The sequence below is a fragment of the Mustela nigripes genome, chromosome 5 (assembly GCF_022355385.1).
Source record: "Mustela nigripes isolate SB6536 chromosome 5, MUSNIG.SB6536, whole genome shotgun sequence".
Lineage (NCBI taxonomy): Eukaryota > Metazoa > Chordata > Mammalia > Carnivora > Mustelidae > Mustela > Mustela nigripes.
This window is the reverse complement of record NC_081561.1, coordinates 63,086,088-63,158,176: the sequence shown is the minus strand read 5'-3', so window position 1 is coordinate 63,158,176 and position 72,089 is coordinate 63,086,088.

Genomic DNA, 72,089 nt, shown 5'->3' with positions numbered 1-72,089 from the left:
CCAAGTAGCCTTCTATGCTGGCATGTAGCTTTGGCTAATGATGATACTCTATTGTTAGTGTGGATAACCTGCCTGGTTTCATGGTCAGTCTCATTGTTCAACAGTTCCCAGGATCCTCTGTGGCAGCACAACCACCCTCTCTAGGTCTCTGGCACCACAGCCCTTCATAACGAGCACTTACACATTGTGGCCAACAATTCTCTAATTTCACCCTTGAGTTCTTTCAGTACTCTCAGGCAAGTACCATCTGGTTCTAGTGATTTATCTACATTTAGTTTGTCAATTAGGTATAAAATCACTTGCACATTTATTGCTCTTTGGTTTGGTATCTCTGCCCTGTCAGTCCCAAAAGACAATCTGGGAGTGGGAATTTTATAGAATCACATAGCATCAGGGAAACTCAGAATTGGGAGGGTCCTTGGAGAACCTTTTTGAGGGAATTCCAACCATCCATTCATTCATATGAATAAATAAATATTTACTCTAGAAACAAAAATTGAGTGCCTACCATGTGCCAGGCAGGGTGCTGGGATAAGGCAGCAGGCAAGGCAGACTAAAATTACCCCTGGTGATGCTGACAGTATTAGTGGCTAAGCTGGGGCAGGAACAGAAACCCTCTGCCTCCTGCTCTTCTGCCTCTCATTTCTCCCATTTAAGATAGGGAGAGGGACACAGAGAGGTAAAAATGGAGCTCAGAGTCAGTTCACAAAGGGGACTGTAACACTTACACAATGAAAATAACTGGGGGCATTTTCCTAGCCTTAGTTATGCAGGCTCTGGAGGAATGGAGTCAGGAATTTGGGGGCAGGAAGGAGGCAGAAAAGGAAGGAGGCCAGCGGAGAAAGACATTGAGATACCATGTAGGGAGATGCTATGAATCGTAAATAAATATTTTCCTCTACTTTCTGGACTGCAGGTATTCACAATGGGCTATTTCCCAAGCCCTTCCAGACAGCATTCCAATACGAAGTCATTTTCTGCCCTGGAGCAGCACTCAGGAGTCCAGGGGCAGAGCAATGGAGACTTATCTCAAGGCAGAAAGCAAGGGTGCAAAGTGGAGGAAGTGCAGAATAGAAATCCCATTCTGTTGAACTCTGGGGTTGCTGTGTGGCTTGCTTTAGCCATAAAATGGGAGCTGGAGTCTCATGTGTTCTAGTACCTCTGAGCAGAATCGTTAAGAACCAGCTCTTGATCTGCTATTTCTCTTTTCCCTTTTTGGGTCTTGATGACATTGGGATCCTGTCAGCCTGGGTTCTAGAGGCAAGAAGGCCTAGAGCAGAGCCATAAATGGACAGTTGGAGGTCCAGAAAATAAGGCAAAACACTTGTTTACAATTCCCACACTGGACATGGAACATGAATGAGAAATTAACCTCTGTGTGAGCCATTTAGATTTGAGGTTGCCGCCGTGGCGTACTCTAGCCCATCCTAACTGATACAGGGAGGCAATGGGAGTTGGTGAGGCAGGATGTTACTGGGGTCACCCTGAAGAAACGGGTAAACTGAAGCAAGTTCAAATTACCAGAAATTGAGTTTATTCAGGAAAAACAAGGGAACTGAAATTCAGGAAACATGTGCTCTAATAAGCTATAAGAAAGTAAGTCTTTTTTTTTTTTTTTTTTTTTAAGAAACAGAGAGGGAGAGTGGAGAAGGGGAGGGCAGAAGGAGAGGAAGAGAGAGAATCTCAAGCAGACTCCCTACTGAGCATGGAGACTGACACAGGGCTCGATCCCACAACTGTGAGATCATCACCTGAGCTGAAACCAAGAGTTGGATGCTTAACCCACTGAGCCACCCAGATGCCCCAAGCAAGTAAGTCTTTTTTAGGGTTTGGAGAGTGCTATATTTATGGGCTAGGAGTACAAAGGTCAGCCAGAATCCAGCAGTTACTTGACTTAGGAATGGGGAGGGATTCTTGATACATGCTCATTGGTCAAGAAAGGAATCTCCATCTTCTATAAATCAGGCATTTACAAGAAATGAGATTCTTAAATTCCTAAGTTCCATTCTTCTGAGGGTGTGTGCCCCAGAGTCTCCATTTCATAGCCTCTGGTTCCATTTTAAATTGAAATCCTTTCTTACTTTCTCACTAGCTTTGGTAACAAATCTGAAAAGACCAAAGCCAAGAGTTCAGCTATAGAGCAGGCTTTTGCCTAAAAGGGAGAAATAATGACAATGAACTAGAAGGGCTTGGGTGTTGGGAGGGCTGGGGTACACAGTCCGTTTGAACCAAAGGAGAAGCTAGACTTCATAATGAGAGGTAGTAGGCCTTACCTGATGGCAGGTTGGGCTCTGGAGCCAGATCTTTCTTTCTCTGCCCCATGAAAAAACTATTCTGTTTCAGTTTCCTCTTCTGCAAAATGCAGATGATAAAAATAGCACCTAATTACAGGGTTGTTTTGGGGCCTAAATGAGTTGCCCACGTATAATGAGCTGCTCCTGGGTGCTCAGAACAGTTTCCAACTGTTCTAGTAGTAGTATGCTTAGTAATAGAAGATGCTTAACGCACTTTATGCTGTTAGTCCTAGTCTTTACAATGTTCCCATTTTGCAGATAATAAAATTGAGTTCCAAAGAGGACCCAAGAATTCCTAGAGATCACAGAGCCAGCCAACAGCAGAGAAGGCTTCACTACTGTGGCCAGTAAGTCGCTGGCTCTGCCTGAAATGGGTGTGGAAAGCCAATGACAAGCCTTTAATTTGCTCTTAAGCCAAAACAGTTGTTAGTAAATTAAACATTGATTGTAAAGGAGCCTCTAATTAAGATTCACTAATTACATCACCAGCTCAATTGTCATGCAGTTTATATACAATTACCCTAGAACAAATATTTAATTACTTTCCTCTTAATACATTAAACTAATATTGTTCCTCAAGCTGTGGGATAGGAATATGGAAACATTTAATTGACACGGAGACATGAAATCAGAGAATTAATGAGACAACAGCCACATTGTCCTGTCTGTAGTGTGACAGAGGCCTGGGGTAATGAGAAGAAAGGAAATCAGCAGAGGAAGGACCCTTGTATCTGTATCTTTTCTTCTTGTGATTGAGGAGGTGGAAGTAGCAGGAGGAGGATACGGAAATATGGCAAGTTCCTGAAGAGAGTTGTCCAGAAGGCTCCTGGGGATGGCTGAAGCTGTCACGGGTTGAAACTGCATTGTAGCATAACTCCTCTCTCCACTCAATCTTCCCTCCCTGAAGTTGTCCATCCCGAAGGCATTCCCTACTACACATCCTGCACACTAAATTGCCATGCTCAGTCTGTACCGGAAAACTCCCTTTGCAACAGGAAGCCCCTGGATTTTTCGGAGTGGCATGATGTGACTCCTTGTGAACTGGCTAGGGCTGAGGAGGAGCAAGAGGTCAAAAGCAGAAACCTTTATTAGGAGCCTACTGCTGGGAGTTTGCAGAGTCTGGGCTTCTCTGCTCTAAAGGGTAAAGGGAAGGTCACAGCCAAGAGCCCTTGGAGGAGAAGGACTCAGATTCTGGCACGGAGGAGAATTCAAGGGCTGGGGTGGAGACTGTGGTCATTGCAGACAACTGTCCCAGCTTTGTCCTTTATCTGGCATAGGTTCTGTCTGCAGGAGCAAACTGTTCCCCCACGGAGCCATACCCTGGGACTGCCCCTGTGCATTCAGGGGCCCCTGAACCCAGCGACACCAGCATCCGTGGAATGCTTGTGGGTTTGGTTTGGAGACGGAGTTAGGAACCTTACATTACATACACAGTTATTTCACAGGCTGATAAAAATCACTGTAACAGATTAATAATCTGTAATGTAAAACTTAATACTTGCTTAAACCTGTCTGTTCCAGAAAAGCTGAGTTTGATTCAGAGATTTCTAATACAAAGAGAAAGCAATAAACTCAGGCCTTCAGGAGAGGGGAGGGTCTTGGATGTATATCTTTTTCCCAAAGTCTTCTGAAACATGGGATTCTGTTCAGTATTGATGCTGCCTACCAGCCATGAAGTTGAGCAAAGCTATTTAATCCTTGAATCACTTTCTTCCTCCGTAAAATAAGAATGACTCTAATACTGGACAGTCCGCCTCACTGAGTTGTGAGTCACACATGAGATACGGGAGTGGCCGCAGTGTATGTGTTATAAAATGAGAGCAAAAATCCAACACAGGCGTCCTGGCTATCCTCCCTGGGGTAAGTGCTACCAGGGACAGATCTGAGGTGACCCATCCCCTTCTATCAGAAAGACTCTCAGCCAGAGACAAGAAATTTCACCTCTGAATCCTGGAACCCTTGTTATACATTTCTCTAGCTGTATTTGCCTCTGAAAAATTCTTTCCTTGAGATTTTATTAGACGGAAAGAGAGGGAAGGAAATTTCCAGACACAGAGCGCCCCACGATGTGCCAGGAACTGTGCTGGGAGTTTTAACTACATTACCTCAGGTAACATCACCATATTTCTGTTGGGAAAATCTGTGAAAGGCTAAAATGGGGGAAGAAAAAAACGAACAACAATGAAAATATGACTGTTGGGGGTTCTCTGGAGTGCAATCTGCCAGCTTATCTGATTCTGTGGGGTCTGTGCATTTCATTGTCTTTGAGCTATTTACAATCTGTAAGTCCTAGAAAACTGATAGTAATGCAAATGATCTTGGCCTTAGAAATGCAAATGAGTATGTTTGGTGAAGATGCAGCTGATTATTACCCAAAGGTTATTGACCAGCACTGTCGATCTTTGTAAATTGAGTTCAATGTTCCTGATCACCCATAGACAGGTAATCCTTGAATTCTCCCTTCAGCCAGTTGTTCTATCTTAGTGGCTCCCTCATTAGCTAATGAGTTAAATAAGATAAATAATAACTTTGACACATAGTCATTTTGTGTTTATATAAGAGTCATAATCTTACCTTTAAGAAAGTATCCTTTAATATTATATATCAGAGGGGCGCCTGGGTGGCTCAGTGGGTTAAAGCCTCTGCCTTCAGCTCAGGTCATGATCCCAGTAACCTGGGATGGAACCCCGCATTGGGCTCTCTGCTCAGCGGGGAGCCTGCTTCCTCCTCTCTCTCTGCCTGCCTCTCTGCCTACTTGTGATCTCTGTCTGTCCAATAAATAAATAAAATATTTTTTAAAAATTATATATCAGAAAATTGAGAGAAGACACAATGTTTGCTCTCCTAATGTCACAGAACTGTAGATTCTCACAGCTGGGATTTGACCTTAGGTCCGTCTAGTTCCTACCACTTTATGGAGCAGCTTCAAATAGGTCATGGCCTAATGATGCACATGTGTGCCTTTTTTTCCCCTGATTTTTGTGTGTCTTGGAAGACTGAAGAGCCTGGATCTCACACTCAGGAGTAATTATCTTTTTTAAAAAAAATATTTTATTTATTTATTTGACAGAGAGAGATCACAAGTAGGCAGAGAGGCAGACAGAGTGAGAGGGAGGAAGCAGGCTCCCCACCAAGCAGAGAGCCCGATGTGGGACTCGATCCCAGGACCCTGAGACCTTGATCTGAGCTGAAGGCAGAGGCTTAACCCACTGAGCCACCCAGGTGCCCCGGGAGTAATTACTTTTTGAGGGAATGAAGGAGTAGGGTCAGACTGGGTTCTAGGCACATGGTTCACAGGAAAGTCTGGTGTGTGAGGGATGGACTCAGGTGTGAGGATCAGACTCACTCTGGAGAAGGGCTTAGGGTGGGGAAGAAAGGAAAGGCATGGATGGAAGAAATGTCCAGAAACCCAAGCTTGGTCTCTTTCCTTCCCTCTCTTCCTTTACCACCTGCTACCACTTGTCATATCCAGAATTCTCCCCGTAACTATGATATCAGGTGAGAATTAATGAAATCCCAGCTTCCTTCTGAGGAACCTTGGATCTAGTCTCCAAATTTTCCCATGAAATGTAATCTTACTGAACCCCCCTCTGGGTGTTTGGATGAACCTCCTCACATCTGGTTTCTCCAAATTCAGCTTCTCCCTCACCGATCCATCTCACACCACCACTACTGCCCAACTAACACCCCTGAAAGAATGCTTTGAACATGGATGGCCTCCCCAGGCTGGTATTAGAAATGTCTGGAAAGTACTTGGTGAGGAATGTTGAAGGAACTGCTTCCTCCTTCCCTCCTTCTTTCCTTTTTCATTCCATGAGTATTTTGATTAAGTGCTTGCCCCCACTGGCTAACATGATAAAGCATGACTTGGGGGTTCCTAAGGGTTATAAGAAAAGACCTTTCTGATTCAGGCAGATAACCTTTTAAATAAACTGCCATCTAAGACTACTGTAATCTCTACCCTCTTCTGCTCCGTCAGTCTCCAAGAACCTCTCCCTTCTAAGTACTGTACTTGTCTGTCTCCTCAGTAAGAAAGTAAGCTCCATGAGAGAAGGGATTTATGGGGGTCTTAGTTTTATTATTTGTTAAGTTTTGGTTTTGTTCTCTTGTTTTTCGGTTTTCGTCCCATCACTGACTAGTACCTCAGGCATGATCAATAAATATTTGTTGAATGAATGAATATATGTGCATCCCTCAGGGTCATCTTAGTGATGAAGTTCTAGAACATAGGTGAGGTTCAGTGGGGTGAGGTCCAGAGCCGATGACCAAGAATTCTTGAGACATCTTTGGTGCAAAATGGTGGTTTATTAAAGCACTGGGACAGGACCCATGGGCAGAAAGAGCTGTTGCCCAGGGCTGTGAAGAATTGTCCATTATATACTCAGGGAGGAGGGTAGGGATGGCATAAGTCTCTGAGGAATTTTGGAAGCATGGTTTCCAGGACATTGAGGGGCTAGTTATTGTTGGGAAAAAAGGTTATTTATTACCAGTAATAAAACATTTTGTGAGACCCTTTAGATGTATATCAGTGGGCCATATGCTTGGGAACAATTGTCAACATGTTATCTTGGAGGGTTTAGAGATGAAGTTAAAAAGGAATTGTTAAAGTAGACTTACAGGATCCTGGTTGGGGTTAGGAGTCAGTCAGGCTATGACTGCCCTTTGCCCTTAGCAAAGTATAAAGGTAGAGGTAGTTGAGTCCCTAGAAGAATGTCACTCTGCCTGTTTTAAGGGCTTGTCAGTGGGTAAGGAAATTTAATAATTTTTCTTCAGCCTCTGTTTCCCACATCATTAGCAGCTAGTGAAATACATCCAATCGCTTGCATTTTACTGATGAGGAAATTTGAGGTACTAATTTGCAAAAGGGGAATTGACCTAAGAAAAAGGCAGAGCCCAGATTCTGGTGCAGGAGTCCTCAGCCATGGTCCCTATCTTTACCAGTCAGGCAAGAGATGTCCAATAAAACCACACAGCAAGATGGGATGTAGGAGGGTCACTGGCTGCCACACTGACCAGAGGTGAGCAGGACAGGAGTGTGGGCAGGAGTGAGCAGGGGCTTCCTCTGGAGGAGAAGGGATTAGAATCCAGAAGGGAGTGGACAGCACCACTTATGGACAACATAAGCTTAGGGCCTGAATCAGTGAGGTGGGTTAGGGACTAACTAGACAAACTAACTAACTAACTAACTAGACAAAAAGAGGAAGGAACAGGATGAGGAGTTAAGCAGTGTTTTTTTTTCACTCATTCATTCAGTCATTCAATATACATTGAGAATCTACTATATTTCAAGTGTAACACTTGGCTCTAAGATACAAAAAAAAAAAAGAAGATTAAGACACAATATTTGCTCTTCAGGAACTTGTGGCCTAAGGAGGGAGAAACACATATATAAGCCGAAGTTGTGGGAAATAGATGTCAGAGTTCAGAAACAAAAGCCCTGAATCCAGGAAGAGAGAGAGAGGGAGGCGGGGCTGTGCTGCAGAGACTGCATCACGGGGTCCTCTTGCCTGGAGCTGGATTTTGGACGACTGGTGTTTGCCAGGAGCTTGGGCGTGTGGAAGAAATCTCCAGGCAGAGCGAATGCATGGATAGCAGTAGAGAGGCAAGATGTAGGCTGCTTAAGGGGCCCGCCCAGCTTAGGCAGATACCAGTACCGGGTTGTGGAGGACATGCACAGAGGGTAGGTGGGGAAGGTGAGTGGATAGAGGCCAGGTCATACAAGGCCCATGTGCCTCCGGGATACAGGCAATACTCCCTACACCAGGGGTCTGCAAATTTTGTCAAAGGCCAGATGGTAAATAATTGAGGCTTTGAACTTGGCCAAAAGCAGCCATAGATAGTATGTAAATAAATGGGCATGGTTGTGTTTTCCAGTAAGGCTTCACACACACACACACACACACACACACACACACACACAGGGCAGCCATGAGCCAGTGTTTTGGCAGAGGAGAGAATCCAAAGATTTAGGAGGCTAGAATGTGCCAGATGTATTAAAGCAGGCAACTTCTCCAGAGCCAGGTGAACTAGCCTAACTGTGAATTTACAAGTCTGAGTAGGATGGCAGCAATGGGAAATGAAAAGAGGATGCAGAAACCACTTTGTACGACTAGTGAAGGGTCCTGGTAGCTAAAATAGTACAGGACATGAAGAGCACAAAAGAGTTAACGGTGGATCCCAGATTTTGAGCATGGGTAGGAGGGAGGAAAGCAGTGACTTTGTGATTTAATTTTAGGTAGTACCCTGCTGCTCTATAACAGAAATGTAGATAAAGATATTCATCAGGAATTGCAAAACAAATCAGAAAAATCTCTTCCATGTTACTGCAAAGGCAGAGATTCTTTTAAAAAGCAAATATTACCTGCAGGTGGAGGGAAAGGGATTGGGGGTGGTGGGCAGGGGAGAAGCAATGTCTTCCAAATAAGCTTTTTGCTAACTGAAGGGAAATGGATACATCTGGAAAATTCAAAACTGTTTGCATAAGTGATGCCTGGCTGTTCAGGCCCTGTTTCTGAAACCCCAGGTGTTACATAAGATAATGTTGCTAAAATGTTTGGGACTTAGGGAGAGAGACTGTATAAACATGTGGTTTTACTATAGCTCATAAAAGATGATTGTGTGGGAACCTCAGAAAAATTGAAATTCTGTACAGTATAAATGAATGGCTTCCCTTCTTTTATGGCTGTGCCTTGCTTGAGGTTTGAAGATGTGATTAGAAATGGGTATCTAGAGGCCGCGCCAAGGTACTAGGATTTAGCAAGTCACCTCCATTTGACTATTGTGTTCTGGGGACTCTGGAGTGTAGGTAAAAGAGAGATAGTGTGTAGATGTGAGTGGGCATGTGTTTGTGGGTGCTCCAGGCCAGGCGTGGGAAGAAAACTGAGTGACCGCCAAGTAATCAGCAGGACCATGGGAGTTGGCTGGTTCAGGTAGTAGCTGGGACCCCGTGCAAAACTCCGGAAGAGCTTGACCTCCATGCATCTCCTCAGCAATTCCCATTTTCTCAAGCAAAATGAAATGTGAAATGGACTTGTTTTTTAACAGCAGCATTTTGTGTTTATTCGCCCACCAGGGGACAGAACAGCCGTGCCTTTGAAGAGCCAGCCGCGTGTGCGGTCCCGGGGCCTGCTCTCTAGGGCATGGGCTGTGAGAACTTGTGTGTGTCCAGAATACCAGAAAATCTGGCAGAAGGAAAGAGAAGAGGATGGGAGGATAGCAAATACTTCAAGGAATTCCTACAGAATCTTTTCCAGGAGTTTCATCCTTGATTCTTTACTGTGACTCTTTCTCCAGTAAGATTCCTCCTACCAGAGTCCAGTGGGCAGAGGGACAATCAGGTGAGGTGGGATGGGGAGTGTGGGCTGAGGGGTAGGAGACAAGGAAGGACTATAATGGGTCACTTGGAAATCCTTCGCCTCAGTGGAAGAATCCTCTACCACCAGGGGGAGGCCTGGTAGCATGGAAAGAGCCAAGGCCTGAGAAAGAGGTCAGGGGTTCAAATGCCGAGTCCGCCATGTGCCAGATGCCAGGCCTCAAGCTTAAGCTCTTAGAGCCCACTTTCCTTGTCTATGAACTATGCATGGAGAGATCTCTGAACTACCGAATGATTTTTGGAAACCACCAGGCCCTCAGCCTGCCTACTACACGCTAGCCTAAATATGACCACTTATAAGTCTTATGCCAACAAGAACCTGGGATTCCTGATTTCCCAGGCCACGTTCAACTGAGGTTTTCACTGACTGGTCTCAGCAGGGTCTGGGAGTATTTTGGGTCTCATTGCTGAAACCTTCAGTTCACGAGTACTAACAGACTCTATGCTGTGTTCTGGGCACGGTGCGGCACACACAAAGCAAGCCACTCATGCAGCTCCAGGGTGGGGGTTGAGAGGTAAAGCCTGATCCCAAATCATGATAGCGCAGGGTAGAAAGTGGAGCAGGCTCCATACACGGCAGATGGCGGGGCTGAGACAATTCAGAGGAGAGAGCATTCTTTGCTTTTGGAATTCTGCTGCTTATTAGCTGTGCGATCGTGAGCAAACCTCATAACCTCTTTGAGCTGTGTCCTCTCCGTCTGCAGGATAATAGAAATGGTGAGTATGAAGTCACAGGGAAGAGTAAATGAAATAACATATGGAAAAGCATGTAGCAAAGTGCTGATCTGGGTTTGATGGTTATGATTAGCAGGTTCGAGTCCGTAAGTTAATTTTCCCTTCTACTCCTCATTTAGCAAACCGTGCAGCTGGAGCCCTCTGATGGGAGGAAAATAGCTCTGTGCTCCAGGAGAGCAGGACTTGAGTCTTATCTCTATGCACCGAGGTCTGCCACAGGACTTGGCAGATGGGGGAGGTTCTGCTACAGTCAGCATTCAGAGAAGAATACATTTAATGACTGACCCCAGAGAGCACACTGCATCCCAGAACTAGGAAAGAACCGGAAGAAATAAACGTGCCGTCATCACTTCTGTTAGGTGTCTGGGTGTGTTCTCTGGCCCGCCGACCCTGCTCTGCCCCTGGAGAGGCTGACCTGTAAGGGGCTGCGTCCACGGATGCCTTGCCTTCTGGCTTCCAGTTGGGATCAGTCAGTGGGGAGTATGGACAGGAGATGGGGAAACAGGTGGAATGTGAGATGAGATCTTTATTACCTGGGATCCTGCCCTGCCAGGTTAGTGCGGTCGGGGGCTCAGGAAAGGCCACAGACCCTGTTAGCAGCCCTTTCCCTATGGTCACTGTCTGCCTTTCTAGAAGAAACTCCATCCCGTCAGTCCTTTGAGCCCAGGGGAGGTAGCCATAACCTGCTGTCACCAGCACGGGACACTGTGCAGACCTTAACCCTTCAGGTGGCTTTTTCCACCATTTCCTCAGCGCACCTTATTGTTCGTTAACAGGGACCTTGACTTTTACAAAACTTGTAAGAGAAATTAGGAAATGATGAAAAATGATTTGGCCTGGAAATGAAGGCTAACGAGAGTGTGACCTACAGAGCTGGAAGAAGAGGGTGCCTGGGAAGGAGAAGATATTGTGAGGATACTGCTGGGGGTGGACAGGCAGTGAGCATGCTCCATGAAGGGTTTCAAGAGTGAGGTCTCATGGGATGGAGGGTGAGACAGACAGCCTGGCTTTCCCTGGGACAGTGAGACCCAGCTGCCACTAGGAGGTGAGCCAGTCTCCACAGCCTGAGAACAGCAGGGAAGCCAAATTCAAGGGCTCATCTCCTCCTGCAGCTTCATCACAGAGGATGTGTGCCCTGCAGGTTCCTTCTGACTGAAGACCATCTCCACACTGAATGACCCACTGTGGAAAAAACACACACTAGGGAAATAAAGGGGAATGATCCCAACGTCTTTGGAAGAAATCCTCAGGATTCCCGATGAGAAACACAGGAAGATGTCTGGAAAGGATGGCGGGAGTTTTCTGGGTGTTTCTGGGCCTCTGACCAGGTTCTCAGAATGGTAGGAAATGGGCTCCCTGGGATTAGGAGGAAGTGGGTGTGGGGGTGGGGGTGAGGGATAGCATGAGACATAGAATTCAATGGCTCTGGTTTCAGCTAAGTAAACAGGTTTCAATCTCCATGGAGAAGCTTGGCTATTTTACTGGGGATAAAATGTTTACTTAACTGTTCCCACCCCAGTCATGTCTTCAGGCCTTTTTGCCACACAAAACATGGGGTCTATACTCACCTTTCACAATATTGGCATGCTTTTGTGTGTCCGGAGTCTATCTCCTCAGTTAAGACTGTGCCCTCCACAGGGGTCCTCCTGTCTGGCTGGCTTCCCTACAGAAATCCCCATATCTAGCATCCTGCCCTGCCTCAGGGAGCCACAAACTGAAGGGGAGACACAGCCCTGCCTCAGGGAGCCCCAATCTGAAGGGGAGAAAGAAACCCTGTCCCTCAGGGAAACCCAGTCTGAGGGGGAGACCCAGCCCTGTCTCAGGGAGACCCAGTCTGAGGCAAGACACATCCCTGCCCTCAGGGAGCCCCAATATGAAGGAAAGACACAGTCCTGCCCTCAGGGAGCCCCAGTCTGATGGGGAGACATAGCCCTGCTTTCAGGGAGCTCCAGTCTGAGGGAGCGACGCAGCGCTGCTGTCAGGGAACCCAATCTGAGGGAGGAGACAGAGCATCCTGTCCTCAGGCAACCCCAGTTTGGAAGACATACCCTTTCCCCCCAGCAAGCCCTTGTCTGATATGATTCTTCTGCCCTCTGAAACACCCCTGTCTGATGAGCAAGATGGGACTTGCACCACAGGTCTCACAAAGGAGTTGATGGCAATCCCCCTAGAGGCCAAGAGCAGAAGTGCTGAGAAAGAGATCCAGCAGTGCCCCAAGTCTCAGTTGTGCCTTGTAGAATCAAAGGCTGCAAGGAGCCACCTGAGGTCTACAGAGGGGCCAGTCTCTGCTCTCAGGAAGTCCTGCCAAGTCGTGGTGCCTGTCATCCTGAGCCGCTCACAGATGTTCTGCTTGCAGGCTGATCATTTTGCACGGTCGATTTGCAATATGGGCTTTTGGGGTATTGCCAACCATGTGTAATTCTCTAATCTGTTGGTCATGCTCAAGTTGTAAGAAACAAGCCAAGGGCTAAAGGTCGTGTGGCCAGTGCCCAGCTGGCCCAGAGGAAAGGGAGAGTGGAAGAGGGATCATGGACCCTTAATGTGACAGGGAAGAAGGGACCTAAATGGTGAGAGCCTAGGTCAGGGACTGGACACCAAGAAGCAGAACAATTCCATTTCTGCAGGCTGCTGGAAATGTCTGTGGGCTGGAGCAATTTGGTAGCTGGGTAAGGGGCACTGCAGAGAATGGCATGGGGAGTGGGACATAGATCTGCTGCTTGTCATATGGAATCTCGTTACCACAGGGACCCACACCTACAGCCCTCACTGCCAGGTATAAGTGCATCCGTACATGATGCAGCACAGCATCCTGCCTCTTTCTGGCATCCCGCACTTTCACCTTGTCAGATAGAGCAAAGTGTGAAACCGGACTTGCAGACAACGGGGGGGACAGTGGGCTTTCACATGATCCCCTTGGCCAGTGAAATGCCAGGTGATGGAAGTTGCTGGAAGATCAAAGCTCTCTCAATCTGGTGAGGCTCTCTTTTGACAGAAATTGAAAAGAGGGTAGGGGCAAATCCTGGAGAATGATTTCCTTAGTTCTCAGCTTGGGCCCAGGACGCCATCTCTTTAGGAGACCCAGGGACCATGCCCAGACCCTGCTACAAAGTCAGGGACTGGGAGGGAGATGAGAGGGGAACATGGAAGTTGTGGGTTGCAAACAGTTCTCACATGAGTTCTTTTAAGTTCTTTCAAGTGAACTAAGAACTTGTCCAAACTCTTCTCCTGGCACAGGTGGGGAAACTGAGGCCCAGAGCCAAATGGCTTCTCCAAGGTCACAAAGCCTGTTAGTGGCAAAACGGAACACAAAAGAGAGGACCCCCGATGCTCCATGTGGGCCTCCTTCTGTTACCTCAGATACCACCTCACTGCCCAGGCCTCAGGGGTGCGGTAGGTGCTCTGGGGAAGACTCTGAACTGAGGTTAATGGACAGGAGTTTTCTCAGGGGGTGCTCTTTAGATCAGCTGGGGAAGGAATGGGTGGAAGCAGGAGGGACAGAGGGAAAAGTTGAGCTCTGCTGTATAGTCTACACAGGTCTCTCTGACCCTATGTTGGAGTGGGAGGGATATGAGAATGGACCTGGTCTACACTGGTCCATCCCTGTGTCAATCTGTCCCTGGCTGTGGGCTGCTATGGGAGTGGTGTGACCCTGGGCAAGAAGCTCTCTTCAGCTGAGGCAATCCTCAAGAGCCTGGCAGGTGGGGAGATGAATCCTTTCCTCCTGAAAGGGACCCAGAGGGCTCATCACAGAACCACTACGTTGGTTTAAAAACAAAACAAAACAAACAAACAAATAAACAAAAATGAGAAGAAGAAGAAGAGGAGGAGGAGGAAGCATACCAACTGCTTTGCATAACTTGTGCAGAGGATATGAGAACTAAGTCCAATATCCTATACACATGCACTCTGAAATAGAAGGGAGAAGCCTGAGGGGTCTTCCTGTCTGCCACTGTCCTGCCATGTGAAGCTCTGGTCTGGGTTTTGATGGAACACAGGAACAAGTGAGAAGAGCTCCATTTGTCCCTGCATGCATCTGTGGGGGCCTGGGAAGACGTGCGTGTAGCAAGGGGGCTCCATGTATGTCCCCCAGTGGAGCATCTCTCCCCTATTCTGGTCTCTAGGCCAGCAGGGCCCAGCATGCTGAGAAAAAAAAAAAAAAAAAAAAACCTATTTGGGCAGGCTCTCCAGGTGAGCCAGCAAGAGCACCCCTTCCCTCCTCCTCTGAGGTTTCCCAAAGCCTGCAATCTGGCTTTGGGAAAAATAGCCCCAGGGACTCTGGGGCGAGTATTTAATATTTGTATAACAAACCTTCACTCATTTGATCAGCAAGGTAAAGTGGAAAGACCACAGGCTTTGGACTCAGGCATGCTCTGTCATTAATCCTGTGCCAACGCTTACTAGCTGTGTGGCCCTGGGTCAGTTCTTTGTCCTCCCTAGAAAAATGAGAATAATAATCAAGAAGATTAAGTAACCTTACATTACATAAAATCCTTCTTACCGTGCTAGCATGTGGAAAGTTCTAGATGCCTTCCCTCCTTCTTTGCTTCTGTCTTTTGGTGGGTGGCAGGGATAACTGCCCAGGGAGTGGGACTGGGAGAGTCACCTCTCCTCCTTCCAATGCTTCTCTAAGAGAGAACAGCCATCCCTTCTCGCAACATGTCATCTTCCCACGGTGTGAGATTCTCACAGGCAAAGGCTGTGGATTTGGAACTTTCTTTCTCCCACACTTCCCAGCCCCAATGCCAGGCACTAACAGAGGTAGAAAATTTTGAGTGGGGTGGTCCAGGGAGGGAGGTGTGAGATAGAAAGAACTAGAAGAAGTGGGGATGCTTCAAGCCTGTCGATGCTTTTGAGGAAGGCTCTAAGGTAGCAGCTGGACCATGGGATATAAATGATTCACTCAAGAGGAAATATGATTTTTCTTTGGTTTGTGGAGTTAGTCAGGTAAGGGCTGGCTGATTGAAACCTTGAGAGATTAAATAAATGGAGAGATGCTTTGAGATTTAATCTGTGTCTCCTTCCTTGAGAATTCCTCTGCTTTCTGGGAACTCCCAGTCCCACCCCATCCCCAGCTCTTGGAGTGTTGACCCCCCCATCAAAAGTACTGGGTGGGGTGGGGTCAGGAGTCCAGGTTCAACAGAAGACAATTAAAGAAAAGTTCCATTTCTTTTAATAATTCCCAAACTGTCCGCAGTCCCTGCAATACGGGCTTTAAGTAGGTTCTAAAATGTGGACCTTATTAAGGACTGGCTCAGGGTGGCACATGGCCAGACAGGAAATTGGAATTGAACACTGACAGGGAAAACCTATTATTTTGTTGCTTGGGGAGTGTACCCTTTCAGACCACACAGGGCAGGAGAGGGAAGCTGCTCATGGTTTCCCCCTCTTCACAGAGGAATTAAGGCCTACATCCCAACGGACTGACCACCCAGCCCTTGCCTTACCCCCGGGAGAGGATTCCTGGCCCATGTTATGGAGGCATGAAGGCTGCTAAGTAGTGAGAGGGAGACGGAGTGAGAGACAGGAGCTTGTCCTCTCTCTCCTATGTAGGATATCCTAGGGCAGGACAGCTATGAAGAGAATACTGACAGCATTCTCCCAAAGCATATAAGAACAACCTAATATTTTAAAGACAAAAAATAAAGTAGATGAAATAAAAACCCACTACCCCAGCAAAATGCCTCTTTCTCCAACTTTAGGAGCAAGAGTGTGGTGTGTGTCGGGGCTGGGGGAAGGGTAGCCCTCATTCCTGGTGATGGAAACTCCAACAGCTGACCCAGCCCCACAGCATCTAAAGGATATTTTAGCATTCAGAGGGTCCTTCAAGATGACATTTAAGTACCACCTGGAATATTTCTTCCTTATCAAGCTTTTTGGGTTGTCATCCCCTCAGATGGAAATTCTCCACCTGGGTTAAGCTCCCAGGCAGTTTGCTTTCACGTGTTTGCAATGTGATTTTCTTGTTCCTTCAAAAACTGTTTTCCTGTCTAGTTCCTTCTCTAGATAGCAAGCTCCTTGAGTGCAGGGATTCAACTTCATCTAGCTCTTTCTCCCTGATACTACCTGGCAGAGTCCGCAGGCATAAATGTAAAGAGAACTACAGGAACCCGTATACAAGCTTGTCCTACTCTAGAATGCCTATAGAGGGCAGTGATGGTGTCCCTCTGCACACAGGCATGCTGCCGGTGTTTGTGCATTCAGGAGAATTGCCCAGGGCCAAGGAGAGCCTCCACTGGGAGGTGACTAAGAGGGAGGTCTTTGGCTCCAGGAGGCAGTACACCCTACCTGCCTCCCTAGACCTCAGCTAACACACCTACTGGCACAGAGGACTGGCTTCCTGATTTTAAGGTGAGAATCAACTTTAACAGCGCAGTTTGCACTCCAGAACTCCCTGTGGGATCAGGCTGATGCAAATGGCTACCTGATACAGCATCCTTACTTAGCTTTTTATCCCTTGCCCTTCCTTTCCCCAATCCCTCTTCTCCTGGGAGGACTGCCCCAATAAATCATGAACAAGGAGGTGTCTGGGTTGGTTCAGTTGGTTGAGCATCTGACTCTTGATTTTGGCTCAGGTCAAGATCTCATGGCTGGTGGGATCAAGCCCCATCTCCGGCTTCCCACTCAGCTGACTCCCACTCAGAGGAGTGTCTGCTTCACTCCTCTCTCTCCTTCTGCCCCTCCTCCCCACCCCCACCATGCTCTGTGCACACACATTCTCTCTCTCTAAATAAATAAATGGATGGATGCATGGATGGATGGATGGATGGATGGATGGATGGATGAATGAATGAAATCATGAACGGGAATCCCCATCTCGGGCTCTGCTGCTCAGGAACCGCCTTAAAAAGGACTAGCATATATGGTTACTGTAAAGAGCTGATCTGTTGGGGCACCTATGTGGCTCAGTCAGTAGAGCTTCTGCCTTCCTTTCAGGTTATGATCTCAGAGTCCTGAGATCGAACCCTGTGTCGGGCTTCCTGCTCAGTGGGCTATCTGCTTCTCTTTCTCCCTCTGCCCCTCTGCCTGCTTGTGTTCTTTCTCTTTCTCTCTCTCAAATAAACAAATAAAATCTTTTTAAAAAGCCAGCGACAGTCTTCAGATAAGGATTTGCATGCAACTGAGTAATTGAAAAGTGACCCCAGGAAGCTCCATGCGGAGTGGGAAAGCCAATAAGGAACCCAATGATGAGTGGGTCACCACTGTGGGCAACTGGCAGTCAGTCCTGCCTAAGATGCTGTAAGGAACACACCTAAGAACCATCCACTTGGAGGGGTGGGATGTTTGGCATTTATTCACCAAGTCCTGTCCATTATTGGCAGAGGGTCACTCCTGAAACAGTAACTCATAATATTTCCAACCTACCTAGCTCCATCAAGAAGAAAACACTCTAGGACAGGAAGCCATGGGTGGCCAGGGCAACTGTTACCAATGACCTCCTTGGTAGGCCAAATGGGTATGGCAGGAAGCACCTACAGCACATGAAGACCAAAACTAAACCATAAAAAACCTGATTATACTTTCAGGATTATCATACTTAGTGTGGCCCCAAAGTAAACACTATTTCTCTCACTATCACCAATCCTCAAAGCCGCTTCCTCTCTTGCTTTGTTTGCTTTTGCATAACTGTTCAACCAAGCCATTGGTCTAACTTGCTAACCAGTCCCTCAGCCTTCTGGATTATAAGGCACCAAATCCTTGGCTCGATCTTCCACATCTGCTTGGCTACGATTTGTGTTCCTCCAGAACCTCTCTGATCTTTACTGTTATTGCTGGCTGCTGTTGTTGTTGTTTGTTTGTTTGTTTTGTCTTGTTTTATCTCTAGAAAGGCATCTGCCTTTGCTTGACAGGACTGATATTTGCAAGTCAGAGAGCTCAGCCTGGTAGCTGCCTACCAGGCCCCTCATGGAAGGGAAAGACAGTGAGCAATCCCCATCTTTCTGTCCAAATTCTTGACTCTCTACCCATAGGAACCATTTCTTAGAAAACCAGATCCCTTCACTCTGTGACATTAAGACTTTGGTTTGCTACCTCAACCCTTGTTCTCCTTCAGAGGCTCCATGGGAGAAACTTGTCTATTTTCAGAACCAGTCCCTTAGTGTTCCCCCCAAGTTGCTGGAGTGCTTTTACATTATGGTTTCTGTGAGTCAAGTAATGGACTGAGCCTCCCTTTTGACTGATTTCTAGAAAGTCAGACAAGTTCATGACCCACCTTGGGCAAACGTAAGGAGCTAAATGCCCCAACGTGAACTTTTTTCATGGCCTCTTCTTATCTTCTTTATTTTGCTTTTCTGTTTGTCCTGCTTTCTTCTACATTTGTTAAAGATTTTATTTTTGTTTCAGTTTTATGCATTTAACTATGCTGCCTTAAATACTTTCAGGACAAAGCAGATTACAAACACATACATGCCCTCTTATCAGCATGGAAGCTTATCCATCCTTTATCATTGTCTTCTCTTCCCATCTCTGCTACAAATACCCTGGACAGGTACTCATGTATCTCTTTTACTCAAATAATCTCCCTGCTGGTAAATTCCTGCTTCTGGGCATGATCCCCAGTCCATCCTCCACACAGCTGCCAGGATAATCTTTCCAACATGCAAATCTCATAGGGTCACTCTTTTGTTCAAAATTCTTTTTTTTTTTTCATTTTTTAAATTATGTTATGTTAGTCACTATATAGTACTTCATTAGTTTTTGGTGTAGTGTTCACTAGTTCCCTCAATGTGTCTAGGATAAATCTAACTCTTCCCTTGCATGTCATACGAGGCCCCCTCCACAATACCTGGTCCCTGCCTGCCTGTCTGCTCAGCCTCATCTCTCATTCCTCCCTCCTCCTACAGCCCTCAACACACCCCATTTGACATACCAGAAATTATGAAAATAACAGACTGTTCCCTCTGTCTGTGCTTCCTTTGTCCACCTGCCATACTCTTATTCATCCCTTGAGGCTCACCTAAAAGCCACGTCCTCTGAAAGCCTTCCCTGATTCCCCAGGCAGACTGTGATGCTAAAACTCAGTGACAACATCAGACAAACTATGAGGAAATTCAGGACCCTAAACTCTTGCGTTCAAATGCCTTCTGTCTAGAGCAAAAGACATTGTCTTAAGAGAGCTAAAAATATGGAAAGTCCAGGTAGACAGTGAAAGAAACGTAGGATGAAGGAAGTTATCTATGCTTTTCCGAAGCCCTTCTTAGAAGATACAATGACTTGAGGGTGTGAGGACAAAAAGTGCAAAAGCCCAAATGAATAGGAAGCCCCCCCTACACACACATTCCTATACTTGGGTCATAGAAAGCAACTTCAGTCCACATGAGACACTATCAGTGTAATGGACCCTAGCTATTGACCTAGGTATTTCCACTCTCTTTATGTAGTACACCTGCTTGCCTTGCAACAGTGTTTCTCAAGGTGGGGTCCTGGGGCCAGAAGCATCAGCATTACCTAGAACTTGTGAGAAATGCAAGCCTTTAGGTCTCTACCCAAATCCATGGATCAGAACCTCTGGGGGCAGGGCCCAACACCCAGTATAACAAGCCCTCCAGGAGACTCTCATGCTGTATTTGAACAATGTTCTCAACCTTGGCAGCCCCACAAAATCATCTGGAGGGCTTTAAAACAATGCTGACCCCCTGGAGTGAGTCCCACTCCCCAGTGGATATCATTTCAACCTTAAGTAACTTTAGAAGAGATGGTGAAACAAACCACATCCATGTCATTCGTGCTTTCAGATTAGTAAAGAATATGGTTTGTGTACATAAGGTCAATCTGTGAATTTATTATTTCATGGGTTTTTATTGAAAATATAGTATCTTAAGGAATCTCAGAAATTGGCGTTAAAATTCCAGTTTAAATTTTGAAGATTGTTTAGTATGCAGAATTTCAAACAAATACAAACATTTATGGCATAGTCCAGTGAGCCCACAGGAGCCTATCACCCAGCTCAACAATTACCATGAACTCAAGGACAAACCTTCCCTTTCTACATCAACTTCTCACCTGCCACGTAATTGGAAAACAAATCCCAGATTTCACAGCACATTATATATATAGAAAAAGTACTAATACTCCCTTAGTAACAATAAGGGTTCAGTCAGTGTTCAGATTTCTGTTTATGAATGCCATAAATGTTTTGTTAAGAGTTTTTTCTGTTCTTTTGAATTGAAGCCAAGTAAGGTCCACAAATAATGATTAGTTCTTTCTTTAAGTTTTAATTCATGGCTAATCATTTCATATTTTTAAAAATTCCCTTGCAATATATTTGTTAAAGAAACCAATTTAAAACTAATAACTGATTTTTTAAAAGATTTTATTTATTTATTTGACATAGACACAGCAAGAGAGGGAACACAAACAGGAGGAATGGGAGAGGGAGAAGCAGGCTTTCTACCGAGCAGAGAGCCTGATGTGGGGCTTGATCCCAGGATCCTGGGATCATGATCTGAGCCAAAAGCAGACGCTTAATGACTGAGTCACCCAGGCACCCCCTAATAACTGATTTTAGGCCTGTGATTTTAAGGTTGAAAATTGTAAAATTATTTTAGTAATTTTAGTGAAACTTTTAATGTTAGCCTGATATTTATAAATTAAGTCAATTTACTACAGTTATTTAAATATTTCAGAAGGTCATGAGGTATTTAAAAGCATTAATGAGGAAAAAAAAAGATATTAATATATGAATATAACTTAAAATATTTAGTAAATTTACCTAAGTGTATAGAATAGACTTTTAGAGAGAATTAAATGTGTTCATCTTGAATTGATGGATTATTCAAAAGTCCCATGGAAAATGATCATTTCATTTTTATTTAAAATTTAGTGGATTTGTAAATAGAACAATAAGAGCTGTAGCTGAGTACAGACTTAGGAAAAACAGACTTCAAAATATTTTGTTTTAAAAGTTAATTTAAAACCCATGTAATTATAAATAATCCTTTCTACATACTTATACACAAACCCATGCTGACATTTTAAGCACACTTCAGTTATAGTAATTGCCATATTATATGAAAATGGGTTGTGTCCGTCCCTGTCTCCCAGTCACACGGTGAAGTCTGAACTCTTTACAAGCAGAGGCTTTTCAACCTGGTGATTTCAGGCCCTGGTGCAGGGCTGTGGCGGGCACTGGCAAGTCCTGCCCACATCTCCCTTCAGTGTTGCCCAGACAATGGTGCTGGCAGCAGGAGGCCCACAGCCCACAGCTGACAGATCCTTCTCTTCAGGATTGCTGCAGCTGCAGAGAGCCACTTGCCCAAGGTCATGGTCCCCACAATGCAGTCCATACCCAATGCCTGATGGGTGCAGGGGGGATGAAGAGACGACTCTGAGAAGTACCAGGGCTCCCAGGGGTCAGCCAGGCTGTCCTTGGCTAGAGCATCACAGCTCAGTGACTCCCTCCCAAACCTGCCTCCTGGGACACCAACATGCAACCCCAGCTGACCCATAGATAGGAAAGGCAGAAAAGAATTCTTTCCTGATAAAGAAGAAAATCTTGATAAAAGTATAAGATTCAGGGACACAATATAAACACAGTTTGACTCCAGAAAGCTCTGGTCAGACCTGAGTCACCTGAGGTCATTGCTCCTGTGCACGGATTGGGGCACCACATTTCACAGCCAGCCTGGGACCAGCACTGCAGGACGAGGGAAGGCAAGTTCTGTGGCTCTTGGCAGCTTTCTTTGTATATGGATTTTTATTCCTTTCCTGCTCATGTCTGTAGAGAATGGTCCAACTTCTCTAGCCTGTTTATTATTTGATTTCAACACATGAAAGACCGGTTTCTAACATGCAACATACATGTCTTTTTAATTTTTTTTTAAGATTTTATTTATTTGACAGAGAAAGACTGAGCACAAGAATGGGGAGCAGCAGGCAGAGGGAGAAGCAGGCTCGCCACTGATCAAGGAGCCCCATGCGGGGCTCAATCCCGGGGTCCTGGGATCATGACCTGAGGTAAAGGCAGGCGCTTAATTGACTGAGCTACCCAGGCGCTTAAAGACATTAAACTGTCTTTAAACTCAGATTTAGTCTGAGCCTGTTGGATTCCAGCAACCTCCTCATTAATTCAAGGCCTCAGATTCCATTTTCCAAGCTTGTTGTCATACCAGCTTGCAGAATTCTCCATGGCCCACATATACTTCTCTCCCTCAAACCTCCCCTGCCCCATGCTTCACCTCCTCCCTGTTCCCCTTTAGACTACATCCTCCAGCAGCAGGCTGGGAAGTGCACTATGTATTAGATCAGACTCCTACAAGCCCCTGTTGCAGAGGTTGGCTCTCCAAGAGAAACCAGTACTACGGTACTATGTAGCCACAAATTTTTGTTAAAAAGGATAAATGAAGAGAAACTTATGAAGCTTGAAAACAGATCAAGAAAATTTCTGTGAATGTAGGAGTTGCTAGAAGAAGGAGAAAAAGCCCAACATACAAGACACATTTTTTATTGCATGGAGCACTGGGTATGATGCATAAACAATGAATCTTGGAACACTGAAAAAATAAAATTAAATGAATAAGAAAGACACAGTTTTAAAAATAAATCACTAAAGGTATTCTGAAAAGAAAATCAAACTTAGCAGGTATATCATGGGGGGTGCATTTCTCTACCCCTCCAGAAACCAGACCGACTTGTTAATTGTCTTTAAAGACAAAGAATTTTTCATGGGGCCAAGGAGAAAAGAAAGGTTATATTTAAAGTCAGAAAAATTCAAATGCTGGCCTCTTTCACAGATGGTAGGGCAAGAAATTGTACCATGGTAGAGAACTGGAACCCTTGGCCCCTACCTGGCCAGGCACAGGCAAAATGAAATCTCCAAGTAGGGAAATCAGTACAGCAAATGGTGGTGAGCCAAGAGCACATGTATAGCAAAGAGGAAAAGTACAGAGACTCTAGAAGAGGCACGTAGATCACAACTTTGACAATATCTACACTTAATTCCATAAAGCAAACTCCACCGGGAAACTAAACATGCACTATGAAAAACCACAAAGTTAAAGATTAAATTTTTTCTTTTTTTTTTCATTTAAATTCAATTAGCCAACACATAGCACATCATTAGTTTCAGATGTAGTGTTCAACAATCATTAGTCACATATAACACCCAGTGCTCATCACATCTCATGCCTTCCTTAATGCCCCTCACCCAGTTACCCCATCCCCCACTCATCTCCCCTTTAGCAACCCTCAGGTTGTTTCTTATAGTTAAAGTTCTCTCATGGTTTGTCTCCCTCTCTGATTTCTTCCCATCCAGTTTTTTTCTCCTTTCCCTTTTGGTCCTCTACACTGTATCTTATGTTCCATATATGAATGAGACCATATGATAATTGTCTTTCTCTGACTGACTTATTTCCCTTAGCATAATACCCTCCAGCTCCATCTACATCAGTGTAAACGGTAAGTATTCATCCTTTCTGGTGGCTAAATAATATTCCATTGTATATATGAACCACATTTATCCATCCATCTGTTAAAGGACATCTCAGCTCCTTCCACAGTCTGACTATTGTGGACATTGCTGCTATGAACATTGGGGTGCAGGTGTCCCTTCATTCTACTACATTTGTATCTTTGGGGTAAATACCCAGTAGTGCAATTGCTGGGTCATAGGGTCGCTCTACTTTTAGAGCTTTGTTTTCTAGAACTCTGTTTTTAGAAACTCCATACTGTTTTCCAGAATGGCTGTACCAGCTTGCATTCCCACCAAAAGTCCAAGAAGTTCCCCTTTCTCTGCATCCTCGCCAAAATTTGTTTCCTGTCTTATTAATTTTAGCCTTTCTGACTGGTGTAAGGTGGTATCTCCTTGTGTTTTTTATTTTATTTCCCTGATGACAAGTGATATGGAGCATTTTTTCATGTGCCTATTGGTCATTTGTAAGTCTTCTTTGGAGAAATGTCTGCTCATGTCTTCTGCTCATTTCTTGACTGGATTCTTTGGATTTTGGGTGTTGAATCTGAGAAGCTCTTATAGGTCTTGGATACTAGCCCTTTATCTGATATGTCATTTGCAAGTATCTTCTCTCATTCCATGGGTTGCCTTTTAGTTTTGTTGACTGTTTTCTTTGTGAGGCAGAAGCTTTTTATCCTGATGAAGTCCCAATAGTTCATTATTGCTTTTGTTTCCATTGCCTTTGGAGATGTGTCTAGCAAGAAGTTCCTGCAGCTGAGGTCTCACATTTAGGTCTTTCATCCATTTTGAGTCTATCTTTGTGTATGGTGTAAGAGAATGGTCCAGCCTCATTCTTCTGTATGTGGCTGTCCAATTTTTACAGTACCATTTGTTGAAGAAACTGTCTTTTTTCCATTGGATATTCTTTCCTACTTTGTTGAAGATTAGTTGACCATGGATTTGAGTTCTCTATTCTGCATTCTCCATTCTGTTCCATTGATCCATGTGTTTCTTTTTGTGCCAGTACCATGCTGTTTTAAGGATCATAGCTTTGTAATATAACTTGAAGTCAGGCATTGCGATGCCACCAACATTGGCTTCTTCAACATTCCTCTGGCTAACTGAAAAGCTTTCAGTTTTTCCCCATTGGAAATGATAGTTACAGTGGGCTTTTTGTAGATGGCTCTTATGATATTGAGGTATGCTCCCTCTATCTTCCTGTGCAGAGTTTTAATAAAGAAAGGATGTTGTATTTTGTCAAATGCCTTTTCTGCATCAATTAAGAGGGTCATATGATTCTTGACCTTTCTTTTATTAACATGATGTATCACATTGATTGATTTGCAATGGTGAACGAACTTTCCACTCCAGGAATAAATTCCACTTGGTCATGGTGAATAATCCTTTTAATATACTGTTGGATCCTATCAGCTAATATCTTGGTGAGTATTTTGACCTCTATGTCCATAGAGATATTTGTCTTTAATTCTCCTTTTTGATGGGGTCTTTGTCTGGTTTTGGGATCAGGGTAATGCTGGCCTCATAGAATGCATTTGGAAGCTTTCCCTTCATTTCTATTTTTTGAAACAGCTTCAGCAAATGTTTGGTAGAATTCCCGTGGGAAGCCATCTGGCCCTGGACTATTGTTTTTTGGGAGGTTTTTGATTACTGCATTAATTTCCTTGCAGGTTATGTGTCTGTTCAGATCTTCTATTTATTCCTGTTTCATTTTTGGTAGTTTATAAATTTCCAGGAATGAAACCATTTCTTCCTGATTGCCTAATTTATTGGCATATAGTTGTTCATAATATGTTCTCAGAATTTATTTTATTTCTTTGGTGTTGATTGTGATCTCTCCTCTTTCATTCGTGATTTTATTAATTTGTGTCCTTTCTCTTTTCTTTCCTTTTTTTAAAGATTTTTTTTTATTATTTATTTGACAGAGATCATAAGTAGGCAGAGAGAGAGTAAGGGAAGCAGGCTCCCTGCTGAGCAAAGAGCCCAATGTGGGACTTGATCCCAGGACTCTGGGTTCACAACATGAGCCGAAGGCAGAGGCTTAACCCACTGAGCCACCCAGGTGCCCCTCCTTTCTCTTTTCTTTAGGATAAGTCTGTCTAGGGGTTTATTGAGCTTATTAATTCTTTTGAAGAACCATTCTCTGGTTTTGCTGATCTGTTCTACTGTTTCTCTGGGTTCTATTTCATTGATTTCCACTCTAATCTTTATTATTTCTCTTCTCCTGCTGGGCTTGGGCTTTATTTGCTGTTCCTTCTTGAGCTCCTTTAGGTGTAAGTTTAGCTTGTGTATTTAAGAATTTTGTAATTTTTTGAGAGGCTTGCATTACAAGTACTTCCCTCTTAGGACTGCCTTTGCTGTATCCCAAAGGTTTTGAACAGTTGTGTTTCCATTCTCATTAGTTTCCATGAATTTTTTAAATTCTTCTTTAATTTCCTGGTTTACCCATTCATTCTTTAGTAGGAGGCTTTTTAACCTCCAAGTGTTTGAGTTCCTTACAAATTTCTACTTGTGACTGAGTTCAAGTTTCAAAGTATTGTGGTCTAAAAATATGCAGGGAATAATCCCAGCCCTTTGGTCTCTGTTGAGAACTGATTTGTGACCCAGTCTGTGATCTATCCTGGAGAAAGTTCCATGTATACTCAAGAAGAATGTGTACTCTGTTTCTTAGGATGCAAAGCTCTGTATATATCTGTGAAGTCCATCTGGCCCAAAGTGTCATTCAAAGACCTGTTTCCTTGCTGATCTTCTGCTTAGATGATTATGTCCATTGCTATGAGTGGGGGTGTTGAAGTCCCTTACTATTATATCATTATTATCTAAGTGTTTCTTTTTTTAAAATTTTTAATTTTTTATAAATATATAATATATTTTTATCCCCAGGGGTACAGGTCTGTGAATCGCCAGGTTTACACACTTCACAGCACTCACCAAAGCACACACCCTCCCCAATATCCACAACCCCAGCCCCCTTCTCCCAACCCCCCTCCCCTCAGCAACCCTCAGTTTGTTTTGTGAGATTAAGAGTTACTTATGGTTTGTCTCCCTCCCAATCCCATCTTGTTTCATTTATTCTTCTCGTACCCCCTTAAGCCCCCATGTTGCAGCACCACTTCCTCATATCAGGGAGATCATATGATAGTTGTCTTTCTCTGCTTGACTTATTTCGCTAAGCATGATATGCTCTAGTTCCATCCACGTTGTCGCAAATGGCAAGATTTTATTTCTCTTTAATTTGGTTATTAATTGGTTGTTATAATTGGCTGCTCCCAAATTAGAAGCATAAATATTTATAATTGTTAGATCGTCTTTTAGGGTAGATCCTTTAAGTATGATATAGCGAGTGTCTCTCTTCATCTCTTCCTACAGTCTTTGGTTTAAAATTAAAGATTAAATTTTACCATTTATTGCAAATATCTAACCCTTCTCAGTGCTTAACATGTTTATTTCTCACACCTAACATTTTTTATTACCTTGAAAATTACAATGTTTTTATGTCCTTTAATATTTCAATTCACCTTTTCAGACTAGGCAAGACATAAATAATTAAAAAATATATATTATTTCATAAAACACTTCAGAGTCCCAAGATATAAAGATGAAGTATGAATTGGGAATAAAATCAAGGAGAGACAGCTTTGAAAACTAAAACTCCATCTTATGCAGGAAGGGGGTCCCCCTTTGTCTCACTCATTCTGTACACATTTACTTAATGCCTCCAGTGAGTTCTGTATTGCACTTGGCTCTGTGGAAAAATAGGTGAACCAGGCTGAGTCCCAGCCTCAAGGAGATTATTAGTAAAGTCAGTAAGTGAGAATGGAAATACATTTTTCTTTTGTATTTATTATAATTTAGTAGGAAATTATTCTCAGTTACATGGTAATAAAATTGATATCTAACTACAAGTGCATAATCCTTCATACATGTTTATATTCCACCAGCTAATGTGAAAAGGAGAACACGACTAGACTAATAACAGAAAAGGAAACAGTGAGTATTATTATTAAAGATTTATCCCACAAAAGGAACCTACTCCAGTTCGATTCCCTAGGTAGATTTCTTAACTTTCAGAAAAATCAAGGGTACTTAACTTTTATTGTAGTCTATAAGATTATAAAAGAAGATAAAATGTTAGCTAACATTCATTGAGGCAAATATGGGCTCATTCACATGGGATAGATACCAATCATAACAACAAACTAGAACAATTCATTTTGGAAAAACAAATGCAAAAATCCTTTAAGAATCTTAAGAGAATGAATCTCTAAACCCAAACCAGTTTTAATTGTAGAGATCAAAACTGTCACACAGAAATTAAAAGCCTTAACATAATTGACCCTTATTAGTAGAAAAGCAAAATAGCAAATGTCATTCTATTATCTTAATATGTTCCAGAAATATCTTTGGCATGTTCAAAAATCCATTTTGTATACAAGATTAGGTGGATAACTTCTTTCTTTAAATTATTTGCATTAATTATTTAAAGTGGATTATTCATCTCATTTTGACCTACATATATTGTGGGTCTGATATAGGCGAGGCGTGACACATGTTGTAGAAATGTTTGTCATTTCCTTAAAAAAAAAAAAAAACCAAACAGGAACAAAACAAAGATGTCTTCTTCCTTATATCTATTGAACAGAGCACTAGAAGAGCCTGCAATCACTACTGGAGAAGAAAGACAATAAAAGACATAAATATATAAAGAAAAGGAATAAAAATGTTGCTTTTTACCAGCAACCTAGAAAATCAAAAGAAATCAACCAAAAAATTATTAGAGGTAATAAATGGACTCTGTAAGAGTTATGAGATACAAGATACAGCCTGAAAAATCAATTGCATTGTTACATACTAGTAGCACACAGAAGGAAAAATGAAAACAAAGAGCCCATTTATGGTAATAAAAATTTGAATATCAACCTGTACCATGAGAGATTTATTCAAATAACATTATAAATATTTAATGGCAAAAAGAAGACATTAATACCTGGAGAGAGAAAACTACCTCATGCCAAGGAATAGCAAATGCAGTATGGTAAGAGCATCCCTATGTTTCCCCAGTGCTCCTAAGCCCCATTAGTGCTTTCTCCTTGCCTATTAGGGTGGGCAAAGTCATCATGAAAGGAGCACCTCATTGATACCCCATGTTATAGACACAGTTTTGACCACTTCCTTCCTCCTTTGTTCATTTCATTATCACCCTCTCTGTTTAACCTCCCAGTTCTGATTTGCAAACATGGAATTTTGGGTCCCCGTTTCTGGTTCATCTTTCTACTAATTCATTTGGAGACATCCTTTCTTGGTGAACTACCTCCATGGTCAGACCTACCAGTGGTAGCCATCTTGTCAGCCTCCAAACACCCCCTTTTCAGGTATCACATAAGCCAGCAGTGCCCACAGTAAAAGTGGCATTTTATGCAATTCAGATTAAGCCTCCAGGGATACCTGAGAGTGGAATGGAGAATGAAGAGTGGAGAATGAAGGATGAAGAAGTAACGTAGAAATGATGACAAGGTATGCAGGTATGTTTTATGCACTTTGTGTGTGTTATATTTCCCTCTCAAAAGTATTTAAGGAAGAAAAACTGGTATGGCAAACTAATCTGAGAAAACAGCTTCAGAGAAGACAAACATTTTTCCATGGATAGTGGGAGGGAAGAGGCAAAGACAGAATTTGAACTCATACCTTTCTGACACCAAAGTCCAGGTTCTTCAATATTACTCTCTATAGACTTTAGAGGAATCATGGAAAAGTATAAAAATCCAATCCATAACAAATTATCTAGAAGAAAATACAACAGAACATTTATCACAGTTCTTGAGGAAATAAATTTATGAATATTAAAAATGGAGGATATCATCAGGAACAAGATGGATGTCGACATCCATAAAAGCAAGGACTTTTGTACATTGAAAAACAATGAAAGAAATACCAGAAGGATAGCAACAGAAGAGGGAAATATATTTAAATATAATCAGAAAAATTTATTGCCCAAAATATATGAAGACTTGATAAAATACATTAGGTTGATACCCAGATTTCACAAAATAACACATGAAAAGAAAATGCTAACTCAAGGAAATTTAGATGGTAAATCATATCAAGGAAAAAGGCATTCACACTATCAATTAAAGAAATGCAAATGAAAACAACTTTAAGGTGTAATTATACACATTTAATGAGCAAAACCAAACAAACCATTTCTAGGAAGGCGTGAATGGGCTATTTTTACATGAGGTCTCCAACTGCTGTAGGATTTTCTTAACCATAATTCAAATAGGGGTCTATTACTCACAGCACTCCCCCCCACAACCCAAGCAGCTTGGCAGGGGCATGATTCATTCAAACTTGTCCAGACTTAACACAGATAAAGAAAGAAAAAGCCATAAAAGCCATAGGTGCTAGACAATTTACCATCAGCAGCAAGCAACAGCGTTATCCTTACTCCTCTGCAAAACTCATTTTCCTGCTTTTGTTCTTCTCTTTGTTGGGGCTGATGAACAATAGATCTGTTTAGGTGGCGTCCATGGGGCTGTAGCAACTGGGCATCTATAGGTCCTACAGGTAAGCCAGAGGTCAGCAGCAGGACAGCAAGGCCAGAGGCTGAAGGTAGGCCCAGGAACAAGTCAACAATCTGATGGGCCTGGCTCAGAGCTGCGGTATAGAGATAAGGCCTGGGGCAGTGAAAACCAGCAAAGGGAAGATCCAGAGTGGTGGATTGAATAGACCTGAGATTGTAGTACCCTGTGCAGCTTTCCTCACAATCCTAGTGTGGATAGTCTGGATTCATTTAAAGGGGAGATTCTGGACAAACTTATATGTCCACAACTGCCCTGAACACCGTGCTGTTTCTCCAATCTGTCCATTTGCACATGTATTTCTAGCTGCCCAGCATACTATGGTACCTTTATAACCTCTGGACTTGGTGGAGCTGAACTGCATTTCCCAGAATTCTCTTCCCCTTATGTGCTTGGTTTAGAGCCATGGGAGAAATGGACAGGAGATTTGAAAGATAGAAGTGAAGCATTCGCCATGATTACTCACTGAAAGATGAAAATCAGCTTGCTTTAGCTCACATGTGTTTTGCCGGTCTGCTAATTCCCCTTGCTGGCATGGGCAGTAGCAAGGTCTTCTGCAACTCCAGCTCTCATGAGATCCCTTCCAGCAGCCCAATGTGGAATGGCCTTGCAGGGACAACACCGGTATCTCCTTCAATTCATCCAGAGAGACAGTTCGGAGATGGAGAAACAATCAAAGATTTCAGCTCGTTCCTCATGGGATCCAGATGTTTCTGCTGCCCACCCCCACTCCAACCCCAGTTCAAGTTTTCCCTTCACAGCACCTGTGCAGAAGTTCAGGGTTAGCACCAGACAGTAAAAAATAGCTGAACTGAGATTTTACCATCTCCAGATAATGTCAAATGTCTCAAATAAACCCCAAGTTCTATGTTGTGCCTACTGTATCTCTGGTACAGAACTGGGTATCAGATGTGATTCCAGGAAACAGAATCTAAAGGATGAGTTCTCTGAACTGGTTTTGGGTTAGTTGTGGTGAGTCGTCTGATTTGATTAGATGTAAAGGCATTAATGACCATGTACCCAGGGGTAAAGAGGACATTGGCAGCCCATGACAAACAGTAGACAACAGCTTCTTTTGTCTGCACACTTGTAGAAATTTGTCATCAAGTATCTGTGGAAGGCAAGGCTTTAGGTTACCAGGTGGTTATTGCTGTAGAATGTTTTGGTGACAAAATAATATAATGGGGTTGGCTGGTATCTCCTGTGTTTGAAGACTTGGAGGAAGCAAATTATATGCTCAGGGCTTTGAATTCCCGTTTAAGATCTGCTAAGGGTTTCTAAAACCTGACTGAAAAGAGATCTTTATCACCTGTAGCCACCAAGATTTCTGAAAACCAAACCCTAAGTCTAATCTCACAGGTGGTTAAATTACAATGCAAATTGAATTTCAACCTCTTAGACTCTTGGGCTAACCTCAGGGGCTTTCTTGGGAAAGAGAGTGGGGGGTAGAATTCAATGCGGACATATGAAGAGATTTTACTGAAGCTGGAAACCTTGAACCCCTAAACCCTGCCAATTCTCCTTTTCTAAAAGAAGCAGTCTCTTCTACTCCTGCTGAGGAGGTCAGTTTCCCCATATAGAAGGAGCCTGTAACAGTCTCCCCTAGGTAGTTGCCTTGTAAGGGACTACTGACTCTTCTTGGGACCTACTGCCACCTCTCATTGCTTAGACCAATAACCAGACAAAAATTCAGACGAGGCCCAGAGGGTAGGGTATGCATTGCTACCCGTGAAGAGGTTCCACATGTGCCGAAAAGAATTTCATGATTTTCTTCCAATTTATATAAATAGAAATCTGAAGAATATATGTACAAAATGCTACTTAAATGTATTAGATCAGAATGTGAGAAATGTAATGTTGGGTTAGGCAGAATTACCTGAACCCCATGGTGGCCTATACTAAATCAAGTTCAAATGCCGGCTATTCTTTGGTACACTGTAAAGGAAGCCTCCCAAAGGCTTAGGGAAACTAGAATGCTAGAATGAATTTTTATTTAAGACCCACTCCCCCGTTCCCTGAATATATGTCCACCTAGGGGTTACACATTTCATTAAGGGTCTAAAAATCTTATTCACCAGGGGAAACCTGGCATCGTGGAGGAGAGCTCTATAGTAACTATACTCTAAAGGCCAGAAATAGCCATGGGAAATTTTGTCATCAAACTGGGCTCCCTGAATCCAGTGGGAATAATGGATCCCTGGGTGATGGAGGAATAAGTGGTGATGTCACCTAATGACCAGTGACAAGACAATCTTGTGGGCAACAGAGCTGAAGCAGTAATCAGAATGGTCTGACCAGCAGAAATATTTGGTATTGATCATGGTGGTTCTAAAAGGGAGATAGAGAAACAACCTACTATATTTTTACTTGATTGATGTAAGTGGAAAGCTTTAAGTATGGTAACAGAAGTCTAAATTACCAGGATGGAGGGTTCCAGTCCTTCAACCAATTCTCAGACTTGAGTCAACTCACAGGCCCAGAACCTCCAGAAAGAAGAGGCCAGGTTTCCTTGAGGAAAGACCCTATTACAACATCAAAATTTTGTGCTGTAAATCTTCCTCCTAGTTTTCCGCAAAAGGACCAAAGGCCATTTACCAGGGAGAATAAGCAGTGGGAAAGGGAAATAGCCAGAATTTTTAGGGATTAATGGACAGTGACACTAGTTCATGGAGATTCAAAATGCCCCTGTGGTTCATGAGTCAGAGTAGAGGCCTATGGAGATAAGGTAATCACAATGGGTCCAGTGGGTCCCCAAGACCACCCTGTATTTTAAGAATATGTAATTGGAGTAAACATAGTAGCTGGTAGAACCCCCTCCTTTGGTTCCTGATCTGGGGACTGAGAGCTACCCTAGAGGGAAAAATCAACTGGAAGAGTCACTTGAAGGTTTGGTCATCACTCTAGCTAGGTGGCAACACCTTATAAGACTGAGACAATGCTCTCCAGGATGTATTATATGATTTAAATCACAAACTAATATACTTTCACCTATAGCAGGATTTATGGGGACAGGAATCTGAGGGTAGAAAAGATATTGGCTTTTCTCACTGATACTCCTACTGAGTCACAGCTAAATTTTTGCTTCTCAGCCCCATTACTCTGAGCTCTGCTGCCAAGGGAAAAATGTTCTGTCAAGAGACACAACTATGATTCCTTAAACTGGAAGTCAGGACTGCCACCTTGCCACTCCGGGCCCTTCATGTCAGTGAATCAACAAATAAAGAAAGAGGGTCAACTGGGGTGATTCATCCTGACTAACAAGGGGAAATGGGACACTACACAGGGGGATAAGGGTGGGTTTATGGAACGCAGGCAATTTTTTGGAGTACCTGCTAATACTCCCACCATCTGTATTAAACAGAAAAACTACAAAAACCCAATGACCCAGATTCTTGAGACATAAAGTTTTGGGTCACCCCACTGGACAAAGAAGCATGAGCATTTGAGGTGTTTGCTAAGGAACAAAGGGAATGTAATATGAATAGTGGAAAAAAGTAAGTTATAAATGCCAGCTATAATTATATAACCACATTCAGAAACAAAGAGGCAAATAATTATGAATGTTTTTCTTCTATTGACATGAATGCATTTTGTAGATATTAACCCATCTTTCCTCCCCATCCTATCAACTAAGATGTATTAATAGTAATTAACTTTGTATCTTCAGATATGAAAGGGAAGATATGACACAGTTAGAAGAGAATTCATTTAACCTAAAGATGGATAAAAAGAATGCTGTCTCCTCTTATGAGGAAAGGTTGGTGTGTTACTGGTGGTCTGAAAAACAGAGTTGCCTCGGTACAAGCAGGACTTTGTTATTGCCTGTATTTAGAGGTTCTGTATAAAGACCTATGTATCTCCCAAGCTCCAATTTCTTTATCTGAAACTGGTAGAAAATGATACATAGCTAATAGACTTGTTGTAAAGGTTAAAATGGCATGGTTTAAGCCATTTACAAGGCACTCCATTATTAGTATCTTATTTTTATTAGTAATAGTATGTTGGGAGTAAGTACAGGGTCAAATGCAATTGTATATAGAAAACACTTTCTTAAACGTTAAAGATTATAAATAAAATATGTTGATATGTTTATGATTGAGAAAAAATGAGAGAGATGTATGTGGATGTTAGATCCTTAAAGCATGGACTGTGGCTTCATGCTGTGTTAGGTTGGCTATGTCCGAAATGCATTTCCTAGAATGTAGATTTTGGGCTACTGTTGGCCACAGGAAAAATCTGAGTAAGGTTTGGAAGGCAGGAGTGACACAGTAGTCCTGCATACTCTCTAAAGGTCAGTGTAGCTGGATCTTCTTTTTTGGTTGAATCCTGACTGATACTGCTCCTTTTACACCTAGCGTGTTTCTCACTCTGGACAGGACAGGGAGCTGATTCTCCCCACTGATTTCCTTAAAGGGGACTCACTGTATTCTCTAAGATAGCTGAATGTTGGAGTGACTACTATTGGGCTTTCTTCCCTTTATCTTACTTAGGCTTTTCCCTATAGAAGAGCAGCTGATCTGACTGGTGAGTGCCATAGTCCTACTGCTGGGCGAGGTCATTGCCAAAGGCCACTGCTCATTTGGGGCATATTCTCTTACCCTCTCACATAAGCACACATTTAGACTGAGTGTACCCTTTTCTTCTTCCTGTTCCCATTTGGGGTCAGATAAATGGGAAGTTTCAGGTGTCATTTCATGGTGAAGAAAGAAATACTTCTCCTCCAATAGAACAATTATTAGGAAGTCTTGTAGAGTGCGTATGTGTATGAGAGAGAGAGAGAGAATTGGCATTTGTTTTGTCTTTAATAAATATACAAGGTAATCAACAATCAAAGAATGTTCCATTGTGTTTACCCTTCAAAACAGTCAGGCAGCCATTTATTTTTTAATTTTTTTATTTTTTATATCTCTTCTGCTGTAGCAGGAAGAGAACAGTGAAGCTGTTCATCTTGACCATTTGGAGTTTTCAGTGAGCCTTTTATAGTATTGAAAATAATCACCTTCAGAAAGAAGCTTAGTAAGCATGACTGCTGGTTTATTTATATCAAATGATACAGATTGTTTAAATTGTGAAATACACATACAGAAGAGTCTAAAAAAAGAAATAGCTACAGTTTAAAGAATCATTATGACGTTATTTAAGAAATGCCAGTACTTTAAAATTCTGTGTGTGTTACGCCTCGATTGTATAACCACTCACCCACAGAGGCAACCATTCTATTGTTTTATATTAGTAATTCTTTGTTTTTATTTTTTGCCACCTATGCATGTATCCCTAAACTGAATGTCAAGCACAAACATAGCCCTGTAAGGACAGGGCAATGTGGCCCCTGTTAGATGAAATCTCCCACAGGAAACTAAGCAGAACTGTTTGTTGGTCATATTCTGGGAGCAGGGTACCTAGTTATAACAAGTCTAGAGCAAATAGACACTGGGCTCACCAGAACATTCCATCTGTAGATTTTTTTTTTAAATATAGGCAGCTAGGATCCTCATTTATAAATCTTCAAGAAATATCACAAGTCTCACATATCTGGACCAATTGCCCTCTATGCCTATTGTACAGCCGTCATCATGGGACCTCCATTTATCATATTGGCCTCTCTGCCATGATGCATCTCGTCTACCTTGTATTGTATATCTTCCTCTTTCTTGGTCTATTCTCTCATTTTAGTGAAACACATCCCCAAGTATATTGTTGAGAAAGGGCACAAGGAAGTACATTTTTTCATACTCTGCCTATTTAAAAAATATCACCTATTCTGCTCTGAGTGATAGTTTGGCTGAGTATAGAATTCTAAGTTGAAGATAATTCTCCTTCAGAATTTTTAAGATCCTACTTTATTGTTTTCTAGCTCCCAGGTGCTACTGAGAAGTCAAAAGTCATTCTGATTCACGATCAGTTATAAGTGACTTGGAATCTTCTCCTTGTTCCTGGTGTTCTGAAATTTTGCAATAATATATTTCACCTTGGGTCAATTTTGAAGTATTATGCTAGACAACTGGTTCAGGTTTTCTTTTCTTTTCTTTTTTTTTTTTCAATCTGGGCACATAGATCCCTTAACTTATAATTTTTTTTACCACCGACTGAGAATAAAAATGAAACTTCTATACATCTAGACAAAGACTGATTTTATAGAACCACTTTTAAGTCTGTTTGATCAGTGACAACTTACTCAGTCTTTTATCAGTGATAACTTGCTTCACTGAACACCCTTCTGAAAAACAACTAATGATAGCTGTTGAAGGTGACTCAGTCAGCAGCCAGCTTACTCTAGTGCAGTCTTGCTTAAGTAAGCACACTTTCAAAGCTAGCATTAGCCTGCTTTCAGCTCTAAAATCATTACAATCCCCAAATTATCCCTGACTCCAAAACTACATAAATCCAGCAGTCTGCTTTGTTTAGAGACATTGTTCCTAACTAGCATATCTCTTCATTCCAAGCAGGCCCCGGTGTATAACTCCCTGATTCATACTCCCTCACCCCCGGATATAACCGTTATATATTTTGTGTTTTAACCGTTTTTGTAAACTTTTTCCCACCTGGGCATGTATCCCTACACTGAGAAAAGGTACAAGCTTAGCTGCATAGAGAAAAAGCAACATGAAGGTCCCAGAACAAACTGAGTTGAGAGGAGTCTCTTGGCCAGTTTTTGTCTCAAATATTGAGCAGTGGCCTTTTTCTTTCACATCACTACAGGTTTGCAAAACAATGGCCTAGTGCTCCCTGGCATAGTCACTCACACCAGAAACTGACATGGTATGATATGTTACAGTTTCTAATGTGTGTTTCACATTTAAAGTTCATTTACACTGCTTCAGAGTCCCAGGATTGCTTGCCCTAGTCTTGGTTTCCTTCAGCCTTAAACTCCATCCCAACTCCATGTCAAGTCGTGTCACTCCTTCTGGAAGCCTTCCAACTTTTCACAGGACAAGAGCAGCCAATTATACAAGGAGAATGAGCACTGAATGCATAATCAGGACATTTGGGTTCAAGTCCCAGTTCAGCAAAGAATCAGGTATGTGACCCTAAGCACAGGTCCTCATCTTCCTCACTGCACTTCAGCTTCCCTGTATGTGAAATAAAGCTTGGATCAAATCAAGAGTTCTGAATCTCTACTCACACGAGAATCACCTGGGAGTTATTTTAAAATACTGACTCCTGGACCCTACCTGACCAATTACATCAGAATCTCTGCAAGTGGGGCCTGGGCACTTAGTATTTAAACATCTCATAGGATTCCAATGTACAGCCAGGACTGAGAGTCTGGACCAGCTGATCTCTCTGGCTCCATTCAGTGCTCACACTTGGTATTCTAGGAAGTACTGTGCTACCTCATTGAATAAGTTGGACATTGTGTTGGTAGGACTCTCTGTTCATTGGGTTTCTAAGGGAACAAGAAGCATGCAAAGGTGTGACACAAAAGCATCTGTGGTGTAATTTATATGATAGATATTGATGAGCAGTATGCATAATGGAAGCTTGTAGAAACCAATGAACACAAAATATAGACTGCAATCTTTTTCTAACCATGCCTGTAACTGGTGACTGTAGTTTCAAGCAGTACATAGCAAGGCAAGATCCATTAATCATCCTCTAGCTTATTGTGGCTGTATGTGTTGGGAGAAGAGGGTAGCTTCAACTTGTCAGAACCTCATTCAAAGCAGCTGAAAGTCACATTGTTTACTCTGCAGGGTTCAAGACCCCTTAAGTGGCAAAGGTCAAGCCCAGACTTGGATATCAGTAAGAGGACATCATCTTAGTGGACACTAATTGAGGTGGTAGTCTGGTCTTCAAGGACTTCCCAGTGTCTGGCTCCGACACCCAGGAAGTAGCAAGGCTTCCAAGGGTCATGTCTGAACTCTGTGGTTTTTCCCTTCCAGATATTTTTGGAGGTGACTTTTCCAAAAGTGTTTTCTTGAGAGGAAGTCCATTCCTCCTGTTGCTTAGATCCTCAAAGTGATACTATAATCTGTCCATCTTGCATCCTGGTTATGCTATTTCTTTGATTTTTGTGAGCTATCCCAGCATCCTCCAGACTAAGTTCCTTTTTTGTTTAACTTAGCCAGTCAGTTTCTGTTGCTTGCAACCAAAAGAATGCTAACTATTATAGCCTTAGCCCCAAATAATAATGGCCACCAGTTATTGATCATCTGGTATTCACCAGGTACTTATATAGATTATTGCTAATCTTAAAAACAACCCTATGTGCCAGCATTATCCCAATTGCCCAAACCAAAAAAAAATTTTTTTTGATTAATTTGCTCAAGAAAATAAAGCTAATAAGCTGCAAAGCCAAGATTTGAATTTCTTTCTAATTGCAAATCTTTTTTGTCCTTGTTATGCCATGCTGCTTCTCATGAATACTTTATTATCTAATGACTAGTCCTTTCTATCACCAACTTCTACTCATACCCAAACTCACACTTACCAAGCTCTGACTAAATTCCACAAAGAGGATGGAAAAGGACAGGAAAGATTAATCTGTGCCCCCATATACACCTGTCTTTTCTCTTGATGACAGGAGCTTGTAGAGGTCAGAGCCAGGCTCTCAGCACAGAGTGCTTGTCAACACATAGTCAATACTAACCCATTGGGATGATAGGGACAAAAATCCATGCCCTCAAACTTGAGCAAAGGAAGATTCAGCCTAGGAAACTTGTAACGTGAATGTATATCCCAAGATGGATGTAAATGAGGATCCTATGACTGAGGAAGAATGTTGCTCAAAAGGACCCCAGGAGTTGTCTCCTTTTTAACACATGCTTTTTTCAATCAGGAGAACTAAGATTCAGGAAGGGGAGAACTGAGAAGGGAAGGATGCCCAGACTTCATAGCAACATGGAGGCTGAGAGAGTCTGACCTCTATTTCTGTTTCTTTCCACTAGCCAGGAGATGGTTTATTCCATCATTTCTGTCACTTTTTGCCCATATTGAGATGGCAGTGCTGATTTCCAAAGGCAGTTAGATTTAGAAACTCACCTGTCTTTGTTCCCCATGACCTGAGTGTTTCCACTTATACTGGGTTTTGCCCTCAAGGTGACCTGCTTCTGGAAGTCCCTGCCTTATCTTCCCACAGGGAGATACTGTAATCATCTGTTCACTTTCTAGGAAGACATCTCTTTGGGAATCTTTATTTCCATCCTGAATTTCTGAGATTCAGGTTTCAGAAGGGAAGGAAAACTGAATACAGTGATACTTAAAAGACAGGTACCCCAGAGGGGCTGCATTTCAGTTGAACACCCTCGGTGCTATTACCCTGATGACTGCATGCTGGTGATGTTGTTTGGGGAGCCCTGAGAAGGCTCCCCTGGGGACTCAACCCATCATCCTATCTGTCTTCAGATATTGGCAGAAATGAAAGCCCTCAGTCATCATCTTGAGATTTGAGAATGGACAAACCCACCACTTTCTTCCAAAGGACACTACAGATTGAAGGGAGTTTCCAGACTTGGGGAGGATGAGACATGCAGCAGAAGTTTATTGTGCCTCATATCACTGATTTTGGCACTATGACAGAGAGAGTCCCACCTCAGGGTGTATAGAAAGGTTCTGCATTTTGTCTCTGGCCTTTCTCAGAGATGTAAGACTTAGCCCACCCTTGGGCATAGCCAGGAAATGTCGAGAGGTTAACAATCCAAAGGGCTACTCTCAACTGTAGGGAGACAGAAACCAGTGGACAAATACCCCAGCCTTCCATTCTTCAAAGAGACATTCTAAAGTATATTCTGGGTGGTTCCCTATGGTAGGACTAACAGGGTTGAACTCCAGTTTCCCACAGTGGTCCCCAGCTCAATAATAATGCACTTTTTAAAAAAAGTTGTGGTAAATGTGTGTGTGTGGTAAAATGAATATATAATATGTATTTAATATGGAATAGTTTACATACTATGTAGATTTATATTCTATATTTTTAAGGATTTATTGATTTATTTTAGAGAGGGGCAAAGGGGCAGACTCACTAGTGAACCCAGAGCCCAATTCAGGGCTCAATCTCATGACCCATGAGATCATAGCCAGAGCTGAAACCAAGAGTGGGACATTAAACCAAATAAGCCACCCGGGCACCCCATATTCTCTATTTTTATATTATATATTTTAGTATTTCATATTATATATTACTATCTATATTTAATATAGATATACATAGTAAAGTATGCTATTTTAACCATATTTAGCAGTACAGTTCATGGTATTAACTACATTCACAATTGTGTAACCATCACCATCATCCCAGATGGAAACTCTGTACTCAATAAACAATAAATCTTCCATCCTCTTCTACCTCCAGTCCCTGGTAACCTCTAATTTACTTTCTGTCACTATGAATTTGCTGTTTTAGATATTTCATATAAGTGGAATCATACCATTTTTGTCCTTTTGTGTCTGGTTGATTTCACTTACAAAACATTGTCGAGATTCTTCCATATTGTAGCATGTATTAGAATTTCATTCTGTCTCATGGCTGAATAATATTCCATTGCATGGATACACCACATTTTGCTTATCCATTCATCTGGTGATTAACACTTAGGTTGTTTTCACCATGTGACTGTTGTGAACACTGCTGCCATGAGCACTGGTATACAAGTCTCTGTCTGAATCTCTTTTTGTTTTATGTATATACCAGGAGTGAAATTGCTGAGTCATACAATAACTCTATGTTAACTTTTTGAGAAACTACCAAAGTGTTTTCTATAGCAGCTATACCATTTTCTATTCCCACCAACAAAGTACAAGATTTCCAACTTTCCACATCCTTACCACCACTTGTTATTTTCATGATTGTTATTGTTATCGCTTTTATGATCATCTTGCCAGTAGGTATGAGGTAGCATCTTGCTGTGGTTTTTATTTGCGTTTCTCTGATGACAAATAATGTTGAGCATCTTCCTATGTGGTTACTGGCCATTTGTACATTGTCTTTTGGAAAATGTCTATTTAGGTCTTTGGTCCATTTTTAATTGGGTTGTTTGTCTTTTTGTTGAGTTTAGGAATTACTTATATATTTTGGGTATTAAACACTTATTCAGTATATGATCCGCAAGTATTTCCCACTTCTGTAAGTTATTTTCACTTTGTTGATAATGTCCACTGTACAAAATATCCATTTTTTGTCTTTTGTTGCTCATACTTTCAGTGTCATATCTGAGAACCTGTTAATGAATCCAAGGTCATTTAGATTTACCCCTAACTCTTTCTCTGAGAGTTGTATGATTTGGGGTCTTATATTTAGGCCATTGATTCATTTTTTTTAAGACTTTATTTTTTAAGTAATTTCTACACCCAGCATGGGACTTGAATTTACAACCCCAAGATCAATAGTCACATGCTCTACTGACTGAGCCAGCCCAGGCCCCCTGACCATGGATCCATTTTGAGTAATGTTTGTATATAGTGTGAGGTAGGGGTCATATTTCATTCTTTGGCATTTGGGAATCCAGTTGTCCCAGCACTATTTGTTGAATTGACTATCCTTTCCCCTTGAATAAACTTGGCACCCTTATTGAAAATCAGTTGGCTATAGATTTATGAATTTATTTCTGGACTCTCAATTCTATTCCATTAAGTGCTCTGTCTTTCCTACATCTGTATCACCCTGTTTTAATTACTGTAACTTTGTATTAAATTTTGAAATTGGGAGGTATGTGCCTTCCAACTTTGTTCTTCTTTTTCAAGATTATTTTGGCTATTCCAGGCTCCTTGAAATTCAATGTGAAATTGAGGATCGACTTTTCCATTTCTGGGGGAAAAAAAAAAGAAGGCTTAGAATTTTTATAGGGATTATGTTGAATCTTCAAGATTGCTTTGGGTAGTATTGTCATCTTAACAATATCAAATCTTGCAACCCATGAATAAGAGATGCCTTTCCATTTATTTAGGTCTTCTTTAATTTCTGCAGGCAATATTTTGTAGTTTTGTACAAGGCTTTTACCTCCATTATTAAATTTATTCTTAGGTATTTCATTCTTTTAGACACTATTGTAAATGAAATTGCTTTCTTAATTTCTTTCAGATTGTTCATTGCTGAACTATAGGAACACTGTTGATTTTATACCATGTAACTTGGCTGAATTTTTTTATTGCTACTAGATGATTTCTTATGGTTTCTTTGAGATGATATATATATGGATAATTATATATGTATATATATGGAATTATATATGGATATATATGTGTGTGTGTGTATACATGGATAATTATTTTATTTCTTTCTTATCAATTTGGATGCTTTTTATACCTTTTTCTTGGCTACTTGCTTTGACTAGAACTTCCAGTACAATGTTGAGTGGTGAAATGTGAGTGGTGAAAGCAGGCTTCCGTTTTCTTGTTGAGCTTTAGAGAGAAAAATGTCAGTCTTTCACCATTGAGTCTATGGATTTTTCATATATACTCTTTATAATGTTGAAGAAGTTTCTTTTTATTCCTAATTTTCTGAGTGCTTTTTAAATCATGAAAGGATATTGTATTTGTCAAATGTTTATTCATCATCAGTTCAGGTGATCCTCTGGATTTTTCCCCTTCATTCTATTAATGTGGTATATTACACTGATTGCTTATCTTCTGTTGAACCACCCTAGCATTCCTGGGATAAATCATACTTGGTCATGGCATATAATCCTCTTACTATGCTGGTGGATTTGGGTTGATAAGATTTTGTTAAGGATTCATAATCATAGGGGATATTGAAGTTGGGGAGAGGAGGAAAGGAGTTTTCTGTTCAACACTGGTGAACTAGGTTATTATTATGATAGATTGGAGATTCAAGAGACAATGTTGAGACTTTCAAGAAAACTGGATTCAACAAGATATGAGATATTCAGATGAAAGAGTGAAGGGTAAAAGAGTTAGAGAAGTGTTAAGAGTCCATGGAAAGGAAAAGAAAGGAAAGGAAAGAAACAAAATCATACAAGAGGAAGAAACTTGAAGGAAAGAAAAAACACATTCATCAGAATGGAAGACATAGTCTTCAGCCACTGAAAAAGGCAGGGAGTAAAGCCTAGTGGAGGAACATCTGTGAGCCGAGAACAAGGTGAGCTGGACATGGTAGGGAGCTGTGGCAGCCCTGAGAATGCACCTTACAGATCTGACTACCAGGATCTTAGTTATTCAGGAGCCCCAGCTGCTGTGCTCTGAAATATATTGCCACATTTGTGCCAAGGCCACACTTTCAATAGACTGCTGCTAACCATTGATGGAATGCAACAAAGATACTAAAGTAAGCAGGTCCCTGAGAAACTCAGGCTCCTCTGCCAAGGGACTTGGCTTGAGGACATCCCAGCAGCCTTGCCAAACCTTCTTTAGAGTCCACAGGAGCCTTCAATGTTCCCATCCAACATTCTTTTTCTCTCTCCTTCATTCAGGGTCTTTCTTTCTTTACATGGGCTCTCCAGCCTCTCTTGACATTTTCTGCATTTCCCTTCACAGGTGTTTCCACTATTAATGTTCTTGCACACTCAATCCCATCTTCACATCTGCTTTTTGAAGGACCTAAACTACACATTGTCTCAACATTGTCTGCCCTTTTGAGACCCCCGCTTGAGGAGGGGAACCTGGTGCCCAGAAGAAAAGGGGCTATCCTTCATCAAACACCTTGGGGAGCAAGAAGACTGCCTGGCCTGGGATAGGAGGGAGGTGATCCAGCAAGAGAGGGTCCAGTGGAAGGACAGTCCCAAGAAGAGAGGGAGATACAGAGCCAAAAACTAGGAACTGTTTAGACAAGCCCACTTAATGTATAAATTGGTGTTAAGTTACCTGGATGAGGTTCTTCATACTCCTTAAGTCTATTTTGCATGGTTGGTCCCCTGAAATTTCCCACATTGTATTAAAAATAGCTGCATATACTCTGATGGCAGCCAACATTCCTGCCCATCTTCTCCCTTCTTCAGAAGGTAGCTGCAGCCATTTGTAAACAGAAGGCATGCCAGGTGCCTGGCCTAAAGGACATGTCCAAACCTAATCTAGCTGCTTCAGGGATGCTCCGAGAGTGTTGCTCTGTGTCTCAGACCACTTCCCACCCCATCTCTAAAGTGACTTTTAAATTAGTTGGTCTCTACATGCCTCTTTAGGTTGGCAGGAATCACCCCTCCGTAGAAACATATCCTTTTGATTCCCCAAGAAATAAAGTTGGTGAAACGAGGCTTTTCAGATGCACTTGAAGCCATTCCTTTCAATCTCTGAGGGTCATGGTAGGCTGAGCAGTCCCTGGGATCTCTCCACAGGGGAAGTGGATTCTAATCAGGCAGGGGAGGGCTAGTTCTCTGAAACCACCATTCACACTCCCCTGCTGCAAGTACCCAGATAAACTGGAGAACTGATTCTCTCCCTGACCTCAAGGCGAAGGACTCTTGATAAAAGTTTGCCTTTTAGATCCAGTCCCCACACTGTTTGTGCCCAAGAAGCTCACTCCTGTGCACTGTATCTCTGGGTCCCCTTTCCCCTACTTCTGGTTGGGTTCAGCCAATGGGAGGCACTGGCAGGGAGCAGAAGAGCAGGAAGAGAGAGAGAAAAATCTGGGTCTTTATCTCCTGGTTCACTCTTGGTAGTGTTGCTTACATTGAACATTGGACATGTCCCTTAACCAAAGGTCCCAGTTCCTGTCACACAGGCTTTCCACACAACTCCCTCTCTCTCTGTGTTTCACATACTATCCTTCCCTTTGGCCTTCCAACCTAGGGTGGGATTCGAAACCCTCTCCCACAGTACTGTACAATCCTTTATCATTTCCCCATTCCCCGTGTGGAGATTTGTAAATGTCCCTTTATCAAACTTTCCTCAGATGACCCACTTGGTGTGCCATCTGTTTACTGTCAGGACCCTGGTGGATGCAACTCATCTCCTAAAAGGGGGGCAGGGACAATTTACTAGCTAACTCACACCCCAGCTTTTCCACCATGATGGTTGTGTTCCCAGCCCCATCTTTTGGGAAAAATGACTCTCTCCTGTGTGCTCTGGAGAAAAGGGAAGATGGTGTACTGAGATAGGAAGAGCACTGAGCTGGGGCTCAGGAGTCCAGAGCTGTCACCTATCTTCTCATTGACTCACACTGTGACCTGGGACCAATCTCTTCCTCTCTTTGGGCTCTGCCTTGTTCATCTGTTCAGTGGTGTTGTTTGGCAAGCCTGGTAGCTCTCTCTGCCTGTGGTTCCATCCCAGGATTCCTATTGTAGATGCCACCTCCTCAAACCAGGCAATCACATCAATGCAGGACCACACCTGGATGAGGGGGATCCAACCACTCAGACCCTATTACTTCTCCCTCTTTGGGGGAACAAACAAAATCTTGCCCAGGTGACAGACAAACACCCTGTTCCCCTTACTCTTAGGAACTCAGGGAATTGAAAATGTGGTCTATAATTGGCTTCCAAGGGCTCAGCTGGTCACAATGACACCCTTCCAATTTCCAGGGTTGGAAAGCAGCCTATTGGACTCCCCCTGGAAACCTCCTACTTCGACAGAAATCCCTGTGGATCTCAGAATACCCAGAAGGAGAAGGATTACCTGATTAATTATCTGAGACTCCCTGATTCTGAACAGGGTTCTGACTAACAAAACTAGCCAATCATCCATGAGACAGTACATTTTTATTTGTGAACAATAGGCACAGATAACTTCACAGAAATCACTGAGGCAAAGTGAAAAACTGAGCAGGGTTCTAAACCAAGCCTCAGCTGCTGGTGGTAGAAGAGCCATCCTTGCTTGGAAGGGAGAGTCTCTTCCCTGGGCATGTTTAGAAGGGGGCTGGATGCTCGGGGTATGGAGGGCAAAGGAAAATGAATCAGCTAGGTTCTGTACCAGAAATGGAAAATAACTAGGTATTTTAAATGGAAAGGATTGAGAACATGGAATGGGGAGTGCCTAAAACCTCTGGGAAATGTAATAAGTGTGTAGGCTTCAGGCTGGGTCCAGGAATGCCCCTTAGAATACCATGACTTTGACCAACTAGTAGAGCTGTTGGCCACCACTGTTGTTGTTGAGTTTGAGATCATACCCACAGCCATGAGGCAGGGCCCAGGAATCCTGACTCAGGAAACCAGCCTACAGCTGTGCCCCTGGATCTGTCTCTCTTGAACTACTCTCAAGGCTGAAGATCAGGCCTAGGATACAGTTTTCAGTCTTTGGGCCCACTCCAGCTGCTTCTCAACACCCAGAAGCTGGAGCACGAGCACTGGAATGCCATCACTGGAAGGACACACTCTTTCTCCTCAATCTCCCTTTCCAGTGGAAACAACCCAAAGAAGCAACAAGATGGCCTCCACTTCATCTTTGTTTCCCAAGTCTTGTGCAAAGACATTCAGTTGGAAGATTTAATTCACATGCAGAAAAACAGCTACAAAGAAGTCTGAGGAATGTATTTTTTTTTTTTTTTTTTTTTTTGCTTGCACTAGAAGGAGGTTGCTGGCATACAGACAACCCCCCATGGAGGTTTCCATCTCTCATATCATGCTCATTTTCCTCTCAGAAGGGGCACAAGGGGACCTAATATGGCTGGATCCATTATGCCTGGTACATGTGTCAAGACAAATTGGGCAATAAATTATATACAGATGTGATTTAGTAATTACATGGTGTGTGTGTGTGTGTGTGTGTGGGAGAGAGAGAGAGAGACAGGGACAGGGAGCGGACACCAGACACGCCAGTTTTGTTCTCTGAAGTAATGCTGATGTTCAACTGTTAAAATAATCTCATGTTCCCGAGATAATAGAGGTTCTGGATATTCAGAGACCTGGATTTAAATCCCAACTCTGCCACTGTGTGACCCTAGACTAGTTATTTGTCTTCTCTGCACTCAGTTTTTTTTTTTTCACCTATAAAATGGGACTAATGATATTGGACTTGAAGGATTGGAGCAAAGAGTAAATGAAATAAAATCTGAAAGTTCCTGGTGTGGGCCCTGGCACACGTACACAGACGGGTCTGATAACTCTGCCCATTATCCTGGCTGATACACTTTACAAGAACAGCCAACTCCCATGCCAGGAAGTTGACCATCTCTCACATAAATATCATTTGCATCATTGTGTTTGAGGAGGAGAAATGATGAGATTCTTTCCCCTCCTGCCTCAAGGAAGAAGCCTCCACAGACCCTCACCTGGTATTCTCTGAGGCCCACATTCCCAGAGATCGCATCTTTAAAAGAGAAGGGTCACGTAGGCAGCATCGTTAAGAAGGAAGGGCAGCAAGAGGTTTTCATACAATTCATCAGATCACTGTGCTTTGAACTGTAGGGCAAGACCCATTAGTGAGGAGTAAAATCAATTTAGTGGGTTGTGACCAGCATTTTTCCCCATGCAAGTGAATGAGAGGGAAGCAAAATACAGAGATGAGGCAAGAGGGGCTAAGAAAGGAGAAGGGGAGAGTCCATCTCAATAAGAGCACTGTTTTGAGAAACTGTTATTTCAGTTCACAGATACATGAGTGTGTGTGTGTCTGTGTGTGAGTGTGCACCCGTGAACGCAGGCATTTGTACGGGGTCACAGAGAGACATACACAGTACTCATTACTTGGATCTGCAGCATTGCTAAACATGTTCAAAATAGCAATCAAGACAACCAGCCCCCTACTTTGGAGTGGGGGGCACACTGACAGCCCACCTGCTATGCAGCTTGTAACAAAAAGGGATTTGATTGAGAAGAGTGTAATTGCCAGGGAGATGAACTTAAACCTGGAAGTTTCCCAGCAGCCCCACTGCTTACCTCCCAGCCCTGCGGGTCAGTGGCCGGCGGCCAGCTGGCCACTGGCCTGACAGGTGACCCCAGGGCTCAGGCAGCAGGTTCCTTTCCCTGTGCAGTGGTTGCATGCCCTCCCCCCTTCTCCCCTTTGCTGAGCTCACTTCTGCGTCCTGTTTCAGCTCCTCCACCTTCCACTGCAGCTTCCACTTCTCTGCAGCTCCTCTCCTGCGGTCTCACCTGCTGCTTCCACTGCTGAATGGCTTCCTGCTCTCAGCCAGCAAATAAGACCTGTTACTCCACAGTCTGCACACAGCTACTCCTCCTTGCCGCTGCCTCCAGCAGCTCGGGGCCTGGGTCTTCCAGCACTCTGTGGCTCTGGCCCTTAGCCACAAGACTCGGGAGGCAGAACAGAGGACTGCCACTTGGCGCCAGAGAAGGCTCATTTGGACAAGGCCCTTAACCTCTCTGAGCCTTAATTTCCTCATCTGCACAATGGGCATGATAAGAATAGGTGTCCGGCTGCCTCCTCATCTTTTTTCTTTTTAATTTTTAAGATTTTTATTTATTTATTTGACAGATAGAAATCGCAAGTAGGCAGAGAGGCAGGCAGAGAGAGAGGAGGAAGGAGGCTCCCTGCTGAGTAGAAAGCCTGACGTGGGGCTTGATCCCAGGACCCTGAGACCATGACCTGAGCCAAAGGCTGAGGCTTTAACCCACTGAGCCACCCAGGCACCCCTGCCTCCTCATCTTTATGTTGCAAGCACCATGCGAGGCAATCACGTGGCTTTTGACACCTGTGACGTTTTCAAAGGTACTGTACCAGCTTTGGTTTTTGTTTTGTTTGGGTTTTTTGCTGTTTTGTTTGTTTGTTTGTTTTTTGTTTTGTTTGTTTTGTTTTTTTGTTTTGTTTTGAGAGTTAGAGAGGGAGAGAAAGAGCACAAGCAGGAGGAGGAGCAGAGGGAGAGGAGAAGCAGGCCCTCCACTGAGCAGAGAGTCTATAGGGCTCGATCCCAGAACCCTAAAATCATGACCTGAGCTGAAGGCAGACTCTTAACCAAGCCCCCAGCTTCAGGGGTTTTATACTCATCTTGATCCTTCCCATCTTTCCGATTCCTCTTTTCCCCACTCCCTCCTTCCCTGTCTCCCTCCGTTCCACTCTCCTTCCTTTCTTCCCTGTCCTTGGTGCTGGACAGAGCAGTCCATCTAAAAACTATTGTTTCCTATGTGGTCCTGCACTTTGGGAAAGCCCTTCATTTGGGAAGGAAAGGCCCAGCAGGGAACCAGTGTCACCCCCAGAAGCCCAACACCACCTCATTTCTGTACTCACTGGTTTTCTTACCTTGAAATCCCTCCTCCCCAAGTCAAAGGGGGCTGACTCCCACTTATAATTGGTTGATTATAAGACCAATTTAAGAGTTATTACTGAAATATAAATAGCTTGACTCCTGGATGGATGAATTGGGTCACTTCATCCCCTCTTCTGATTTTGGATAATGGGGTGTCACATAGCAAGCCCCACCATAGGTAGAGCCCTGAGCTGGACATCGCAGGTGGACTTAAAGCCCAGAGACCAGGGAAATTTTCTTGGGAATCAAACCAGGCGTCAGATGCTTAAGACACAAAAACCACCTGAAAATTGCATCATCCCACAGAAATTTCCATGATGATGGAAATGCTGTATTCATGCTAACAAAATAGCCATTAGCCGCATGGTAGCTGTTGGACACTAATGTGAATGCTAGGAGGACTGAGCAACTAAATTTTTTATTTTACTAAATGTTAATTAGTGTAAGTATAAACAGCCATGTTTGGCCAGTGGCTATCATTTTGGACAATGCAAGTCTCTTCAAGTCTCCATAAGCCCTTCTTGCTGACTCCTCCAGCTCCAGGCCCATTGGTCTGCCAGCTTCTCTCCTCACAGCCTCCCCTCCTCTAGCATTCAACAGCCCCAGAATGTGAGACACAGACCCAGTGACAGCAGAAATGTCAGCTCAGAGAAGCAAATAGACAGGAGGGTAAATACACATTAAGGAAACCAACAGGAAGATTAAGTGATTAAGGGAACAGAGATCCTGCTGAGACAATCCTGCCTAATGAAGCGTCCCAGGCATCAATCTTTGCACCAGGACACTATGCCTGGGCCCAGCTCCCTCCTGGCCCAGAGAACCACCACTCCCTCTTCACTAGCTATGGGTCATGTGCAACCAGTGGCCCCTTCCCTCCAATAACCCATCTTCCAGGGTGAGTTGGGAAGATAACTTATTTTTCCATGTACTTTTTCAAAACACACAATGGGATTCCAGGCCGGATACAACCACGCTGGTGGCTCCTACTGAGCTGGCCTGGGAGACAGAGCTTGCCCTAGGACAGACCGAGGAGCCCTGGAGTCTAGAGCCACCTCTGCTCTGAAGTCTCTCCTGGCAGGTCATTGCCAGGAGTCTGCTTTCCCACTGGTTTTCTGAAGTTGATGATTAAGTTAATAAATAGGGCAAAAACCTGTCTCTCATATGTGACCCAATGTGTGCCCCATTTTCACGGCTTTCAGAATTTTCAGCCACCCAACTGGTATTTATCAGAAATGATAAGCACTCTGGCCAAGCACTGGGTATGGCCCAATGGAGAATCCCATACACAGAGGACCTGCTCCTTAAACTAAAAGGGACATATTTTTAGAGTCTGGAGTAATAAAGAATCTCTTTTCTCCTGCTACACACTTCAGGGAGAGTTCTCTCTCTCTCTCTCTCTCTCACACACACACACACACCTTCCTGTTGGCATAGGGACCTCAGTATTCCGACTTGTAGGCATAGCCTTGCTCCCAACTTGCTTTTTATGTTAGGGCCTCAGTTCCTTTATCTGTGAAATGGGGAAGGATTCCCCTACAGCTCTGCTGTCCAAAGATCCCACAGCCTCCCTGCAGAGGGAGACATGAGTACACTTGGGGACTCTGTTTGACAAAGATGATTTTTCCCTGTTAGCAAATTTCCCCTCCCCTGTATCTCATATGAAGATTCTGATTAGACCACGGGGCAGGGGGTGGGGGGACTGCAGCCTCCTCACCCCTCTTGCTCCTTCTCTGCTCATGCCTCTCTTCCCTGCTGTCCCCAACTGGCCTCTTTCATTCCATTCCTCAGCTCTGAGGGAATTTGCATATTAATTTGAAAATGAGATCAGTTATTAGCCATAACCTGTCATGTATCACCCAGTGCATCTGGACCTGGATTAGATTCAATATTGCCACAGAATAAAGACAGGGGGGAAAAAACTAAATAATTTAAACTCATTATTTCACTAATCCTCCCGCTTGGCTGGGCTCCCTGGAGGTAAGTTAGGAGGTAATTGAAAACAGGGAGATTCGCTGAGAAGACATTTGAGTCGAACATTGCCAAGCCATGGCAAGCATGGGACTTGATGGGTTTTTTCCCTCTCATTTACCTACAAGGAAGAAAAGAGAATGATGAGGTTGGGCTGTGGAAACCAGGGGTGTGGGGGTGGGGGGGTGAGCGGGCAGAGTGGAGACTCTAAGACCATTAGAGCAGGGGATGGCATTTTAGGACACAGGGTACTGTTTCAAGAACAGAGCAGGAAAACCTTTGCACCCCCTACAAGGTGGGAGGGGACGGGGAAGGCATCCTTAGTGACTCCTGCAGACCCTTACCCACCCTGGCCCCTTCCTGCCATCTTTTCAGCCTACAAAAGTGTTAAATGTTAAGTCGAGTTCCCCAATAAGCAGATAGGCAGCCCAGACCTGTGTTCTGTTGGATCTGATCACAGTGTCTTTTGAAAAAGATGGATTTAACACCAACACTGTCCCATCAGGGAATTTCACAGCAAAATCCAGATTTCTGTCTCCCTTGACAAAGCAAAGGACCTGTGGTTACCTGGAAACGGCATGGATAGGAGCTGAGATGAGCTGCTCACCTAGGTGGACCTGAGGTATCCCTAGAGACCACGGAGGTGGTCTTCTCTCCTTTGGGGGTACCCGCTTCAACCATGAGCTCCACACCAACCATCCCCAAGCATCCGCATTGTAATCCCTTGTTTCAAGGACAAAGACCATCCTATTGCAGGATCCAGGAAGTGGGCTGGCTGCAGGGTGGATAATCAGAATCCCAACATCATCTTCACCTGGGTATTATATAAGGTCAGCTGTACAAGAGCCGGGGAAGCAAGCCCATGTTTCTGGAGCACATATCTAGCCAGGCACTGCGCCAGACCCAGGGGCTAGCAGGAGGCAAAAGGCAGAGTCCTTAGTGCAGGGAGTCTTGGTGGGGGAGACGGGCTCTGTTTATATAAAGAGAGCAAAGTAGCTATAAGAAAGAACTCTCTAGCAGAGGGGACTCAAAGGTAGACTGTGCTGGGTCTCCCGATTGGTGATGGCTGGAGATGGCCACATACAGCCCCACGGTGGAAAGATGACAGCTAGGACCCATGTATTTCAGGAGCAGAGCCTCTGCAGGACTGGGGAGAGAGCCTGGGGTGAGCAGAAAATACATGATCTGGGCTCTGGGGCCAAAGTGCTTAACAATGTGATTAGCAAAATGCCCCCAGGGCAAATCCCTGAACATTTCTGAATGCCAATCTCCTCAACCATGAAATGGAGCTGGTGGTGCTTCTTGCCCTCTTTCCTGAGCAGAGAGTGCCAGTGTGAGTGAACAGAGGCCTCCACTGCGGGGTGTTCAAAGGCATAGCAGGGTAGGCACAGGGGGGCTGGGCGGAGACCAAGAGTGTGAGGGCAGCCTCCTTTAAGCCACCTAGCCCCTCCTCCCTCAAGTGTGGAACACCTGGCACTGGCCACAAAGGACCTTACCTTCTGCCACAAACCAAACACTGGGTTATTAGCTCTATTTATCGCTGCTGGAGGGATTAGCAGTTGCTTAATTAATTTCTTAACAGAAAAACCTTGTGTACCTCCCTGTACAACCAGAGAAGTGGAGGTAGACACCTCTGTCCCCCACACCCCTCCCCTCACTTGTGGGCCTGCACCATGATTACTTACAGGTCCTCTTTCAAGACTGGCACTCTGAACCACTCAGTTGTTCACTCTGAGCCTCAGTTTGTTCATCTGTAAAATGCAGAGCTAGACCACTGTTGACAAGCCTATTTTTTTTCCCTCTCATTGAAAGTCCCCACCACTCTTACCACTTGAATCTCAAAAAAAAAAAAACCAAAAAAACCAAAAAAAACAAAAAACAAGAGTGGGCAGGAAAAAAACGTACCCTGGCTTTTCATCAATTAAGCCCTTTAATTACGTGGGAATAATTTCATTAATTGTTTCTACCCGACCGAGCCTCAGCTGTACGAAGGGGGTGGGGGGTCCCTTGATTACTACCCAAGTGACTAAAGCAAATGAGGCTAAGTAAATCCCCAGTTCACATCTCACAGTGTGACTGGCAGCCTTGTTAGCGAATGCAGAAAATGACCTGTGGTTGACAAGATCTCTCCTGGGTTGAGAATGAATCTTGCATTTGGGTTCTGTCCCCAACGATCAGATTGGATGAATCACTGCCCGAGCAGACTCCCACGGTGCTTTGTACCGTCCTTATCACGGGCATTAGGCTACGTTTGTTTATGAGCCTGTCTTCCCTGCCTGCAAATGATCGCTCCGCATCAGAGTGGGTCCTCAGAGAATGACGGCCAGTAAAGGAATGAATGATGTGTGGTGCCCTAGACCATTCATTCACTGAGGACTGGGGCTTGGTGGCTCCACCTAGTTTATCCTCAGTGCACTCACACTCAGCAGGGGCTGTGGGGGTTTCTGCAACAGCAGGTATTCTGAGCCTTCAGGCTGAGTGTTAGTTACTCCCTTGACCATGCTTCTCACCTCCAGGCCTGCTGTTCCAGATCTTAAAATCTTGTCAGCACCAGGTCTAGGGGGAGGCAAGTGAGAAACTTGCTAGGGTGCAACATTTCAGAGGGACACCAAATAACTCAGGAGCGAAGTAATATTTAAATGCAACATGTTTAAAAAAATCAAAATTAATGCAAAAAAAAAAAAATCCCAATTGTTGGGATCCCAGATCCTGTCAAGACGAGACCCTGCCTTGCTCGCCTCACCCTGAAAGGATCTTTCTGGGGATAATGCCTCAAAAATTGCTTGGACTGGGGATTTGGTGGGCTATGACACTGAGCCATTCATTTCTGCTGAAAGCGTGGCCTAGGACACTGGTTTACAAGTGGAGGGGGTGGATTCTGGTGTGTGACATCAGTGCCCCCCACCCCACTAGCCCAGTTAGGTTTGAAATCCCCAGAGTAGGGGGTTATTGAAGATGCTGCCGGCTTGTCTTGAAGACAAGCCTTTTAAAGAGATCAGACAGGAGCCATGCTGGCTTCATTGTGGCCCATGGTTTATGTGACACATCCCTGTTACTCGGAGTAAAGCCCTACCATAATTCTGCTGCCCTAAGGGTCACGGGAAAGTATTTGCTCTATTTGAGAACCTGGGATTTCGATGATAAGAACTTATAGATCTTCAGGGACTCTCACAGTACAGGTAATGGTCCCCACCCCAGGGCATTTGGCAATGTCTGGAGACATTTTCTGTTGTCACAATTAGGAAAGAGGACGCTATCATCGTCTAGGGGTTAGAGGCCAGGGATGCTGTTAGACAGCCTACAATACACAAGACAGCTCTCTCCACAAATAATTATTCAGTCAAAAATTTCCGTAGTGCCAATGTTGAAAATTAATTTAATTACCCTGAGGTAAAGAAACCAGGAAAAATGGGTTCAAAGCCTCATCGCTGGTGAATGAGAGACAACCCCGGTTCGTCTGAGTCCTCACAGAAAGGCAGTCACCTCTCAATCCATTCCCTAAATCCAGAAAGTCTTGTGGTCATTTCTTCTGCCCACACTTAGGACCAACCCCCAACTCAAGCATTTATGAGAGAGGGTTTCACGGTTTCTTTAGGTCCCTTTCACTTTCTCTGGCCTTCAGAAAGTCCTTCCTGAGGTCTAGCCTTAATCAATCCTGCGGTACTTCAAGAATGTTTGATTTTGCAGGAAGGGCAACGAGGCAGGCGTCTCTCTCCTGCTCCACTCCCATCCGACCCTTTGAAATAATCCACCATAATGTTGCTGATTGAGGTTTCCCGGTCAAAGAAGAAAAATACAGCTCAGGTATCATGGCAAAATGTAAGGGCAGCTCAATTTCTCTAACACCTTCTACATACTGAGATAAGCAAGCACCGAAATATTGTCACAGCACGTAGGCAGCCCATGTTGGGTTAATTATGATGACCCCGGCTGCTCTCGAGCTGGAGCTCACAGGCTGGGAGAGAAATCTCCCTCTGGCTCAAGGTAACAAATCCTTGGTACAGAGTCAAATCCTTATATGAAGAGCTCACAAAGGACGCATTTCTGTAGAAGACAGAAGAGGACCCACCCCACAAGAAGTCATTCAGCAAGCACTCGCTATGTGCTAGGGCACCTAGCATAACATCATAACGTTAATGTGCCTCAGAATCTTCTGGAGGGCTTGTTAACACACAGATCTTCGAGCTCAGCCCTGGAGTGTCTGACTCCCTGGGCCGGGGGTAAGGCCCACAGGTTGGCACTTCTAACAAGCTCTCAGGTGACGCTGCTGCTATTCACAGATAGCACACTTTGAGACCACACTTTGAGAACCCTGCCTCAACTGTTCGAGATTCTAGGGATACAGCAAGGGAACACTCTGAAGCAATAAACCTAACACATTGAAGTGAACCGCGTAGGAGATTGGAGGCGAGGATCCTATGAAAGAAAAGAAATATATGGGGCACCTGGGTGGTTCAGGAGGTTAAAGCCTCTGCCTTTGGCTCAGGTCATGATACCAGGGTCCAGGGATCGAGCCCTGTATCAGACTTTCTGCTCAGCAGGAAACCTGCTTCCTCCTCTCTCTCTGCCCACCTCTCTGTCTACTTGGGATCTCTCTGTGTCAAATAAAGTAAACAAAATCTTTAAAAAAAAAAGAAGAAGAAGAAAAGAAAAGAAATATAAGAGCAGAACAAGTGGGAATCAGGGATGTGAGGGGAGGGAACAAGTGATGCTGAACTTTTAAATAGAAGAGTCTGGTCTCATTGAAATATGGTGAGCAAGCATCCCGTGTGTCTGGGGTTGTCATTTCAGCACCAACAGTCTCACCTTCTGAGGAGCCTCGGAGTCTCAGGCAAATTGGGAGAGTTGGCTGCTCTCCCTTGAGATACTATTAGAGGAAACACTGGCACAAATGATGGTGTTGGGGCTCAGTGGGTTAGGCAACTGCTTTCAACTCAGGTCGTGATCCCCAGATCCTGGAATCGAGTCCCGCACTGGGTTCCTTGCTCAGAGAGGAGTCTGCTTCTCCCTCTTCCTGCCATTCCCCCAGCTTGAGCTCTCTCCCTGACAAATAAATAAAATCTTTAAAAAAAAAAAAAAAAGTGATGATGTTGTTTTTGTGAACATCTGGAGTAGAGTGCACCCCAGGCCGAGGGAAGAGCTAGAGTGAAACCCTGAGGCGGGAGGTTGGCTATGTGTCTGAGAGCCGCAAAGAGTGCAGAATGAGTAGAAGTGGGTAGGTGAGAGAAGGTGGAGGGGCATGAGATCAGAGCGGCTGTTGGGGGGTCAGATCTTTCCAGGTATCCTAGGAGAGGGGTAGCTATTCCAGTGAGGGTAACTGACCCTGTCTACCTTAAGGAGCTGGGGGCAGGTGGGGGCGGCCACAAGGTGGGAGCTGGGAGGAGCATGTCTGGAACTTCAGGTTTTGAGCAGAGGATTCAAGCTCGAACTCCTATAAGGATCACTCTAGCTTCTGTATTGAAAATAAACATTTGAAAAAGACTGCTTATCCCCCAAGGCAGAAGCCAAAACAAAGGCTTGTGTGCAGGTGGTTTATTTGACATGTGACTCCATGGAGCAAAAGTGAAGGGCAAGAGAGTGAAGCTGGAGAAGAAGGAAAGCCAGAAGTCTTCTTCATAAGCTGGCCACTAGCATGGGCCACGGGAGTTTGATTTTGACAGGAAGCTGGGAGAAATATATCTCAGAAGTCCGTGCTTGGACAATGAAAGGGAGAAGCCCCAGTCTACCATCTTCCGTCCCCCGTCAGTCAAGTGTGACCTCACAGGCTGTAAGTACCACACACTTCTGGATCGCTCATGGGTGCGCGCTGAATGGGCTCCTGCCAGTGTCCATGCCTTGGTGTCTGTGAAGCCCCAGAACAGGAAGCAAGAGGTACATGGCATGGGTGTAGGTAAGATGCTATGATATTGTAAGCTGCACAAGGCTTGTGGTAGCCTGCACAGGACTGATTGCCACGGCCATGGCTGAGTGAGAAGTGGGGACAAGAGGGTGTGAAGCAGTACAGGTGGGTGGCACCATCCATCCCTCGAAACCCTGAAATCTTCTTGGGTCTTCTACTACGTCCAGTTCACCCTAGAATATCTATACTTCATGGTGGTGGCTGCCTACAGTCTTGGCCCAAACTTAATACAGGGAGCTCTGTGGGGCCAGCTATGGTCCCTGTCATTGTAACTGGTCCTGAGACCATCACTGATACTCATCCTCTCCCTCCTCCAACACACATCCTAGATGTCCCTCTCCTTGATCCGCTGATCTGGTTTTCTTCTCTGGTAGGAAACTGTTGGGCCTTATTTCAAGGGGTCTGAGACACCTTGCCATTGTCAGGCTGTGACTTCACTCTTGGCCATTACCTGGCATGGAAGCCCCAGCTCAGTGAATTCTTGAGTTCTAGATATGTTTCTCCCTGCCCGCAGTGTGTAGCAGGACCCCTAGCTCCCCTCGTGGCCAGGGCCAGTTACTTCTTGCTGAAGAGTATGGTAACTCCTTCCTTGGCTTGCAAGAGGTCTATTGGCAGGAGGAGCCCCAGATGACCACATTGTGATCATGGCTTCAAGTGCAGCGTCCCCTGGCAGAAATGTACTCCCTCCCTGGGAATCTGGCAGGCCCCAACTTTGTAAGAGTGGGGAGCCAAAGTTCTCTAAATGGTTCCTGAGGCATGATGGTGAGAGGGACACCATTTATCAGCCATTGGTTCATCTTGTACCCCAAATCTGGAGAGTATTGTCAACTTAGCTTGTCCTTCCTTTTCACCTTCGCACATGCTCACATGTGTGTATGCAGGCACACACACACACACACACAGAAGACTGTAGACACAAGCCATTCCCTACTCCGACATGCCATGTCCTACAAGATAGCCTCACTCACCACAATTCTTCGCATCCTCTAGCCCATTTTGAGACCACCTATCCTCCAGCTTGTAGCCAAAATCCTAAGAGTACTGAGTGATTCTTAGTGGCAGAATAACCACTGTCTTTGTCCATCCTGAGGATAACATTCCACCCAACGTGAAACAGGGGCTCAACTTCTAGTCCAAGGCTCTTTGTGCTTCAGCATCTTTCCACCTTCGCAGATGCTTTTGTGTCTCTGCTCAATTTCCCTTTCTCTCTCTCTCTCTCTCTCTTCCTCACTCCCCAGACATACGATAGCATTGTAGGATATACCTAATGGACACAGAAGCTAGGCCTCAGTGAAAGCATGTTCATTTAAGCCATAGGTGGTATAATAATTTGGCAGCTCTCTGTCTCCGGATCCTGGGAGGAAACCTCTGAACCTTGCAATTTCCTGTGGGCCTGTAGAGGACACCTGAGGTTCTGCTATGAAGAGGACTCAAGATGTGGACCTGTCTTGCCTCATGTGATTAGATGGTTGGGATGTTGAACCATGGTAGCACCTCGACCTCCTGGGAGGGCCAACTTGTGGCCAAGGTTTCAATCATGCCTACATAATGAAATCCCAAAAAATTCCAGATAGTGGCTCGGATGAGCTTCTCTTGTTGCTGATACAATCCATGTGCTGTGAGGGTGAAGTGTCCTGAGGACATAGAAGCTTCGCATGTAAGATCCTCCTGGGCCTCATCTGTATCTCCTCCTTTGGCTGTCCCTGTTTTATATCCTTTATAATAAGACGATAATTTTAAATAAAGTGCTTTCCTCAGTTCTACGAGTCATTCTGGTGAATTATCAAACTTGAGAAGGTAAGAGCTACCCCTGAATTTGTAGCCAGTTGGTCTGAAGTATGGGTAGCTCTGCAGAATACCCAAAATTGTGGCTAGTGTCTGAAGTGAGGGCAGATTGGTTGGGGACGGTGCCCTTAACTGATGAAAGTTGACTAACTCCAGAGACTTCACATCAGAATTGCATTGCCCCATAGCTGTGTGAACTAGGGTGACGGCCCAAGGATAAGGTCAGAGGGAGGAAAACAAATATGACCCACAAAAGGCAGATTAGAACTTCTTCCCCACCCCCAGCCCTTTCTAACTCACAGAGGCAGACTTGCTATTTGGTCATCTGTACTGTTGAAATTTTTAAATATCTTCATTCCCATTGGTAAAGAGCGGCTGCCCTCCTGCTTCTCCTCCAGGATCCCCCTCTGCCCCACCCTAACACCCCCAAACTAGAGAGTTAACACTGCATGGTGCCCCACTCCTACCCCACTCTGATTGGTGATTTCATACCCGCATTCTGTTAAATATTTTAAATTTCGGCTCTGAATACAAGGGGTTTCCGTAAGAGGATCTGTCAGAACAAACCCTGTTTTCCAGTCTTGAGCTTGGCAAGGATTTTTTTTTTTTTTTTCCAAGAAAGACTGGTCCAAATCAAGGTTTCAGGCCTACAAGCCCTATCCCTAGATAATCAGAAAAGAAAGTAACTGAAGAGTGAAAAATTCAGGCAATTGGGTTATTTGGCAGCATGGAGATTTAGAAGCAATCTATTCATCAGACTGAATTCAGTTTTGGGTTTCTTTTTTTTCCTTTTCCTACGTTCAGCCAAAACAAGAGTTAGCTAGCTTAGCCGGCACCTCCAAAATCTCTGTGTGTAAAGAAAGCATTCTAATTGCTCTGTTCCCTTGCTCGGATATTTTGGCCAATTCTAAGACATATAAATAAGCCCGTTATTCAGGCACAGAGGAGATTGGGATTTATTAATTTAAATGAGTTGATTTGGAAGTCTCTGGGGAAAGACGCTTGCATTATTCACCTGCTAGTCCCAGGATGTAATTTACAGTGAATTTTCCCTTTATGTTTTGGACCCAGTTGAAGCTAGGGCATAAATTTCCTCAAGTTATTATTATTATAATTCATTATTCATTGAATGTTGACTCAGTGTAACACAAGCAGTGGCAGAAAGACACGATCCTTCCAAAGGGCAGGAAAGTCATGTCCCTGACAATTCTGGAGGGAAGGGGAAAGAGCTGCTGGGATGAGAAGAGGGTGCCGACCTCCCCACCCCCCAGGACTCTGGAGCTTTTTGGTATCTGCAGGAGATACCAAATCCCTAGGGGTTCGGCTAGGAGAGTGGGAATGCAGGCTTCCTGGTGAACTGGCCACACATTGGGCTATTTGTTGACTTTAATCCAGAGGAAGAATCCAGTAGGGTGGGAAGGAGCCAAGACAGAGGATAGGGACAGGATCAACGGAGGCCCTGCAGTGGGGGGATGGGCTGTCCATCTGGGGGTCATTCACTCACTTTGACTTCCTGGCAATGGGTTAAGAATAAGGGTTTGGGCAGGAGGGAGGGAGTCAGGCTTAGGCATCCATTCCCCACTAACACCCTCACCTTCCTGCTCTTTCCCCATCCTCCTTCTCCCATCCCAGTGTGCTCCCTTCAGTGAGAGCAGAAGTATATCTCTTCACTCCTCAATCACGCCAAACAATTGTGCAGCTCAGAGGCAGAGGCCCAAGAGACAGAACGTTCTAGAACTAGCAACAAAAGCAGTTATGTGCCCTTTGGTGCTGCCTATAAGTGGGACAAAAATTAGACAGGAGACAAAAATGATTTCCAAATGCCAAGATGGGCTGACAGGTGACAACACAATGATGTTCCTTGCTTCCTCTGTGCCTCAAGCATTAATTGAGCACCAGTTGTATGCCTCATTGTGTGCTCTATCTTCCAGGTGTTCACTATTGGGTATGGGGGTAGGGGTGTGGGGGAGCGTGTTCTGCCAGGGAAGGGGTCTGGGTGTGAGGGAAAGTGACGTAACCTCACTAAGCCTCAGCTGCTGTTCTGTAAAAGGGCACCAGCCCCCCTCGGAGGACAGCTGTGAGGGAAATCCATGTACTGGTCAGCAGAGCACACAATGCAGGTTAGCTCTTTATTTATGTCATTAACAATAGCATTACTTGCACACACACAGGGTACAGAAAAGCTGTGCTTTCCCCCAGCGACTGCTTTGATTTGAAATTTTCAGGGAAAAATATACGTACACAAACACCTCTTGTATGATGAATTCTCACAAACTGTAAACACCTAGGTCATCCATACCCAGCTGGAGAAATGGGGCATTACCTGGACCCCCAGCCCACTCCCCTGCCTCCAATCTGCTGTCACTGCCCCACCCCCAAGGAGAACAATGAACCTGACTTAACAGCGTGGATTAGTTTTGCCTGTGCTTGTACTGATTATATAAATGGAATCGCACAGCACGTACTCTGCTGTGTGTGACTTCTTCCTTCAACCTTCTGTTTGGGGGGCTGTTCAGCCGTTTTGCAACCGACTTGCGTTCGTCAGTGAATTTTGCAACTGATCCTATTTTTCTGGTGCTCAGAGCTCGTGACGGCCCAGCTCCGGAAACCCCACAGCACCACGCCAAAGGTCTTCTGCGCAGTCTTCCCTTGCCCCTGTTTTCCCCCTCAACTGAATGTCCTCCCGTTCTTCATTCTGGCTATTTCGGTGAAGTGTAAGGATCTTCACGACTTGTCCCAAGTCCCATTTGGGAAATTATATTTGGAAAAATAACCATAATGATGGAATTACTACTAGTTCTTCTAAGGGCGCCTCTCACTGGACACCTGTCTTGGAGGGATGACAGTGATACAGCTGAAGCCGGCCAGAGCCTCACATGCGTGGAGCATTCCATCAATGTCAGTGCTTATCCCAGCCTCCTGCCCCCTTCTGACTCAGGAAATCTGCATCACAGTGTACCAGGGTCCCCATTTGCAGTTAAAAAAAAAAAAAAAACCAAGTCACAGAGAGCCTGAGTATCTTGCCCAAGGCCACCTAGCAGGAGAGCAAGAAGGCTAGGATTAGGGATGAGCCTGAGCAGGCCAGTTCTGGAACCCCACTCTCAGCCAGGAGCCCGTGCTCCTGGGAGGAAGCATCTGTGGGAGCCGCAGTACTATTATCATTTCGAGGCAGTGCTCCTCACTTGCTCTCCTGATCCTCTTCCTCTGCTACCAAAGCACAAAGGACAAGCCTCATGTATAGCCTCCAGCAAGCATGTGTGTGTGTGTGTGTGTGTGTGTGTGTGTGTGTGTGTATGTGTAGCTGGAAAGTGAGTGAAGCCCCAGATTTTAATGCAAAGCTGTCCCCTCAACACCCCCCCACCGCCCCCGTGTAACTATCAGTACCTTTACCAGAGCCCAGGGCAGTCAGCAGTGGCATCAATAGCTTTTGGTCACAGAGGAAGGATCACAGCAGAGAAAGAGCCTCACCTGCCTGGGGAGCATGACCAGAGCTGTTCTCTGTGCAAGATGCTTACCAGGATGGGCCAGACCAGAAGCTTCCATTTATAGACTTGGCCAAGGCTTTCTAGATCCCTGATTTCAACAGTTTGCAGCCATCCCTTAAGATGGGAGCTATCATTTCCATTTCCCAGATGAGAAAACTGAACTCCTGGTAGATATGGTCCATTAATAGAAGTCTGGGCAATCTGGCTTGATTGGTCATGAAAAGGGACTCTCGGTGTTGTTAAGGAGAGAAATAAAGTGACTTTTTGCCATAAAGTCAAAAGGCAGGGTCTGCTGTGCAGGGGCCTGGGGGAACATGGGTTCAACCTAAACTGTGGCTGCAGGGGCAGAGGATGACCTCCACCTCCCCCAATCCCCAGCCCCCCACACGCTGGGCTGGAACAGGCCCCTTGCCCCCAGGAGGTGCAGGGCTCTTGGAAATTATTCGGAGAATACTCAGGACCCTCGCTCCCCAGAATAGCTCCTTCCGTTCCTGCTTCTGCCCTGGTTCCTTCCTTGGGCTTTAATTCTTCTTACCACTTAATTTCTCAGTAAATTTTGTTGACAACTGGCCTGTGCTTTCTCCAAGAACAATACACACCTTGTAATTTATAAATCATTCCATCAATAATTGCCTACAGGACAAAGTAACCATAGGCTGGGTGGAAAGCGCGGAGAGAAAGAAGGCCCACAGCATACAAGGGTGAGGTTCAAAGAAATAGAGATGGGCCAGACTGCTCCCCAAAGCCCAGTGCTGTGAAGGGGCCGTGAATAATTCCTGTTCTTGCATTTAGAACACGGGATCACCACTGTCCCTACCAAACACCCCACAAACCTGGCATTTCCCAATTACTATCTGTAGTGCACGTGATAAGCCAACACAGTCGGCATCACTCACACCTCTTGCATGTATCGGAGCTCAGGCTCATATGGCTTTGGGACAGGGAAACTGAAAGGACCCCAGGAAAAAAAAAATCCATCCCCCACTCTTTGTTTCTTTTCCAGCTTCTGTTCTTGCTAGGACCTGTATCCCCAGATCGTTCTACACATACCTTGTTATGCAAATAGCATACGTCCTCCTTGTGGGAGGCAAAGAGATGATGATGTGCTGGAATCTTCCAGCACAATAGGTATATCTAAGAAGTGACCAGGCGGGGTCCTCTTGAACGTTCTCCAAGACTACTGACTCTAGCCACCTTGATGCCAAGACCCCTGGCTTCAGGGAATGAGTGACTTATAAAGGACACCTGGACCCTGTCCTCATTCTGCCCAGTTTCTGAAGACCTAGGAGGACATGTGCACCAAATTACAATTGCCAATAAAAACAACTGACCTCAAAGATGAGACTTGGGTTCCTTTCCTTTTGGAGTCTCCCAGAGCGTCCATTTGTATCTGCTCTCTTTCCCTCTTCAACAAGCTCTGCTCTCTTCTCCTGCTGGCTCATGTCTGATTTCTATCCTGGGTGAATTCAAGGACCTTCTTAGCTAGTCCTGTAGAACCCCCTCTCTGGGTCCCCAGACCCGGCCTGCCTGCAGTTCAGTAGTCTGTCCAAGGTCAGGCAGTTTGCCAGGATTCCGGCCTTATTCAGACTGACTATAACTCATGCAGGCTCCCAGTGCAAACTTAGTCTCTGGTGGGCGATGGCTCATAAGTGTTTTTGCTGAAAACCATGGTATGAAATAGATTTGACACCTCCCTGTGTAAGAAATTGTCCCTTTGTCCCTTGGGATCTGCTGTCCTCTGCCCCAAGAGGTATAGGGCCCTGCACATGTGACTCTGTTGCCCTCGGGTTTCTAGGGCCACTGGGCAGCTCCAGTGTGACATGGAAGGGAGGGCAGTGAGGCTCGGGTACTTGCTCTCCCAGCTTCCTTCCTGCTCTGCCACAGTAGGCTGGCTATCCCTCCACTAATAGCCAAGGCTCCTCTCAAGCGGGCCTTTTCCTCACACCTCCTCTATGGGATTCTGGAAAGTATTCCCTTCCCCATTTTTCTTCTGACCAAGGTCTCTGTGTCCCGCACCTTGCTTTCCCTATCCCCTGGTTTTGTAAATAGTCTATTAAACCCTTCTCAGACTGTTCTCATTTAAGCGTGTCTTCTGTTTCCCCTTGGACCCCAACTGGTACAGTGACCCAGCCTGTGCACACATGACACAGGCAGACAGGGTCCGAGGACCCACAAGAGGTCCCACGGAACCAACCTTTGCAAAGGATGGAAATCAAATGAGAGCCAGAAAGAAGTGAGACCAGATTTTATTGAGGATATATATAAAGAGAGACAGACAGAGCACTGGGGAGACTTCAAAAGGAAAAGGAGCCATGAGTCTCATTTTTGCTTGGACTTGGTTTTTATTGAGAATGGTGGTCTTGTGTGCATGTCCTTAGGCATCCAGGAACTGGCCAAACAAGGACAAGTGCTCAGGTGTCCCCCATAAGTCATTTATGCCTGGGAGCCAAGGGTCCTCACATCAAGAGGTCTTGAATCAGTGGTCTTGAAAAAACAATCATGATGACCTCGCCTAGATGCTGCTTAGATGTTGTCTGTTGTTTTGGATGATGCAGAAGAAATCATTAGCTCCTTTACCTTCATAAGGAAGACATACGTGAAGGCGTGTGTGAAGCAGGGGTGCAGATCTTCACAAGAATAGAAGCAGGAAAAGAAGGAAAGGGGGGAAAATGCCCAGCTTTTCTTCATGGGGTCCCTTCAGTTGCTTACTCTCTCATTCTCTCTATATCTCATACATACACACACAACACACACACCCCTTAAGCACACCTTTCAAGAAAACTTTCCATTCTGCCCTGCCCTACCTGCCTCACTAAATAATTAAAATTTATTTTCATGACTCTCACTTTGAAAAAAAATATTTTTATTTTAAAGATTTTATTTATTTATTTGACAGAGAGAGAGAGAGACAGTGAGAGAGGGAACACAAGGCAGGGTAGTGGGAGAGGGAGAAGTAGGCAACCCGCAGAGCAGGGAGACCGATTCGGGGCTCAATCCCAGGACCCTGGGATCATGACCTGAGCTGAAGGCAGATGGTTAGCTGACTGAACCCCCCAGGTGCCCCCCAAAAAACCCATTTTAGATGATACCCATGATGAGGACCATGGTGATCATCCAAGCCTTCCTGTCTGGAAAAAGCAGCTGAGGCTGTGAAAAAACAACATTTGCTCAGGGAACTTGCTCTGGGCAGAGGTTGCTCTAGATCCAGATCCCATGGCTATTGATCCTGCGTGGTTCCAGGCCCAGTGGTCCTACTGTCCTTGCTTCAGTAACCTTGGTTTTCTCATGTCCTTCGCTCCCTGAGAACTGGCTGGAAGATGGTTATCTCCTTACTAAGCAGCTTCTCCTCTTCCCTGTTGTTTTCTGAGTGTCCCCACTTACCTATTACTCTTGAATGCTACCACCAAGCTTTACGGACCCCCTACTCCTTGTCAGAGCTGAAAGGGGCCTTAGCAAACCCTCAGGCCAACCATCTCATTTTACAGGTGAGGAAGCTTGTCCCCTGAAATATGACATACCACTAAATCAGCACACCCCTGATTCATAGCATGTTGGCTGAGGCCGAACGTGACAGAGAGAAATGTCCAAACATCCTCAGTGCAAGGCAAAACCATGGGGCATAGGTCTACAGCATTCACTGTCAAGGAGCACCTCAAAAGCCAACGGGGCCCTGCCATGACCCGCCATAGCTCCATTGTCCTCTCTGAAAAAAAATGGAATCAGGAGGAACACAGCGGAAGGAAGCAAAGCCTGAGATGTCACCCTGGTCATCAGGAGTGGGATCCTGGGAATCAGCATTGCTAATTCGGGTTAGGAAGGCAGAGGGTAGGACTGGGTGAGAATCTGCGCCCCCCCTCCCCGTGTGGTGACTCCCTTTCTCAGTGGCTAAAGCTCTTCTCCCAGTCTCTGTGGTCTTGGCCTCCACAGAGGGGAGGACCTTAACCCTGAGAGTTAAAAGACAGAATGGGGGAGGGGCATTGGCAGGAAGGAAATATTGCAACTTCCAGGTACATTTATTTTTATCTTTAAGATTTTTATCTTCCAGGTATATTTATTTTTATCTTTAACAATTTTTTTCTTTCTATCACTTAATAGCCTAGCTCTCAATATTACATGTACAAAACTTACAGGTTAATATAATTATTTGGGGAGCAAAAGCTAACGTGGGTTCATTCTTGGAATGCAAATTTGAAAAGGTCCTGGGGCCATGCACTGGGGAACCAGGGATTCTCAAAGTGTGGCCTGCAGCTCAGTCCCCTGGGGAGATTGATTCTGGGGTCCCAGACCACCCCAGGTCCTGCAGATTTCCTGGGGGGAGGAGGAATCTTCAATGTTAAAAAAGCTCTCCATTTAAGTCTATACCCCAAAATTGTCGATAGCTGTTGCTTTGCCCCTAGCAGTGGAAAGGACTCCCTTTAGCCCACAGAGGTCTCCTCTGTTCCTATCCCCAGAGCTGCGTCTTGCAGAGAATAGGTCCTGGCATTCCTGTCTTCCCTGCCCTGTACACAGGGATACCTGGCCAAGGGAGAGCATGTGGCTAAAGTCCTCTGGGATATTCCCTCTGCTATGGAAATGGCATCTGCCCGGAGGAAGGGACACTTCCATGTAGTGGACACAGAGCTGCCCCTTGGGCTGGCGGCAGCTTTGGGTGGCTCTAGTTCTGCCTGCTGGGGAGGCTGACCATTCCCTTGGACCAGACTGCGATCACCAGAGTGAGAACAGTGAGGGGAGGGAGGAAATGTGGCTGAGACACCCCAAGACTGGCCTAGGGCTTAGAAGGAATTTCCTGATGTGAGCGGTAGTGTTGCCCAGTGGATAGACCCGAACAGGGGTTGAGTTGTGCAAGGAAAGAGTTTATTAAAGAGAGAGTACACTTGAGATGTGGGAGTGGGGAGCTCAAGGGAACAGCTGTGTCCAGGATCTGGGTCTCTCTTTTACTGCAGATGGTATCTGAAGGGTAGAATTTATTATTTAGGAAGGGGATATCTTTGGGAGCAGGGCTTTGTGCTTTGCTCCTTCACTTGGCTGGGGTCTCCGACTCTCTTGGTCTTGGGCCTGTCTGCTCTGATCTGGCTTCTTGGCGGCAAGGCAGGTTGCTACCTTTCCAGATAAAAGGGCTTAACTCCCCATTTGCTAGTTTCTAGGCATCCTTTAAAGCCTAACCAGCTGCCTACTTTCACAGGAGGACACACAGGTTGAAGAGCCGTCACCGAGGACCAACCTCGGGAGAGGGAGAAGAGAAGAGGAGGAAGTAGGACAGAAAAAAGAGCAGAGAGAGAATCAACAGGCAGAAACTAAAAGAAAATTAGAGACCAGACAAGGACTCTTGAGCTGGGGGCACAGTGAGGAGTAGGCCACATGCTGTGCTACTGGCAAAGCTGGGAGAGGGTAGGTGATGTGGGAAACAAAGGCAAAAGAAAAAATTTAATTTCCTTACTGCCTACAGCACACTGACAAGTCCTTGCAACACGAAGAGTGATCTTCCTAGGGGAGCTCCTCTGCCTCGATGTTAACACTTTGCTAAGGGCAAAAGGCAGTCTTAGCCTAACATTTTCCCACCCCCCCACCCCCAATCCTGTAAGTCTTCTGCAGCATATAAAAATTCCTTTGGAAACTTCCCTTATTTCTACCCCCCAAGGTACCCGTTAGCAATTATCCTCCAAGCCCAGGGCCCACTGATTTACATCTGCAGGGGCTCGTGATTGAGTTTTTACTGAACAGCAATAAATGACCTTTTCCTAAGGAGAGCTAGCCCCCTCAAGGTCCGGGAAACTTTGCTTCCAAAATACCGTGGAGATTTGTGCTGTCTCCGACCCCCTCCCAACTTGGAGGTAAATAACCAGTCGCCCCTCACAACCCCAGCACAGCTCTTTCTGCCCATGGGGTCCTTCCCCGTACTTTGATTATACCACCATTTTGCAAAGAAGACATCTCATCTCAAGAGTTTTATCTTGGCCCTTGGCTCTGAACCACAACATTTCTGTCAGTAGGTGGGTGGGATCTGGCTAACTGTAAGGACGAAATTCTGGGCTTCCTCTACCCCCAAGTCCCCATCGTCCACATGTTTCTTAACACTGGCCCAAAATGGCTTTGGAGTGAGAGAGAGGAAGACTCTACGGACCAGGGGCACCTGGTGTTTCTGGATCTTTCACTGGCAAAGTTGAGGAAAAGGACTTTTCACTGTCAATAATTTTCTTTTCATTTTTTCTTTCTTTCTTTCTTTCTTTCTTTCTTTTTTTTTTTTTTTTTGTAAGATTTGGTTTATTTGTCAGAGAGAGAGAGAGCACACGCAGGGGGAGCAGTAGGCAGAGGGAGAGTCAGCCTTCCCCCCGAGCAGAGAGGAAGATGCAGGACTGGATTCCAGGACCCTAGGATCATGACTTGAGCCACCCAGGAGTCCCTGTCAATGCTCTTCCATTGGCCACTGGAACCCAGTCGCATTTGTGTTTTACACCTGAGCAGTAAACCAGCAAATTACCTGTGGGGTTGTTTTAGCCCGGATGCTTGCTTGCTGATGACATTTCCCCTGGTGAGAGGCACCAATTGGAATTCTCCAGGGTGACTGCTATTATCGCATTATCAGGAGTTTATCTTGGAAGCATTTGGGTTTTGCTGTTTTAATAACCGAACCCTGGAGCCTGTGTGTGGGGGAAGATGTTTCTTCTGATGAAGAGAAGCGGCGAAGCCAGCATCTTCTCGCGTGTCTCAGGCCAGAGCTTATTTAAGAGAGCACAAGTAAAAGGTACAAAAGGAGCCTTTGCTTGTTTAATTGGCCATAGATTTTCCTGGCAATAATTTGCGAAAGATAAGAGACCTCTTCAAGGTCATGTGTCTGGACAAGGCTGGGTAAGGAAAAGGACTAAGGAAATTCGAGGTGGTTGCCTTTTCAAATGAGTTTGCTGATCTCCCTAGGCCTCATCTATCAGCTGATGAATGTCTGTTGTTTAACTGATGGTTCCTGCCCAGCTGGCCTGGCTCTCAGCTTGGACCAGCGGTTGGCAGGAAGGCAGAGATGGAGGGCCTGTCCTGCAGCCTGGGATACCAAGAGCATTGTATCCAGAACCAGAGGGTGCGAACCTGCCCCCAGGTCAGTGACTCACTATGCAGCTTGGAGACAGAACAGGCCACCTCTGGGAAGCAGGGACAGGTGGCTGTGCATGTCCCAGCTTATACAGACTCAGGCTGCCTCCCTGGCCAGGTCTTCACCCCCATCCCGGCCTTGTGATCTGCTGGAGCAGACCCCATGATTCCCCAGCCTGGACCCACAGCTGATTATTATAGAATCTCAGAGATCCTCGAGTCCAACTGTTCCCTTTCTCAGATGGAGATGGGGGCCCAGGACAGCATCCAGATCTCTGTACTCTGTTGTGCCTATCCCTATCTTATGATATTGTCCAGCCCTGCTGTGAGCTCCTGCGGTCCTCCGGTGGTCCTCCATTCCCGCAAGAGAGCTCCGTGAAGCCATGGCCTACATTTGAATTGGGGTTTAGCCTAGGACGCAACACACCCCAAATGCTCACGAGGTGTTGGACTGACTGGCTGAATAAATGAATGGAATGAATGAATGCAGTGGCTTGCCCCAGGACCCATTGTTGGTGGAGGCGGAGATAGGACCCAGGCTTCAGCTTCAGTTCCTTTCTCTGCTCCACCCCACCCAGCAGGAGGAAGAGCAGGGGCATCAGCATGCAAGCCTCTGGCCCAGACTGCTAGAGATTGGGTCCTGGGTTATTCTGGAGCTGCAAGCTGTGAGGCAGCCACAGAAGCATGCCTCTCAGATTCCCCTGCAAGAAGGAATTTGCTGTTCCAAATTCCTGCTGTCAGGAGGGTGGTTGGTAGACAATGTCAGGCCATAGCACCTTTAGGGTCCACCTCAGCTGTGGAGCCTGGGCCAGCTCCTCCCTGTCAGCCACAGCAGTGACCACAGCAGGGTGCTGGAAGTGTCCTCTGAGTGCGCTCTGCTCCACATGGGGCTGGCAAAGACTCCATCATGGTGCATGGTAGTGGGAGGCACTGCCCCTCCCCTTTCCTTTCCTAGCTCTCAGGTCTACATTATGGTTTGAAGGTTCTCTTGGCCCAATTCCACTCCCTTCCCCTTTTCTATTTGTCACAGGCATTAATTCTAATAAACCTCAGTAAATCTTAAAGTCTGCTTCCCAGAGGACCCACACAGGCTATGTGACTTGGGACAAGTTATCTCTCCAGCCTTCATTGTTCTCATCTGTAAGGTGGGACTTGGCCATCCCGACCTCATAGGGTGCTTATGGGGACTAAACAAATCCATACAGCACCCGGCCCAGATAAGCACTGGATACATGTTAGCCAGGGGAATTACTTAGGGATATTACATATGCAAAGGAAAAAAAAAAAAAAAAAAGAGCATGGCTGTGTTCCAAGAACACTATCTGTGAACACATGTCCTTTGGCTCAGGGGTCATAATTGGCTGATTCCTATTCTTTTTTTTTTTTAATTTATTTATTTATTTGACAGATAGAGATCACAAGGAGGCAGAGAGGCAGGCAGAGAGAGAGGAGGAAGCAGGCTCCCTGCTGAGCAGAGAGCCCCATGCGGGGCTCGCTCCCATGACCTGAGCTGAAGGCAGAGGCTTTAACCCACTGAGCCACCCAGGCGCCCCGTGGCTGATTCCTATTCTATGTAACAAATATGATGATATGACCCCAGGGATACTAATTCCATCACCTGGACCATAGTGATACTGGAGGAAAGAAGTGGAGGGAACACACCACAGATTTGGGTCAGTGAGCTGTGAGATATTTGCCAGGGGCTTCTCCAAAGCTACTTTCTCTCTCTCTCTCTCTCTCTCTGTCTTTTTTTTTTTTTTTTTTTTTGGGGCCCCTCAGAGGAAGATTCTTGGTGTCCGGTTGGTGGCATTGCCACTATTGTGGTGGTGGGTGGGTGGGGAGGGGTGGTGGCCAAAATAGAAAACTCATCCAGGAGTAGAGCAGAGCCAAGAGAATAGCAAAGAAGTGGGCTCTGAGTCCTGATGCCAGTGGGGATCCCTGGAACAAGCCATGCCTGAAGCTAGCCAGGACTCACTCTCTCTCTCTCTCTTAACTTTTCAATAATTTATTCATTCAATCATGTTATCTAAGGCCAGGCTAAGTGGTCTATCATTAACAATAAAAAGAATTTTAACAGATGCAACCAGGGACCACAAAAAGGAGGGAATGCCCCCCTCCCCTACTAGGTCACAAAGAAGCCTGTCTACCCCACACCCACATACTCACAAGTGGAAATAGGAAGTAGGGCTGGACCAAGACCAGGAAGAACCCTGTGCTGCTCAGCCTGGCATCCAGAGGGAGTCAAGAGTTCAATAAATCTATCCCAGCACTTCCTAATCATTGCCCCTCTGTCCCCAGCTCAAAAGGCCCATCTCCTCCACCCCTTTGCTCACCTTTGCTCCCTAAATGTCATGCAAATTATCCTACTGCAGCCTTTGACAGGTCCTGCTGAGTTACAGGCTGCTGGCTGCAGAACCGCTTAGGACTGTCTCAATCAAAAGGAGAAAATCTCTGCAGCCAATTAGGCCCTGCG